General features: G+C 32.3%; 9 protein-coding genes and 1 long non-coding RNA gene across 12 annotated transcripts; 4 read left to right on the forward strand and 6 right to left on the reverse strand.

The window, feature by feature from the left end:
* Positions 1-6,089: 6,089 nt before the first annotated feature.
* On the reverse strand, positions 6,090-8,130 carry LOC108859943 (F-box protein DOR-like). The gene is made up of 2 exons (XM_018633844.2): positions 7,893-8,130; positions 6,090-7,745 (listed from the first exon to the last, which is right to left on the reverse strand). Exon 2 carries the CDS (start codon positions 7,692-7,694, stop codon positions 6,474-6,476), a length of 1,221 nt encoding a protein of 406 aa, XP_018489346.1. The 5' UTR covers positions 7,695-7,745; positions 7,893-8,130; the 3' UTR covers positions 6,090-6,473.
* Positions 8,131-8,496: 366 nt separating this feature from the next.
* On the reverse strand, positions 8,497-12,071 carry LOC108805154 (diphthine--ammonia ligase). The gene is made up of 12 exons (XM_018577128.2): positions 11,911-12,071; positions 11,703-11,774; positions 11,399-11,478; positions 11,092-11,317; positions 10,967-10,999; positions 10,814-10,896; positions 10,646-10,718; positions 10,251-10,569; positions 9,841-10,172; positions 9,438-9,766; positions 9,041-9,365; positions 8,497-8,962 (listed from the first exon to the last, which is right to left on the reverse strand). Exons 1-12 carry the CDS (start codon positions 11,986-11,988, stop codon positions 8,741-8,743), a joined length of 2,172 nt encoding a protein of 723 aa, XP_018432630.1. The 5' UTR covers positions 11,989-12,071; the 3' UTR covers positions 8,497-8,740.
* Positions 12,072-12,467: 396 nt separating this feature from the next.
* Positions 12,468-21,505, forward strand: LOC108863381 (uncharacterized). The gene is made up of 32 exons (XM_018637786.2): positions 12,468-12,674; positions 12,903-12,990; positions 13,075-13,183; positions 13,735-13,833; positions 14,084-14,126; positions 14,595-14,666; positions 14,741-14,836; positions 14,969-15,205; positions 15,369-15,552; positions 15,724-15,835; positions 15,921-16,007; positions 16,100-16,238; positions 16,506-16,602; positions 16,710-16,769; positions 16,880-16,989; positions 17,244-17,348; positions 17,722-17,795; positions 17,993-18,068; positions 18,224-18,436; positions 18,755-18,826; positions 19,101-19,172; positions 19,254-19,318; positions 19,404-19,506; positions 19,593-19,724; positions 19,816-19,959; positions 20,086-20,193; positions 20,274-20,324; positions 20,395-20,472; positions 20,560-20,673; positions 20,758-20,954; positions 21,044-21,113; positions 21,205-21,505. Exons 1-32 carry the CDS (start codon positions 12,582-12,584, stop codon positions 21,391-21,393), a joined length of 3,489 nt encoding a protein of 1,162 aa, XP_018493288.1. The 5' UTR covers positions 12,468-12,581; the 3' UTR covers positions 21,394-21,505.
* Positions 21,506-27,781: 6,276 nt separating this feature from the next.
* Positions 27,782-29,709, reverse strand: LOC108861938 (uncharacterized). The gene is made up of 6 exons (XM_018635930.2): positions 29,379-29,709; positions 28,931-29,108; positions 28,692-28,789; positions 28,303-28,399; positions 28,068-28,153; positions 27,782-27,972 (listed from the first exon to the last, which is right to left on the reverse strand). Exons 1-6 carry the CDS (start codon positions 29,604-29,606, stop codon positions 27,916-27,918), a joined length of 744 nt encoding a protein of 247 aa, XP_018491432.1. The 5' UTR covers positions 29,607-29,709; the 3' UTR covers positions 27,782-27,915.
* A 4,070-nt stretch (positions 29,710-33,779) lies between these two features.
* LOC108861939 (protein LIGHT-DEPENDENT SHORT HYPOCOTYLS 2) lies at positions 33,780-35,044 on the reverse strand. The gene is made up of 2 exons (XM_018635932.2): positions 34,822-35,044; positions 33,780-34,634 (listed from the first exon to the last, which is right to left on the reverse strand). The coding sequence occupies exon 2, from the start codon at positions 34,630-34,632 to the stop codon at positions 34,057-34,059; it is 576 nt and encodes a 191-aa protein (XP_018491434.1). The 5' UTR covers positions 34,633-34,634; positions 34,822-35,044; the 3' UTR covers positions 33,780-34,056.
* Positions 35,045-38,013: 2,969 nt separating this feature from the next.
* Positions 38,014-41,700, reverse strand: LOC108861935 (probable low-specificity L-threonine aldolase 2). 3 transcript variants are annotated; one of them, XR_008934523.1, is made up of 10 exons: positions 41,545-41,700; positions 40,015-40,474; positions 39,654-39,765; positions 39,480-39,530; positions 39,295-39,366; positions 39,081-39,213; positions 38,862-38,987; positions 38,562-38,662; positions 38,329-38,395; positions 38,014-38,229 (listed from the first exon to the last, which is right to left on the reverse strand). XR_008934523.1 is itself a non-coding variant. In XM_018635927.2 (10 exons), the coding sequence occupies exons 1-10, from the start codon at positions 41,627-41,629 to the stop codon at positions 38,194-38,196; spliced, it is 1,176 nt and encodes a 391-aa protein (XP_018491429.1). In that variant the 5' UTR covers positions 41,630-41,699; the 3' UTR covers positions 38,014-38,193. The 3 variants fall into 3 exon arrangements, 2 of the variants coding, with proteins under 2 accessions (XP_018491429.1, XP_018491430.1); XM_018635927.2 differs by having other exon boundaries at positions 38,929-38,987; positions 41,545-41,699; XM_018635928.2 differs by lacking the exon at positions 41,545-41,700 and adding an exon at positions 40,551-40,709 and having other exon boundaries at positions 38,929-38,987.
* Positions 41,701-44,259: 2,559 nt separating this feature from the next.
* On the forward strand, positions 44,260-45,466 carry LOC108861937 (phosphoenolpyruvate carboxylase kinase 2). The gene is made up of 2 exons (XM_018635929.2): positions 44,260-45,149; positions 45,232-45,466. Exons 1-2 carry the CDS (start codon positions 44,345-44,347, stop codon positions 45,273-45,275), a joined length of 849 nt encoding a protein of 282 aa, XP_018491431.2. The 5' UTR covers positions 44,260-44,344; the 3' UTR covers positions 45,276-45,466.
* A 1,372-nt stretch (positions 45,467-46,838) lies between these two features.
* LOC130512415 (uncharacterized) lies at positions 46,839-47,688 on the forward strand. Its single transcript, XR_008945947.1, has 2 exons — positions 46,839-46,968; positions 47,345-47,688. It is a non-coding gene; the product is annotated as an uncharacterized LOC130512415 (long non-coding RNA).
* A 1,004-nt stretch (positions 47,689-48,692) lies between these two features.
* LOC108856917 (uncharacterized) lies at positions 48,693-50,749 on the reverse strand. Its single transcript, XM_018630819.2, has 6 exons — positions 50,493-50,749; positions 50,236-50,307; positions 49,868-50,151; positions 49,663-49,752; positions 49,189-49,541; positions 48,693-49,101 (listed from the first exon to the last, which is right to left on the reverse strand). The coding sequence occupies exons 1-6, from the start codon at positions 50,668-50,670 to the stop codon at positions 48,837-48,839; spliced, it is 1,242 nt and encodes a 413-aa protein (XP_018486321.2). The 5' UTR covers positions 50,671-50,749; the 3' UTR covers positions 48,693-48,836.
* Positions 50,750-56,090: 5,341 nt separating this feature from the next.
* LOC108861039 (AT-hook motif nuclear-localized protein 19) lies at positions 56,091-57,505 on the forward strand. The gene has a single exon (XM_018634872.2). It carries the CDS (start codon positions 56,355-56,357, stop codon positions 57,297-57,299), a length of 945 nt encoding a protein of 314 aa, XP_018490374.1. The 5' UTR covers positions 56,091-56,354; the 3' UTR covers positions 57,300-57,505.
* Positions 57,506-70,331: the final 12,826 nt, after the last annotated feature.

Below are 70,331 nucleotides of genomic sequence, written 5' to 3' on the forward strand. Positions count from 1 at the left end.
AGAGTTTCTAAACTTTTTGACCATCATCTTATGTTAGTGCTCGATGAAACTATACACTAAAACCACATTTTCATATTTTTGAAATTTTTCCAAAATCCGTGGGTTAACCCCTTATAAAATAATGAGTTTTAGGTAAATACTCTATATACTAAAGTTTATACTCTTCACTTTTGTTTAAAATTTCAAACCACATTCGACAATTGAATTAATGTATTCAAAACTATCTTTCATGGTATATAGGAATCATTCTATTTTTTTAATATTTAGTTTACAGAAAATTTCATATACTGCCTAGATTAGTGGAATTAGCATTATTAAATCTTCATTATCTCAAGAAACGGAGTCAACAGAGGTTCTAAACTCTTTGAACATCATCTTATGTTAGTGCTCAATGAAAATGTACACTAAAACCATATTTTCATATTTTTGAATTTTTTTCAAAATCCGTGGGTTAACCCCTTCTAAAATAATGAGTTTTCGGTAAATGCTCTATGTACTGAAGTTATCACTCTTTACTCTAGTTTAAAATTTTCAAACGACATTCAACATTTGAATTAAGTTATTCTAAACTATCTTTCATGATATATATGAATCATTTTAATTTTTAATATTTAGTTTACTAAAATTTCATATACTGCCTAGATTAGTGAAATTAGCATTATAAAATCTTCATTACCTAAAGAAACAGGGTCAACGGAGATTCTAAACTCTTTGAACATCATAGTATGTTAGTGCTCAATGGAAATATACACTAAAACCATATTTTCATTTTTTGAATTTTGTTTCAAAATCCGTGGGTTACCCTTCTAAAATAATGAGTTTTCGGTAATGCTCTATATACTGAAGTTTATACTCTTCACACTAGTTTAAAAATGTCAAACCACATTTGACAATTGAATTAATGTATTCTAAACTATCTTTCATGGTATTTAGGAATTATTCTAATTTTTTAATATTTAGTTTACTAAAATTTCATATATTGCCTAGATTAGTGGAAGAAGCATTATAAAATCTTCATTATCTAAAGAAACGGAGTCAACAGTGGTTCTAAACTCTTTGACCATCATCTTATTTTAGTGCTCGATGAAACTATACACTAAAACCAGATTTTCATATTTTTGATTTTTTTCCAAAATATGTGGGTTAACCCCTTCTAAAACAATGAGTTTTCGGTAAATGCTCTATATACTGAAGTTAACACTCTTCACTCTAGTTTAAAGTTTTGAAACCACACTCTACATTTGAGTTAATTTATTCTAAACTATCTTTCATGGTATATAGGAATCATTTTAATTTTTAATATTTAGTTTACTAAAATTTCATATACTGACTAGATAAGTGAAATTAGCATTATAAAATCTTCATTATCTAAAGAAACATGGTCAACAGAGATTCTAAACTCTTTGACCATCATCTTATGTTAGTGCTCGATGAAACTATACACTAAGACCAGATTTTCATATTTTTGAAATTTTCATATTTCACTAAAATAATGAGTTTTCGGTAAATGTTCTATATACTGAAGTTTATACTCTTCACTCTAGTTTAAAAATTTTAAACCACATTCTATATTTGAATTAATGTATTCTAAACTATATTTCATGGTATATAGTAATTAATATAATTTTTTTAATATTTAGTTTACTAAAATTTCATATATTGCCTAGATTATTGGAATAAGCATTATAAAATCTTCATTATCTAAAGAAACGGAGTCAACAGAGATTCTAAACTCTTTGACCATCATCTTATGTCGATAAAACTATACACTAAAACCAGATTTTCACATTTTTGATTTTTTTTTCCAAAATCCGTGGGTTAAACCCTTATAAAATAATGAGTTTTAGGTAAATGTCCTATATACTGAAGTTTATACTCTTCACTTTTGTTTAAAATTTCAAATCACATTCAACTATTGAATTAATGTATTCAAAACTATCTTTCATGGTATATAGGAATCATTCTAATTTTTTAATATTTAGTTTACAAAAAAAATCATATACTGAATATATTAGTGAATTAGCATTATAAAAACTTCATTATCTAAAGAAACAGAGTCAACAGAGGTTCTAAACTCTTTGACCATCATCTTATGAAAGTGCTCGATGAAACTATACACTAAAACCATATTTTCATATTTTTGATTTTTTATCCAAAATCCGTGTGTTAACCCCTTATAAAATAATGAATTAATGTATTCTAAATTATCTTTCATGGTATATAAGAATCATTCTAATTTTATTATATTTAGTTTATTAAAATTTCATATACTGCCTAGATTAATGAAATTAACATTATAAAGTCCTTATTATCTAAAGAAACAGGGTCAATAGGGGTTCTAAACTATTTGACCATCATCTTATGTTAGTGCTCGTTGAAACTATACACTAAAACCAGATTTTCATTTTTTGAAATTTTTCCAAAATCCGTGGGTTAACCCCTTCTAAAATAGTGAGTTTTCGGTAAATGCTCTATATACTGAAGTTAACACTATTCACTCTAGTTTAAAATTTTCAAACCACATTCTACATTTGAATTAATTTATTCTAAAATATCTGTCATGGTATATATATAGGAATCATTTTAATTTTTAATATTTAGTTTACTAAAATTTCATATACTGCCTAGATTAGTGAAATTAGCATTATAAAATTTTCATTATCTAAAAAACAGGGTCAACAGAGATTCTAAACTCTTTGACCATCATCTTATGTTAGTGCTCAATGAAACTATACACTAAAACCAGATTTTCATATTTTTGAAATTTTTCCAAAATCTGTGGGTTAACACCTTTTAAAATAATGAGTTTTCGGTAAATGTTCTATATACTGAAGTTTATACTCTTCACTCTAGTTTAAAAATTTCAAACCACATTCTACATTTGAATTAATGTATTCTAAACTATCTTTCATGGTATATAGGAATTATTCTAATTTTTTAATATTTAGTTTACTAAAGTTTCATATACTGCCTGGATTATTGGAATTAGCATTATAAAATCTTCATTATCTAAAGAAACGGAGTCAACAGAGGTTGTAAACTCTTTGATCATCATCTTATGTTAGTGCTCGATGAAACTATATACTAAAACCAGATTTTCATATTTTTGATTTTTTTCCAAAATCTGTGGGTTAACCCCTTCTAAAACAATGAGTTTTCGGTAAATGCTCTATATACTGAAATTAACACTCTTCACTCTAGTTTAAAATTTTCAAAGAACATTCTACATTTGAATTAATTTATTCTAAACTATCTTTCATTGTATATAGGAATTATTCTTATTTTTTTAAAAAAATAGTTTACTAAAATTTCATATACTGCCTAGATTAGTGGAATAGCATTATAAAATCTCCATTATCTAAAGAAATGGAGTCAACAGAGGTTCTAAACTCTTTGACCATCATCTTACGTTAGTGCTCGATGAAACTATATACTAAAACTGGATTTTCATATTTTTGAAATTTTTCCAAAATCCTTGGGTTAACTTCACTATATAGAGTCAAAGAGTCAAAGTTAACTTCATATTGTTGATTTTTTTCCAAAATCCGTGGGATAACCCCTTATAAAATAATGAGTTTTAGGTAAATGCTCTATATACTGAAGTTTAGATTCTTCACTTTTGTTTAAAATTTCAAACCACATTCTACAATTGAATTAATGTATTCAAAACTATCTTTCTTGGTATATAGGAATCATTCTAATTTTTTAATATTTAGGAATCATTCTAATTTTTAACATTTAGTTTACAAAAAATTTCATATACCGACTAGATTAGTGGAATTCGCATTATAAAATCTTCTTTATCTAGAGAAACGAAGACAACAGAGCTTCTAACCTCTTTGACCATCATCTTATGTTAATGCTCAACAAAACTATAAAATAAAACCGGATTTTTATTTTTTGAAATTTTTCAAAAATCCTTGGGTTAACCGCTTCTAAAAGAATGAGTTTTCGGTAAATGCTTTATATACTGAATTTTATACTCTTCACTCGAGTTTAAAAATTTCAAACCACATTCTACATTTGAATTAATGTATTCTAAACTATCTTTCATGATATATAGGAATCATTCTAATTTTTTAATATTTAGTTTATAAAAATTTCATATACTGACTAGATTAGTGGAATTCTCATTATAAAATATTTTTTATCTAGAGAAACGAACACAAAAGAGGTTCTAAACTATTTGACCATCATCTTATGTTAGTGCTCGATGAAACTATACACTAAAACCAGATTTTCATTTTTTTGAAAATTTTCCAAAATATGTGGGTTAACCCCTTCTAAAATAATGAATTTTCGGTAAATGCTCTATATACTGAAGTTAACACTCTTCACTCTAGTTTAAAAATTTTCAAACCACATTCTACATTTGAATTAATTTATTCTAAACTATCTTTCATGGTATATAGGAATCTTTTTAATTTTTTAATATTTAGTTTACTAAAATTTCATATACTGCCTAGATTAGTGCAATTAGCATTATAAAATCTTCATTATCTAAAGAAACAGGGTCAACAGAGGTTCTAAACTCTTTGACCATCATCTCATGTTAGTGCTCGATGAAACTATACACTAAAACCAGATTTTCGTATTTTTGAATTTTTCCATGGGTTAATCCCTTCTTAAATAATGAGTTATTGGTAAATATTCTATATACTGAAGTTTATACTCTTCACTCTAGTTTAAAAATTCAAACCACATTCTGAATACCCGTGGATACCCGGATCCAAATGTTTTTTTAAATAAAAAAATAAATTACATTAAAATTAACTAATTAACTATTTATTTAGTTTATTTAAAATTATTTTTAAAAATTAAAAATTAAAAAAATATTGAAATTTAATAAAACTAAAATTTTAGTTATTTTATATATAAACTATAAATGGTATATATAATAATATAATTATATTTTAAATATATAATATGTCTGGATATCCATATCCGGACTTAAAATTTCACTACCCAGATCCGTATCCGGATTCCCCAGATATTCGGTTTTTCGAACCGGATCGGATACCGGATCAGATCGCGGATCCGGATTTTAAGTCTCAGGCCTAGTCACAACATTTTTTTCAAAATAATGCTATCACAACAACATTTTTTTATGTAAAGTTTAACAACCATTGCTATGGAAATGTTCATAAATCTGCAACTTTCATCATGCAACAGAGTTCATCCAACAACAGATAGCAAACTGAAATCTAGTGATTTTAAAACAAGTAAAATATCCATAAAAACTAGAAACCGGAAACACACCAACGCAATAGAAAGCATGTCAAATGTTGCCCCCAAGAACACATGATCACCACTTTTAGAATTACATATAAAGGGTAGTGGTGTGTAAAAAGGGATTAGACTGGATTAACTTTAAAGATGGCAGTTTTGCCTACTTTCTTCGACAGAGTTTGGGCAAGCGCAGCTATATCCACATCCTCTCCTTCCAACATAAGGTTCTCTTGGTCTTTCTCAAACTGCACGAACGTAACTCCTGAAAACGTATGATTCTTTTTCATTAGGCTTTGTGTTTTTTTTTGGTGATGTTGTTTTGTTTGGTTGTTTAAACTTACTGGATGCTGCTGCTGCAATCTTCATCGCTTTGGTCCTGTCTTTATCAGAGCTTACAGTCACTTTCAGCACCACGGTTTGCTGATCACATAGCCAAAAAAACTCATCTTAAAAATCAAGTGATGCATGATTTGATCAAATGGGAATGAAAAAGAAAAAGAAATGAACAATTTACCTTTATCGCCATATCTTGTATCTGTGGAGAGAAACTTAAAAAAGGTGCTTTTGCTTTCTGAGAAAAAGAAGGCTCTTGAAAGTTTTCAGAACAAAGCAAAGGAGAGGGTGTTTGTTTAGCTTATAAAAAGATGATTGAAACTAATGTGATGTTAATGCCAATATTTAGAGAGGAGAGTTTTCATGTTGCTATTTTGACTATATTGTAATAATATCTTTCTCCTTAAGTTTTCCACTGATAGTAAAACCATCACTATCTCTTACAAACAAAACAGGCAGATAATTTTTTGTTTCCTTCTTAGTTTAGAAGTCAAAAAGGAATCGTATATTGCATAGAATAATAATAGTGAACTCGATAATTTTTTGTTTCCTATTTATTGAAATCATTTGCTCCTTAACCGAAACATGTGATGATAAGGAATTTCAGAAATAAGGTAAAACACTACAAGAGCAATAGACAATAACACTATCAACCATGGCTTGTGGCCTGGTAATGATTAATATGAGGGTAAAAATTCAATAAAGTGAAGCCATCAGGGTTCGAGTCCCTGCCACTGAGGAGCCAGGACTACTTCTGTGAGGTTTGGATACCCTGTATAATTAAAAAAAAAAAATAACACAACCGAAAGCGTTTTCACAAGTCCTCAATGATGGACAAGCTTTGAGAGGATGGGTTCTCCATAAAATCTTAAGACTGACAAGGTCAAAGTTCTTTGCTGCTGCTTAGATAATTATCCTTGCAATTCCATAAGCTTCACATCCTCCACATGGTTCAGATAGGTGTAAATAGAATACCCCATCCCACCACTCCTTAACGCTCCCACTCCTTGGATTACAACTCTTGTCACAGTTTCTTTGTCGAAATTGCAGTAGTAAACCTGGAAAGGGTCAGCTGAATATTCGGACGACATAACAAATTCATTAGGACCAGTCACTCCAACAATCACTAACCACTCCTGTGGAACTACATCTTTCCACATAGGGGGCAATCTGTAAACACGTTTGGACCATTCATGTCTTTCAGGGTCTTCTAGAACCCACATCTTAACAGTTTCACTATTGAAAGAATAACTTTTGCCAATTGGTACTAAAGCCAATTTACCGTTGCAGTCTAGCAGCTTATGAAACAATTTCCTTTTTGGGTGCTTAACAAAGCTGTACTTCTCAGATCTAACATCGAAGCAAATTATCTTATGATCACCACTCCCATCTCTAGCAGCCTCAATGTAATAGAAAACACCACTAATGTATATATTCTGTCTACCCTCAGGACAAGGACATGGTACTCCACATTCAGCCATTCTCCATGTTGTCGCTTTCTCAGTGCCTCCTCCTAATGTCAGTACTTGATGCTCCATAGTTCTGCCGCACTGAATCCAAGTCATTCCCAAAACCTTGTGAAGTTTCTCAACAGGATCATACCCGAGAAAGCGTACTATCCCAATCCTCTTCCTTGTCTTCATTCTGGGTACAGTAAGTGACTGTCCTGTGCTGGGGTTACATATCACCGACTCCTCCACCTTGAATCTCCTTCCATTTACGAACCGATGACCACCGATACGGACACAGACAAGGCCATGGACACTTGCAGATATATCTTTGACAGGATGATCAAAGGAGAAACTCATGTGATGATCGGCGGCAACAGACATCTCATCAGGACTTTGAGGCTGAGGTGAGGAGAGGAAGAAGAGCTTGTTACCTTCCCAAAAGGCGAACAGTAGACGCGGGCGAGCCTGAGACCTTGTCAAGCGCAGATCCCTGAAATCAGAACGGCCAAGTACGAAGGCCCAGGGCTTGGATACGCAGCGACAGATGGCGATGGACTTGAGGGACAACCTTGAGAAGATGTCGATCATCAGTTCGACTGGGAGAGGTAGTGATGAATGTTGTTGGTCAGTCTCAACAAGCCTGCTGGTTTTACGATCCTTGCGCTGCCGCCGTGATTTCATGGTCCCTGGAGGATTAGCAACTCAAGCTATAGAAGAAGTTCCAACTTGTGCCTAACAGATAGATGATACAAACACATAATGTTTAACCAAACACGCATGATGAAAGCAAATCCCTGAACACAAATTGTTTTGAGCTTTGCTGAACCTAAAATCAAAGATTTATAGAATCAAAACAATTACAGATTCAAAACTTACTACCTTTTTTCTTTCTATTGTGGTTGTTGATATATAGAGAGAACAGAGGCGGCGAGGATGTACGTACGTACGTATACGGAGAGGACCTAGAAAAGAGAGTCTTGCGACCAAAGCAGCAAGGAGCGGAAGCAAATGACAAGGTTCAATAACCTTGTTGGAAGAACAGAGTCTTCGTTCGGTTCATCTACTCAGGATACGTTGACTTTGAAGAGGAAGATACAGGAATGTGTTTAGCACTTTTCAAAGCCACAACGTGTTGAGTGTTGTACTCATTTTTTCGAAAAAAAAGAATCAACCTTAAAAAAATATAAAACTTCATGTTACACAGCTTCTGTTGAATGATTTGCTCATTAGCCGAAACATGTGATGATGAAAGTAAAACTTCAAATTTAAGTAACTTCCCACCAAATCAGAAAGAAGTTGGCATTACAAGAAAATAAACAAGAACATTACCAAAGCCTTTTCACAAGGCCTCAGTGACGGCTCAAAAAGTGAACATCTTTGAGTCTAATCAAAGCCAATCCTGCAGAATGCAGTGGACAAGAGCCGACAAGACGAGTAAATAATACAGAATAATGCAAGCTGTGCAGTTTTGCACTTTTAACCATATCAAACAAAACAAACGTCGTGTGGTTTTTTCATTGTAAACAAAACACAACTACATATTATTGTTCTTACGATAATGAAACGAGAATTCCAGAGCAAAATATATTGTCAGCCCAAAAAATTGTGCCATTCAAGTGGCTAACACGGCAGGTAAGGCACTTGATCAGTGGAAACCCATTGAAGAGGAGAGTCTGCTTAAAGATGATAAAAGTAAAGCTTTGTGTTTCTTGTGAAGGTAAGGAAAGTTACGACCTTAGGGAAAATAGTTCACATGTGATTATGTTGTCGAGTGAAGCAGAAGAGTTCCCAGCACCAAGGACCGGGACAAGATTGAATGTAGGTTCTTTCGAGTCGCCAACTCTACCTTCATGGCTCATCTCATTAAGCTCTTTGAATGCAGTTTCAAAAATGTCGGATAATACCTTTACGGACACACCAAGACTTGTAGAGAAGTGTATTCTCAAGCTCTGCATCAACAAAAAGAAGATATAATCATATAAGCAATGCTTTAGATGAAAGAGTGACATTGTGAAACTCATTCTCACCGTTGTGTCTTGCCAAGTGAATGAATTTTCAGACAAGGTTTTGTTGAGAAGATATACACAGAATCTCGTTACTCTCTCCAGTTGTTTTCCTTCTTCTCCGGAAGGTTCATGAAGTTTCTTCTTCATCACTTCAGCCGAGATGGAGAGAACAGTCACGCATATTTTCCCATCAACAACTCGTTTCTGCACACAGTCCTGGTGCCATTTCTCTGGCTTATACCCCCAACAGCTGTAGTCTCCTTCACCCAGTTGTTCTTGTTTGGTTTCATCGTCGGTCTCTGAATCTTCTTGGACGTATAAGACAGGTTTTACTTCAACAAGTGCCCTGCAGAACAAAAGTTCAAAGTTCAAAAATTCACAGACCAGTAATATTAGATTCTCTTCCGTTGTTTAATACCTTTTGGGAAGATCAGGGACAAGGATGTAAAGGAAGATAGGATCAAGCACATTCGACTCCCTCCTCCGAGAAGACTTTGCCAAATCCAAGAATGAAACAAACGTCTCATGAAGTTGGTTCCTCTCTGATTCCTCCGTGCGTGCTGAACAGAACACCACAAAGAGAACAGCTGATGAAGAGATTGAGCATCTAAAAGCCTCTGCTATTGCCTCACTGTTCGTCAATGCTTGATTCAGCTCAGCTATCGCGCCTTCGTTTCGAAGATTCATGGTGGGAGGGTCAAGCCCTAGCTGACCAGCCATGTGAAGAACACCCTTGTGTAAAGTAGCCTGAAGAAAAGTATTACAGTTAAAACTTAAAATGAATTTGCTGATAATAAAATTTAAACTTTATTTTTTTTCACCTGACTATAAGGTCCGATGCAGCTAGGTGCCCAGGAAGAGATACTTTGCACGTGGAGAACCCTTTTGCTTTGATCATTTGCGACTAAAACCTCGACGTAAGATTTACCAAGACCAGCTTGTACCAAAGGCAGCTCTATCGTACTACGTGAAGGAACACCAAAAGGGCACTTCTCATGTGTGATAAACTTCACATATGTCTCATTGGCCACAGCAAATTCACTCATATCAGAGATGTAAAGATGAATGTACAAGACATTCTGCCATTTGAACCCTTGTTTCAGAAGCTGCGACTCGATTTCTGTAAGAACAGTCTCAAGATCTTCTTTCAGACCTGTTCAAAGAGTATAAAAGCAAATATCAAGTACATGTGTGAAAACATCTTGAAGATTTAGTCTGTTTTTGGTGTTACCTGTTGATGATTCACTAGAACCTTCTAGCCAGCAGCAAATGGAGAATGTGTTTTCTTTCTCGGTCTTTGATAAGTGAACTCTGTTTCTTGTATGTTCAACGGTTCCATTATCTGGTTGGCGAGTAGATTCTGGTGTGTTAGGACCATCTCCTTGTACCTCAAACACCAAACCTGGCTCCTTCTTCTCCTCAAGAGAATCAGAGTCTGGATTCCCCTTCTTTTCGAGATGGAAGATCGTTGGATGAAGAACTCCAACAGGTGCAATAGAATCTGGAGAGTGTAGCACAACTTGAAATTCATCAAGCACGATTCTCGCATTCTAAACAGAACATAAATTGTCAAGCTACAAATAAACGTGATGAAACAATGAACACAACATTGTTAAGAAGACATACAGTGAAAAGCGGGCAATCGAGAGTCAGAGTCTCATATTCTCCTCCTTCACCACAAACATTACTTCCATATAACCTAAGTAAAGAGACATTCAGAAGCCACTCAACCAATATAACACAACTAGATTATAAACACTCTTAGTGAAGTGTTATAAGAGAACTGTTGCATACTCTTTCAACTTCAAAAGATATGGCTCCATGAAGGCCAAGTCTTTCCCTAAATGCTTCGAAGGATCCAACCCTATTGCAGCCACCTGTTAACATAATTATAAGAAGATTTTGATGTTAACAGAAGCAGAAGATTATAACAGCCACGCTTATTACCTTGACTAGAATAGCTTTTATCCCATTTGCTATCTGCAAGTAAACGAGAAAACGAATTGAAGAAGACAAATTCATAAGAGAAAAGATTTGAGATTGAAAGGTAGGCTTTTGCAACTTGGGTTTACCATTTCCTGAAGAAGCAAAGTCTGATCTTGTTTCCACAAAAACGCCAAAGAAACAAGACCTAACCGTGAACAAATACTTTCCACACGCAGACGTTGGTAGTCTGACGCAATGGCACCAGAAGATACTGCAGTGATGGAAGGTATCTGTCTCTTCACTTCACTTAGCAACACAAACAGATCTTCCACTTCATCGTCTGGTGTCATTTGGTAGCTAAGTTTCTGATGCCTGCCAACATAAATCCATTTATAAAGAAATCTCCAACTAAAACAAAAAAAAAAAGATTAGAATCTCAAGCAAGATCCTAACCTAGAAGAACCTCTGATTCTCCTTCTGAACAATGGCACATTCATGCACTCTGCATAGCTCACAATAATCTGGTGACCTACCTGAAGAAGAGACATTCAAATCAAAGAATCAAAATTCAGATTCCAATTTTTTTTCATAAAGCCTGCTCCTGAAAACATCTCAGATTTTACAAATCATGGTCTGAAATAAGAAAAATTCAATCTTTCTTACAACCCTTGTTTCAAATTCAATTCAAGAATCCAGCTTCATGAACATATATATATGGAACCATTAAAGACAAAAGAAGAAGCAGACAGAGTCTTACAGTTTGATACATGTAACTGTCCAATTCATCGACCGAATCATCAACCGGTAACAAGTTCGCCAATGCCACGATCTGTTGGAAGCACCAAAGAAGTAAACCCTAAGTGAGATTTTAAGTTCATATAGCACCAAAAAAAGACCTTTGATGAAATTTCAGTGAAACTCTCTAAGAACAACAAGTAAGAGAGAAGAAGAAGAAGAAGAGGTACCTCGTGACCATACTGGATACACTTCATCATGACATAGCAGCTATCTTTGCCACCACTTACTAAAGCTACCACCTTCATCTCTTTCTTTCTCTCTAGTCGGAGTTCTTGACCTTGAGGTTCTTCTCTATGTGTAGTCGAGAGAGTCAAAAGGACACTAGAGTTTGAGGGCGACTTATTAGAAAAAATAAAAAGAATCACTATAATATTATTTAGGAATCTGGCATGACTTTTCTCCTTGTTATTCGATTGGACCCTTTAATTTTATTATTTGTCAATTTCTATCCGAATTCTATAATTAAAGTTTTGGAATCTAGTTTAGGTCTTAATCCAACTGCTAAATCCATATGATGAAACTGTAATTGAACCTCCAATCAGAGACTACAAATTGGTTTTGGTTCAAATTAATTTTATACAAGTGTATTAAATGGGTTTAAAGTGGATTGGGCCATGTGTTTCTTTAATTAATTCAGATATAATTAATTGGGCCATCTATTGGGCTATAGAATGAATCAATTCTCAAAGCCCGCGACACAGACGGCCCCTTGTAAAAACATCGATTTTCCATCTCCCCCGGTTCTCTCGCCATCATCGATCCCTTTCTCCGCCATTCACTCTGTCCTCAACGCCGCCGCCACTTTCCTTCTCCGATCGAATTTTCCTCTTACACTCCGATGTTTAATGGAACCGTCGGAGGTGGAGCTGAGGATTTGCCTCAGCTACAATCCACCATGCGCGCGATTGAACTTGCTTGCTCTTACATTCAGGTTTCCCTTCTTCCTTTATACTTACGCATCAACATTCGATTCCTCTCGTTGATCTGTTTGGATTCCTAATACATATGAGGAAGCTCTAGATGTGTGTGTTTGCATTTGTGAGCTTTTTTTTTGGCTTCAAATTGAAGTCACATGTTAATGAGTTTTTCTTCTGAATTGATTGCGTATATACTACTTAACCGAGACGAGTACTTGACGTCTATCTTTGCTTCTTATCAGATAAATACTAATCCAGCTGCTGCTGAAGCTACCATATTGTCACTTCACCAGTCCCCTCAGCCATACAAGGCCTGTAGATTCATTCTTGGTAAAATTCGGGAATCCGATTCCCTCAGTGAATTTGAAGTTACAGCTGTTTGACTGATAGTGTGTGTGTGTTTTGTACTTGCAGAAAATTCTCAGGTGGCGGCTGCTAGGTTTCAAGCTGCTGCAGCTATTAAGGAAGCAGCTATCAGGGAATGGAGTTTTCTTTCCACTGAGGATAAAGGGGGTTTGATTAGGTGAATTTTTTTTTTTTTTATTGATGAATGCTTATGCTTCAACTTAGTTGAACGGTTTGTTATCCTCTGTTAGGTTTGTATTTTTTTTATTGCTTTGCGAATCAACTGGGAGCATTCATACTTCGCTATATAGTAGTAATTTTAGGTTACTGCAACTTTTACTTCTGGACTGTGAAACCTCCTGCTTCTTGACTGTAATGTTTAATATGATTAGATTACTTCTGGACTGTAGAAATGGACTGTTTTTTTCCACTAGCAAAAAAATGGAAAATTGGAAATGGATTTAACAGTGAAGTTGATCTTTCTTGTTGAAATGTCTTGCTGTGAGAGTTTAATTTATACAAGACAAAACTGGTTTTAGACTGGTTCCTTTAGCAAGCTCTTGTGTGTTTTCATGTTTGATACTATGGCCAGGAAGTTGACTGTTGTTTTGTGGTTAGTATGGGCACACATCATATGCCGTGATAATCATGGTGACCGGTTTTAATAAACTAGAGGTTTTCTTAAGAGTTGTTGGTTCATAAAAAAAAATTGGCTATTTCTTTCTGCAGCTTCTGTCTTGGCTACGTCATGCAGCATGCTAATTCAGCAGATGCCTATGTGTTTTCAAAAGTATCTTCTGTCGCTGCGCAGCTGATGAAAAGAGGCTGGTAAGCTGGGCTCTTTCTGGTATTCAAAAATCAGAATAATATGGCATGCTTTGTAGATACTGGAAGTTAGTCACTTCTATGCATATGAGAGGATTCATGAAAATTAGTTGTTGTTCACACACGATTATGACTGACAGCTTCTGGAAAAATAGAGTGGTGCAAAGAAATCTAGACAAGTTACTTCTTTTTTTCTTTTTGCGTGCTTATTTCATCTTTAAAAACTTCTAATCTGAGTGAATAACTCTTATAGGCTTGAGTTTACTCCAGCCGAGAAAGAAGTCTTTTTCTACCAGGTATCTACATTGTATTGCAATTTTTGGGACTCTTTTTAAAAATTTTGTATCTAACATTATGATTAGAATTCTCCGCACATATGGTTCAATTCGTTATCCTGCATTTTATACACGATAGCTTATTTGATATAAAAAAATTTGCATACTTACCTGGTACTTCAAAACCTTGTTAACTGTGCCAACCTTAAAAGATATGGACGGGGAAGGATTTAGAGTGACTGAGTAGGTTGACTAGTCATCATTGGGGTGACTAAGTAGTAATTGAGCATTTACTCCATAGTTCAGCTAGATATGTTTTTCAATGCTCCAAGCCTTAATAATAGATATTGGGGCTTACCAATAGTTTGTTGCTCTTCATGGTATACCTTGAAAATTGCGGAAGATACAACGGAATTGTCTGATATTAATGTTTGTTAAAAGGATCATGGTATTGATTTTCTTTTGGCTTTTCATAATTGCATTTTACAGATCAACCAGGCCATTCTTGGTTCTCGAGGCTTAGATGTGCAGTTCATCGGTATTCATTTTCTTGAATCCTTGGTAATGTTCTGTTTATAATGTTTTTCTGGGGTTATATGTATACCATATGTGGGCTCATAGTTTCAGTATCTCAGGTATCTGAATTCTCACCCTCTACTTCAAGTGCCATGAGTCTCCCGAGGGAATTTCATGAAAATTGCCGCAAGTCATTAGAACAAAACTATTTGAAGGTACTCTTACGACTTATTTGCTTTCAGATATTGTGACACACATCAACCTTTCGTCTTTGGAAGAATGATAGTCTGTACCAAGGGTTCTGTTACTAAAACTGTATTGTTTACTTCCGATATTCTCAATTGCAGACTTTCTATAGCTGGGCACAGGATGCTGCTTTAAGTGTTACAAATAAGATTGTGGAATCAAATTCTGATGTCCCTGAGGTTAAGGTTTGCAATGCTGCGTTGCGACTAATGCATCAGATACTGAACTGGGAGTTTCGTTACAGCAAAGGTGGCACAAAGGGCAGCATTAATGTTTTCTCTGATGGAATCAGATCTGATACGGCATCAGCACGAAAAACAGAAGCTGTAATAGTTCAGGTATTAATGGTGATTGGTTGGTTATATTTAAGACATATTACATGTGCTTCAACCTCATTAACTTGTCGAAATTCAGAGACCGTAAGGGGTGATACTAGCATGTCAGAGTTTATACTTTTTATGGACTCTTCATAAATCTCTCCTTTAATGGTTCTGATTGCAGCCTGGTGCTTCGTGGTGTGATGTTTTGGTTTCAAGTTCACATGTTGGATGGCTGATAAATCTATATTCGTCGCTGAGGCAGAAGTTTGCTCTTGAAGGCTATTGGCTAGATTGTCCTGTAGCAGTCTCTGCTCGGAAACTTATTGTACAGTTGTGCTCCTTGGCAGGAGAAGTATTTCCATCCAGTGAGTATTCTATGCTTCTTTAACTTCACTAATTACTCTTCTGTTGAAAACGTTATATAATTAAATTCACCCAGCATCTAGTTTGCTTCGCCAATTAAGGAACGATGGATGTCCATAATGTATTCCTTATCAAGATATATTTCTCTGTTAGTGACTTGTTCAATAATCTAGACAATGCACAGATGCGAGAGCAGCATCTGCTCCTCCTTCTGTCAGGAGTGTTACCCTGGATTGATCCTCCTGATGTCATTTCAAAAGAGATTGAAGAAGGAAGGAGTGGAAGGTCAGCTGTTCAACACTCTAACCTTGCTTGTTTTCTATGTCTTGTATTCCAATTTTAACGTTGTGTCCTCAACTTCGTATTTCAGTGAGATGATTGATGGTTGTCGCGCATTGTTGTCTATCGCGACAGTTACTACTCCTGATGTCTTTGACCGACTCTTGCGATCAATAAGGTCTTTGACAATTGACATATTACCTTTTTTGCTGTTATTAGCCATTTAGCGATTGTTATTCATAAATAGTTGGTTCTTACCTGTTTCTTCAGGCCCTTCGGTACTCTTACACTCTTATCTCTGTTAATGGGTGAAGTTGTCAAAGTATTATTGGCGAATAGTAATGATGAAGAGACTTGGAGCTATGAGGCGCGCGATATCTTGCTAGATACCTGGACAACTCTCCTTACTGTGAGTACGGTTAGGATTATTTTTAAAAAACAGTTACATATATTTATAACATTATGCATGGTTGTTTTAATGAAACTCTGTGGCCATATCTGGTTCTTTTTTGGCTTACTTTGTGATTGTCAGTGTATTTATTAATACCTGTCATCGTCTCAGCCAACAATTTTATTTTTTGAGAATCTAGAGGAACGATGCAATTTAAAAGTTAATTTCGTCTTGTGAGATACCAGTGGGCAATGTTTGACTAATGATTGTGATGATTCCTGTTAGTCAATGGATGGTTCTGGAGGTAACGCGTGGTTGCCACCTGAGGGGATGCATGCTGCAGCTAGTCTCTTTTCATTGATTGCGGAATCTGAACTAAAATGTAACGATTTCCGGACTGTTGCCAGTGCCACTACCTTGCCATTTTTTGTCGTTTGGTACTATTTTCTTTTTCAAATCTATTTACCAGCTGCAATTTTACTCCTATAGTGGCATCTGCGTCAGCTACAACTGATGAAGATGATTCTGACTGTCTGGCTTCTGTGTCTGGTGAGCAAAAGAAATGCAATTTTTCCTCTTGAGCTAGATTTTGCAGCCAGTCTTAGAAGGCAGATGTGCTGCTATTCTTTGCTCAAACTTTGAATATCGTGTTCTGGCAGCCATGGATGAAAGACTAGGCTCTTATGCTCTAATTGCGAGGGCAGCAGTGGATGCTACAGTTCCGTTTTTAACAAAACTTTTCTCTGATCGTGTTGCACGCCTCCATCAGGTGCTCTTGATCGACCTTCCTTTAGGATATAGCGAAATCAACATTTCTTCATCTACTTAACACACTTCTTGGCCTATTTTCTCTTAGCCATGACTTTTAGTAGCTAACATATCAATATACACCTGCATCAAAGCTTTTTTTTCTATTGATCCAAAATTTCAGCTATGTCTGAATTACATATTTTAAATTTATGAACGAGTTTTCTAATTTGTCCTGAGGGATTGCTTTTGCTTATCTTAATCTATCTGTTTTAGGGCAGGGGCACTGTTGATCCGACCGAAACTTTGGAAGAGGTCTATTCTTTACTGCTGATAATCGGTCATGTACTTGCAGATGAAGGAGAAGGGGAGACGGCCCTGGTAATATTTTCATGCTTCTATTATGTTATCAGTTATCACAAAAAGAAAGACGCTGACAAGCTTTCCTTACATTTATTTGTATCTGTCTAATATGATAGATTGTGTTTCAATTCATATTTTCTTTCATGTTACTGATATAAGTTATCTGTCAAACAATAGTCACACACTCACGCTCCTTTCCTATGGAAAAAATAAGAAACGTTTTACCACATTAATTTCAAACTAATGGGTCTTGCAACTACCTTTCTTAATATACGTAATGGAAGTCCTTGGAGAATCAGTCTTATAAGTATTTTCTTTAGGGCTGTTATAGCTTTGTTTACTTATCAATTCTTTCCAAGAGTAATTACGAGATGGTGTTATTAACAACCAGGTACCTGATGCCTTGCAATCTCATTTCGTGGATGTTGTAGAGGCAGGCAACCACCCTGTTGTGTTACTCTCAAGGTAAGCTTTAGTTAAGCCTTTCCCGACTGAACAGATGAACGAACTTAAACAGTTTGATATGCTTCAGTTTTGTTGTGATTCTTAAATGATAAGATAGTCTTGTACTTTTCTCGAGATTCTAGTAGCATGCTAATATAAAATTACATATTTTTTACTGAACAGTTGGATACTTTTGGTTGTCTTTTTTTTTGACGTAGCTCAATTGTGAAATTCGCCGAGCAATGTTTGGATGCAAATATGAGATCATCGATCTTTAGTCCTCGGCTAATGGAGGTACATTTTTACTAACTCCGTAATTGGGTAAATTTTGACCTTCGAATTCTCAGACTAAATGCATGCAAGATATCATGGTAATTAAACATTAATTAAAAAAGAAGTTATTGCAGTCTGGTATCTTATTTCTATTTATTGATTGGAGAACATACTAGGCAGTCATATGGTTCCTTGCAAGATGGTCTTTCACATATCTTATGCTCGTTGAAAATTGCAATTTGGGTAGCAACCAGCTTCAGTCTCTACCTTCCAGAGCATGTTTATTCACGTTTTTCAACGAACATAATCAAGGGAAGTTTGTCCTTGATATAATTGTCCGGATCTCCTTGACATCGCTCATGTCTTACCCTGGTGAAAAAGATTTGCAGGTAATAATCTTCTGTCTTCTATAAACGTTGTTGATTTTGAAAACCCTTGTACTGTGTACAAATTCTATGTTTGGTATGCTGGTGGGATATATCTTTCAGAGTTGTTTGTGAGGGGGGTCTAAACGGATGCAATAAATCTCGAACTTCGTTTGATTTTACATATTTCAATAATTAGAGGACTTTAGGCCAATGAATCCAATTAGATACAGCCAAATTTCTTTTAGGGCTTAATTTGAATTTTGTTATAAGCGATGGTTATAACTTTAGGTTACTTCCGTTTCATGGTATACTTCTAATCTTTTTATCCGCACTCTGCAGGAGTTAACATGTCATCAGTTACTGCATGCACTTGTTCGACGAAGAAATATTTGTTTTCACCTTCTGTCACTGGTGAGTTCAGAAACTCAGCAGCCATACGTTGGATGGGGCAGTCTTTGTATTTTTCTTTGTTCCCAATACAAATGACATTTTTAACTTGTATTTTAGAATCCACAATCATCTCTCATTGCATGGTATGGCTGATAGAAAAACTGTTATACTGGGAATCGCTCTGCTTAATTCATTTTTATCTTTTGAAAAAAAGCCTGTTCATTAATAAATAATTCTTGAAGATGAACTTATTCCTGTCGTTTCTAGTAACTTACTCTTTGTGCAAAATGTTCAGGACTCTTGGCGCAACCTTGCAAATGCTTTTGCTAATGACAAAAGTTTGTTCTTGCTAAATGGTGTTAGTCAGGTATAGTTTCCTAAAGCTTTCATTGTGATTAATTTTGTTCACTCGTAATCTGTTTCTTGAAATGATGTTACTTCTTTTCAGCGTTCATTAGCTCAAACGCTTGTTCTTTCTGCGTATGGAATGCGAAGTTCAAATGCATCAAATCAGTGAGTTTCCAAATTCTGCCCACTTCACTAACAGCTTAACTTTAAATTTGGCCTGGCCAGTAACCTTCTTTTTATTTTCCAAAAGATATGTGAAGGATCTCATGGCTCATATGACGTCATCTTTAGTGGATTTGGCCAATAACAGTGACCTTAAAAATTTGGCTCAGCAACCTGAAATCATTATGCTGGTGAGGAAGAACACTTGAAAACTTCAGATTTAGTGATTTCGAAATCCTTACAAACAGAAGTTTTCTTTCGTCTTTTTTTGTGTTAGGTGAGTTGTGTGTTAGAGCGGCTTCGAGGAGCGGCAAGTGCCACTGAACCCCGGACACAGAGAGCAATATATGAGATGGGATTGTCTGTTATGAATCCTGTGCTCCGTCTTCTCGAGGTTTACAAACACGAGGTATTGTTCATAGCCTGTATACTTTACAGTTTACTACATATGGTGCACGTCACTCAACCTGTCTTCAAAATCCATGTGTTTTATTGCTCAGTCTGCAGTAATTTATCTACTACTTAAGTTTGTGGTGGATTGGGTGGATGGGCAAATATCCTACCTAGAGGCTCATGAAACAACTGGGGTTGTTAATTTCTGCATGAGTCTTCTACAAATATATTCGTCACACAATATTGGGAAGGTAAGTGTGTTCCCCTAGACCTTCCTTACTTTTCTTTCTTCAGACTGAGCGTCACTACTTGAAAACAGATATGAACACGATGTTTGTATTACCTCACTCACATACACTTCCCTTATTCCACTTCAGATATCATTGTCTCTCTCTAGTACATTGCTTAATGAAGCGAAAACGGAAAAGTACAAGGATTTACGCGCTCTGCTTCAGCTACTTTCTCATCTATGCTCAAAAGATATGGTAAACGTTCTTTTCTTGTTGAAACTTAACACAGTCGCTAGTATTTATTATCTTCTAAAAGGTGGTACTACCTTTTGCAGGTTGATTTTTCATCTGACAGTATTGAGACACAAAGCACAAACATATCCCAGGTAAAAAAAGCATAGTTAATTAAGATGAAATTCTACAAGAATGGTAATGTGTAATTCTTTGAACTTACAGGTGGTGTTCTTTGGTCTCCATATAATCACGCCACTCATAACTTTGGAACTCCTCAAATACCCCAAACTTTGTTTCGACGTAAGTCCTTGAATCTACCATATTGACTAATCCTATCATAGTAGTTTTACTGTTATAAACTTTCACTAATGCCATAAAATTCTGCAGTATTTCTCGCTCATATCACACATGCTCGAGGTTTATCCGGAGACGCTCGCACAACTCAACAGTGATGCATTTAACCATGTGCTTACAACAGTTGACTTTGGTCTTCACCAGCAGGTGAAGTGATAATCTTCTTTACATAGACCCCTTTTGTTCTTGGTTTAGAATGATGTTAAAGTAATGGATATTTACGCTCAGCAGGATGTAGATATAGTCACGATGTGCCTGAGAGCTCTAAAGGCACTTGCTTCATATCACTACAAAGAGACAAAAGATGGCAACACGGGTTTGGGTTCACACGCTGCTGGACACACAGATCCAAATGGAGTATTCCGCGAAGGCATCCTGAGCCGATTCCTTCGGACACTACTTCAGTTTCTTCTTTTTGAGGATTACAGGTACCGTCACTCTATTCAACCCAAATCACTTAATAAGCTATAAGTTTTAAGGTTTACTCAAAAGTGTGTTTACCGGTTTCTTGTTACAGTACCGACCTAGTCAGTACAGCAGCAGATGCCTTGTTCCCTCTTATCCTCTGCGAACCAAACCTTTACCAGGTCGGTCTTTAGGTTCTCTATTTAAAACATAAACCGAATTTTCATGTCTGAAACCGTTGTAACTTTAGTAGTTTTGGGTTGTTACCTGTAGGGATTAGGCAACGAACTGATTGAGAAGCAGGGGAATCCCAACTTCAAAACGAGGCTAGCGAACGCTCTTCAGGTGCTCACGACATCGAACCAGCTATCGTCATCCTTGGACCGTCTCAACTACCAAAGATTCAGAAAGAACCTCAACAACTTCCTCATTGAAGTTCGTGGGTTTCTCAAGACAAAATGAGCAAGTTTCAGATATAAAATTGGATTTTTACTTTTGTTTCCTTTCGATAATAACACTAATGAATTAATGTGACTATTTTTACATCTATCAAAATATTCTTAAAATGCGACTATTTTCTTTTTACTGTTGATTCAGCAGAGTTCCTATTTTACATATCATACTAACTACTGTACATTCATTTTCTGAAAAGAAAATACTGAAGACATCTATCTCGGTTTTTAATACTGAAATTGAAAATAAATCCATTTTATATGAACTTATATGCCATAAAATCTTGAATTTAACTTGTTATACTAAAATTTGCGATTAATTCTCTTTTGTTATTTCATAAGTGTCAAAAGTCTTGTCACTCAGCTAATATTACTATTAGAAATATAGCCTATCAAAAACTTTGGTTTGTAAAAATGTATCGGAAAACAAAATTGTGTCACCATTCTAAACAAAAACATTTTGCCGACAAGAAAAAACACATTTTATTATAAAATTTGGTTCTTCATTAATATAACTGAGATAATCAGTTAAACCAGTCAATTAGATTTTGGCATATACAAATACTAGTATATAAAATTTAAAAATATACAATAAACCACTAATCTTGACTAAAAATATGAAATTACATATAAAATCTAATTTATTAATATTATTATATAAAATTTGATTTATTAAAATTATTAATTAACATGAATCTGGTATTTTTTATTTTATAAATTTTGATTAATCAAAATAATAATTAACATAACCATGTTAAGTAATATTAAAATATTTAACCAAATTTACAACTTGTCAGATCTAGTTAACTTTGATTTGTGAAATCTCTATATATTTATTGACAATGAGACAAAATAAATATTTTTGTGTGGATATGGAACCACCCTATTTAATAGGACTGATTAAATTTTGTTTTAGACTATTATTAAAATACAATAGTTATCTCTGATAAGTACTATCTCCATTTTATATTAAGTGTCATTGTATAGAATTTTTTTCGTTGTAAAATAAGTGTCGTTTTAGCATTTCAATGCAGAATTTATTAACTTTATTCTGCATTTTATTTTTCTATTGGTTGAGATGTATGGGTAATGATGTTTTTGTATAGAAAATATGCAAAATTAATGATTTCTTAATTCGTGTGCACAACTTTAAAATGACACTTATTCAAAAACAGATGGAGTAATAATCTACATATTTTTATCAGTAGCTATCACTTAAAATCAATATTCAAACAATAAATAAAAATATTTCCTTTAAAATAATGTTTGAATAGCGCAACTGGAAAAGTAATTTATAGTCAAATAAAATTGAATCAGGCAAGTTTGATATTTTCAAAGACCACAATAGTTATGTATTATATATATATATATATATATATATATATATGTGTGTATTTCTTTGAGATCTAAAATATTAGCATCATCATTTATTCTTAACAGTGACAAAATACAAACCAAATTATGAATTTCACAAATAAAGTTATGATCTTTTTTCTCTTAGCTATATTAACAATTTTTTTGTCCAAAAACATAGTTTCTGCCTCAGGTATAATTTATTTTTTGTTTTGTTATATGATTATTCAAAAGCAATGAATGAAAACTGATGATGATGCATATGTATAATGATATGTATTCAAAACCTTCGACAAAAAGCCATCATTTTCTATATATATGATTTTATTTTTGTTTTAATATTTTTGTGGTTTTGGGTAGGTAGAGAGATGAAAATCATATATCCATATTGTTCTCATACACAGTGTGCGGACGGTGTATACACACCGTATATGTGTTTTGTTGACTGCAATTCAAAGGGGTATGTAGATGGAGATTGTGTAAAAATAGATCCCAAAGGTCCTGTTCGTTGTTGTTGTTACAACAGGTAGGGTGACATATGATTCAAGGGTTGCATTTCTATATTTTGTATACATTTCAATTTGTAGTGAATGCAACAGATATATAATAAAATAATATTTTATTTAAAGCAAATATTGAAAGAACAGTAACTAGCATAATTTCTTTTTGCAAATATTGGGATTTCTATGAGTTTTCTATTTTTTTCTTCTAATAACAAGCTACTGATAAAATTTATGGTGTAATCGATCGTTCTCAAAAAAGGTTAAAAATATATTACTTACGAATATTCTTTGTTCTCAGATACTAACTATATTTTAAACGTTAGATTACAAGAAAATCATCTAATGAGCTAAAATATAGCCAATCATCAATAATAACTATGACAAAACATGTAGAAATTCATTTTCTAACCTTTCATATATTAATGGTTATCGCAAATTGGGCGCCTCCATGAGTGGATGTACGCGTGATAGCCGCCTCTAAGGCTATAGTATTGCTAGTCTGTACAAAACCAACACAGCGGTTGCTGTAAAACCCTGTTAGATTGTATGCATCTCTCTGCAAAAATGTTGTATTACTTGTTAACTTTTATTCCATAATATTGTTATTATGATATAAATAATATTATATGATTGAAAATATAAAACTAATAGGATGATGAGTTACCGTCCAAAACGTGAATAGTCTAGGCTGATGGTCATGATATATCTTCGGGAAAATCTGATTTGAAAAAAAAAAGTAGTTTTAAACATTAGCTAAGGCATTATATTATTATTTCGAACACTATAATTAAGCCGGTTCATGCCAGCCCGCTTCAATCGTATTGACGAAGTTTCGTATGAGCCCGAAGCTAGCCAAATCTGGGCTAGGCTAAAGTCGTCGGGCGACTCAACTATCGGGTTCCACACATTAAGCATACCTCTTGTCCCATATAATTTTTGTTGATATTCTTTGTACGCAACCGTATACTGTAATATTTGATTTGATTAGGCATGTTGAAAATAAATGAAGATAGTAATAATTAGACTTATTTAAAGCAAACATAAAAATAAAAACAAGAAAGAGAAACTTTTATATCAAGTGTTATGCATTACAATTTCCTAACTTACATTAAATTGTTCCTTTTTATTTTTTTTTATACTTTGCTCATTTTTTACTTTTGTTATGCTTATATTTTTTTGTGTATAACATTAAAATTTACTTCAAATCCATGTTATATAAAATTATGCAACAAATCTTGAAATTAATTTGTATGTAAGTTTTATATATCTAAAGTTTCTGTTTATATCTAAAGTTGCATAATTTATGTAACTTACAATAAATTGTTCCTTTTTATTTATATAGTTTTTATACTTTGCTCATATTTTACTTTTATTATGCTTATATTTTTTGTTTATAATACTAAAATTAAATTCAAATGTATTATGCGATAAAATCTTGGTAAATTTCTGCGTTACGCATACCGCAGCGTGTACTGAATAAATAAATATTTAACTTTTATATACAATTTGGTTTACATATGATCTAAAGTTTTTTCTGCCTGGTTTATATTAGCTTATCTAGTATATTATTATAAAAAGATTATGTATACTTAATTCTTTCTTCGTGTTCTTCTTCGATGATTTTGTATTGGAATTGTCCTTTCAGAATATCGTGTATATTAGCATCCCAAAATTGCCAACTAATATCATCTTTATTTTTTATCATATCTAAAAGATTTTTTGGTGTCCGTCCCATAGTATATTGTTTAAAAAAGATTACTAGTATTTTAATTTAATATCATTAAAAGTCACTATTCAGACGATTTTTCTAAAATAATGTTTGAATGGCATAACTGAAAAAGTAATTTATAGTAAAATAAAATTGAATCATGCAAGTTTGACATTTTCAAAGACCATGATAGTATTAGTTATGTATTATATATATATATATATATATATATATATATATATATATATATATTCAAGATCTAAAATATTAGCATCATGTTTTATTCTTAATTATATCATCCATGCTAATAATGGACTGAAGTTTAGTTTTAGTAAACAATTTGGTGTTTTCCAAATACTGCGTTGTTTTTCGAAGTAAAGTTACATATATTTATTAAAATTTAACTATATAAACAAAATAAAAATAAAACACATGAAAGATTATAAGGTAGTTACCCCAGGGTAACTCCTGAATGCCTGAGGTCCAGGTCCACCAAAGTAGAAATCTAGGCCACAATCTTTGCTGTTCCGTTTTGTAATTGAATAATTTTTTGGGTTGGTTATTTTCAAATTGAACTCTGTAACTGGTGGTAGAGTATAGCTGTCTTGAGCCACTTTTAGATTGCAAAAGTAAACAGTCCGTTCTGAACCCATTTGGGTTACAGTATTCATGCCCGAACTGTTTGCATATCGAACTTCTCCGCCCCAATGAACCATAGTTGCATGATCCGACAAGAGCGTGAAAATCTTCTCCGACCAATACTCTACTGGTTCAACATCGACGCCCAGACAGAGCCACCAATTTCCAGAAACATGATCCTTCATTCAATTTTATAGATTTCTGATTAGGATAGTTTTTTTCTAGATGAGCTGGTAGTAAAATGTTGTTGCTTGGCGGCATGTTGAAAATAAATGAAGATAGTAATAATTAAACTTATTTAAAGCAAACATAATAATAAAAACAATAAAGAGGAACTTTTATATCAAGTGTTATATATTACAATCTCCTAACTTATGTTAAATTGTTCCTTTTTATTTATATTGTTTTATACTTTGCTAATTTTTTGCTTTTATTATGCTTATATTTTTTTGTTTATAATATTAAAATTGAACTCAAATCCATGTTATATAAAATTATGCAACAAATCTAGAAATTAACTTGTATGCAATTTTTATATATCTAAAGTTTCTTTTTATATCTAAAGTTGCATAATTCTATGTAACTTGCATTAAATCATTCCTTTTTATTTATATTGTTTTTATAATTTTCTCATATTTTAATTTTATTATGCTTATATTTTTATAATATTAAAATTGAATTCAAATCCATTATGCGACAAAATTTTGAAATTAGTTTGTATATTAAGTTTTATATATTTAAAGTTTTTTTTATACCCTCACATTCTAATTTTAAATGTGTTTGGTGAATTTATGTGTTGCGAATAGTGGGTGCCGATAAATAAGTATTAACTTTTATATACAATTTAGTTTACATATGATCTGATGTTTTTTTCTTCCTGGTATATATTCGCTAGATATAGTATATTATTATAAAAAGATAATGTATACTTATTACTTTCTTTGTCTTCTTCGATGATTTTGTATTGGAATTTTTATTTTAGAATATTGTGTTATTCTACCATCTTTATTTTTATCATATCTAAAATATATTTTTTTGGTGTATCATATTATTGTTTAAAAAATATTAATACTCTATTCGTTTTAGTTTAATTTTCGGTGTATGTAAAAAGTTTTGCTTCAAAATAACTGTTATTTTACAATTTTAATACAAAAATTATTAATAAGATTTTCCAATTTATTTTTAGTTAGGTGTATAGGTAATTGTGTTTTTATATTAAAAGTATATAAAATAATATGTTTTTCTTAATCCGTGTGCATGAACCTAGAACGACAATTAAAATGAAACGGAAAAAATAATATTTTAGACTATATATGTTAGAGAGTTATTTTTTAAAAAAAATTAAAAAACTTATTATTTAAACAAACGTAAATAAAGAACTTTGTAACTAACATTAAAATAAATAACTTAAGGTTCTTAACGTATTATGAATTGAAGTGGAGCTAAGTATACTTGAATTTCATGATTCTGAAGAAACATATGATTAAAGTAGATGCAATCTATGATGTCTCCATCGAGGTTCTATTTATCTATGAAAATAACCAGAGACACATTTGCCCAAAAAAAAAAAACCAGAGACACACATTTTAAGATGCGGATGTATGACTGTGAGCAGACTATAAACGATTATGCTACTAGTTTTCACAAACTCGTCGCAATGGGTGCTAAAACTATGATCAATAGGATCTCTTAGGATAGGGTTCTTAGTCTAATATAAAATATGTTTCTTATATTTTAACTAAGAAACATTTTCTAAATAATAAATATAAGAGATTTTCTTACTCGAAAATGTCAAATAATTGTTGAGTCTCAAATGGATCTCTCCTATTAATTATGCTCTAAGACATCTTCTGAGAATGTGTCCTCTTCATAATTTTGGTAATTACTTTGTTATTCTTTATATACTTTAGCAAGAAAAGTGAGCTTCTTATATAGTTACAGATATATGATAAATTATTCATTTTTATTTATATTATGTTTAGAATATTGAAAAAATAAATTAAATCAATGTTATATCAAAATTATATAATACGATCTTAAATTTAACTTATATATAATTTTTGAACATCTAAAGTTTTTCAATCAACTCTTTAATTTTAAATACGCTTTGCTAAATTTGGTTTGGTTGAACAAAACCAAATTGTAGAACAGACCAAAAATAACAGTTGCTCACAACATACAAATACTCAAATAACTAAAGAAATAAATTCAAGTAATTTTATTTCTGATAGTCTGAATTCCAACTCAATTGGTTGTTAATATCAAAGATAAAATTCAAAGACACCCTGTTCTTTTTTCTTGGCATGTAAACAGAATGCGATTTGATTGTTCACTTGTGGAGTACGCTCTTCTTCTTCACTGTCTTTTGCTTCTTATTGCTGTGGTGCTGCATTTACATCGAAAAAGAGAACAATCATGTTTAAAATCAAGAATCAAGTTGCTCATATAAAAAAAAATCGTTTGCTATTTCAAGAGACTTACCTTTTGTCTTTCTGCAGCTTCCTGATCAGTTCTCTCTTTCCAGCTGCTCTTTCTTAATTTTATTGGACGGTTCCCAACATACTTGCCTGTGTATTCACAGAAAATCAATTGACTTCAATACATTTTCCAGTAGCAGTGATTACTAAACAGAATCATATAAAAAGAAAAAAAAACTGTGAAATAAGATATCAAGATGAAGCAAGATCTCGAACAGATACTAAAACCAGATGCTTACCATTCATTTCTTTTAGGGCTGCAGCAAGATCCGCAGGATTTAAGAAACTCACAAACCCATAACCCTTGGTTTTACCAGTCCGCTTATCTCTGATGACCTGTCATGGTAGATTAGATTCTTATGTTCTGTAAAAGCTTTTAACCATGCAAAAAAAAAAAAACTCGCACTGAATACTTCTCTTTGTGAATTAAGTAGTCATGATCCCTATATCTAAGGTCGATTACGTTCTGTACAAATCACAAATGCATCACAGTTGACGTTCTTAGCAGTCCAACCAACTAGGGGAAATAAAAATTACTGCTATCAAATGACTTCTATCCCAATATATATTCATACGAAATCAAAGAAGAATCATCACAGAAAAGGAAGCGAGAGATATGCACAGTTACCTTGGCCATATTGAAGGTGGGGAATCGAGCAAATGCCTTGGAAAGAACATCATCATTTACTTCATTCCCAAGATCACCACAAAACAAGCGATAGTCATCTGCCAAATGAGGAACACAGAGAGTAGTAAGAAATCAATTCTAACAAAAAAGAGCAAAGAACATCCAAAACCTATCTCTAAACAACTCTGATACAATCTTCAAACTAAAAGAACAATCAAAGAACAGGTGCAGGTGCTTACTTTCAGGCCACTCTGCAAGAGTAGGATCCTCCCAAGACTGCCCAGCAGCTTTACGAGGAATAGCTCTCTTCTTAGTTTCCGCTTTGTGTTCTGTTTCGCTACTAGCCAAAGCAGCTTTTACATTCTCAAGCGCTTCTGGTGTGATAGTTTGTGCATCTCTCTGGAACAACTGATGCGCCTGCCAATACACACAACACAACCAAACCAAACAACCTTAAGCATGAATTTCACAAATCAAACCAAAACCAAAGATCAAAGCTTTAACTGTAGATTCGTACATCAAGAGCCAAGCTTTTGTAACAAGCATCACACAATCATTAAAGGGAGCTGCTATCTCAACCAAAAATAACAACCAAACTAAAGTCAAATCAGATGGAATTCAAAAAAAAACCCTAATTCGAATCTCAAAACGCTAGCAATCGTGCGAATTTCGAAAATCCCTACTAACCTGGTACTGAGGGTAAGAGTATACGGCGGGAACGGGGCCAATAGGCTGAGGATAGACCGTCGCTCCGGGAATGGTAGCAACCGGAGGTGGTGGTGGAGCAGGCGACGGCGCCACGAAGGGCTGTGGAGGCTGGTAGGGAGCGGAGTAGTACGAATTCGAAGTGTATGTGTACTGAGAGGCTGAAGATGATGATGATGAAGAAGAAGCTGAAGACGGTGGGATTGACATCGGAGAGATCGTCGAGGGTAAAGAAAACGCCGATGAATCGCAGCACAGAAAAGTTTTCAGACAAGAGAGGATCGACGCAAGTTTGTTCTTCCAAATTTTAGCAAAAAAAAAAAAAAAAAAAAAAAGTTTGTTTTTTCTAAATTTCTCTTCCACATGTTATAATGCTTCCAATTAGAAAATTCTGGAGATGGGCTTAAATATATGGGCCGCGCCCATTAGTTTCTTCACAAATCGAAGACCATTAGTGGAGTAAGTAAATAAACCGGTTTAAACCTGGTTCTGTTGTGTTCTATGATCTATATATGCTTTATATAGCTTGTGGTTTCTAATAGTCTTCCATAATTTTGAAAAAAAAAAATGAAAAGGTGAAAAAGGAAAACAAGAGAAACAAGAGATTCTCTTGGTTGAGTATGGAATAACATGAGAAACTCTTAAAGAAGGAGACATTATAATTGGTTTAGTATTATTTTATTTGTTCTATGATTTAATTCTTTTAATATTATATGGCTAAGAGACTTGCACAAAAATAACTCACTTGATAGTTGATACTAATACTCTTAGGATGCATAATATTGTTTATCAATACCATTTTTACCAATATAAGCCATATTCGCCAATGCTAATTTCAAATTCGATTTTTTACCAATCATGTTTCTTTTTGGTTTTTTTACCCACAAATTCGGAAAAGACCACCAGAGAAAATATGGTCAACAATCCAAAATCGTAGTGGCATTTAATTGAAGTACTATATATAGTATTTATTTATATACGGACTGATTCTGTACACATGTGCAAGACACTGAATTTTTTTAAAAAATGTGCAAGTTATAGTAAAAAAAAAATGCAAGTGGATCTAGAACACTATTAAGTCGTGGCCCCTCCATGGAAAAATCCACAGGTTTTGCCAAATAAAGCAAAAATAATAATTTTCATTCAATGCTATTTGCTTACACTACAAACCCTACCTCGTACGGAAGCATAAATTTCATTCGTCCATGTGGTTTCGATAGCTATATAGACAATCTCGCGTTAACGAGTCTATAAATATAACTCTGATGGCTCGACTATTCTACGAAGCTTTTACTAATGTCAGAGATACACACGTGACGCAAGCAGGTTATACCTTCCTCACCCTTTTGGTCTTGACCGTTCGATTGATTGTTAAGAGTGAAAGAAAACATGATAAGACAACGTGTTTGGTAATTAATTCAATTTATAAATATTGTCTCGTAATTTTCCAGTTCGTTGTTGTCGTTGCAGTTTGCAAGTTCAAAGCCGAATTCGGAAATTCAAATACAATTACAATTTAACTAGTAGCATTTCTAAATATTTGATAATGCTTGAGCAGAAGCTATAATTTCCCTATACATTTCATTAATTAGATGCTCGACTAAAGACGGTTTGAGCCGTGTTTGTTTTCAGATCACTAGTGCAATATGAGCGATTCAACCATATAAGACTAGCTATTATTTTCACAAATACGCAGTTAGCAAACAATATTTTTAAAAATAAATGAAAATTTTCGAAATGGTCACATATCACCAAAAGGAATTATAGAACAACAAATTTTTTTATGAATTGGCTTTTAAAGAAATATGTCAATGAGGAAAAATATTAAAAAGAATCTGATATTAATAAAATTGGGCATAGTAACACGAATTATTATAATTTTAGCAGAAACACTCATGAACTATTAGGAATATAGTTTTCAAAAATATTCTAAAAGTGTCAAATCCAAGGTCGGCTAATAAGAATTTTTTGTCACAAGATTAGCTGTCTTCAATAATTGACAATATGATCTTATTTTGTCTTTTTGTAATAATATATAGATCGTCTTTAGGTTTCCTTTAAAACCTATATTTTGTGCAACATTCTCTCATACACTCATGTTAAGTGAATTTCAAATCAAACAAAAAGGTAACAGAATGCACATATGAGTACGTAAAATTGTTTGGAACCATTTATATATTTATATATGTATATAATGGCCACGAAAAGGCTAAGAACTGAAACATCCATTCTATATTTTTCGTATAAAATTGTTATCAAGTTATATCTACACTTACTGTATATCCAACTCGGTAGTTCTCTATACTTGCATCAGAGTTCTAAAACAGGTTTTTTTTTTTTTTTTTCTTTTTTTTTTTGATAACCGTGGGGATTCGTAAGCGGTAAGCTCAGACTAATTCCCACTAAATCCTCCATCCGGGCACGCACGGTTATAGACAGGAAGGTGGCCAACAAGGCGACTCGAACTCAGGGCGGACACTCCAGCTGGAATTTTATTACCACTAGGCCAAGAGCTCTCGATTAGTTCTAGAACAGGTTCAAACGCCAATGAGTGTATGTATGTTAGCCAAATTATTTATCTCGTTAATTAGTCGTATACGATAATATGTAATAAGTATAAGTCCTCAGTAAATGGATACTAGACCGCAGTATAAAAGAACAGAAAGTTTTTATTGTAATTTATATGAACAGATAGATGACTGTGAGACGTGAGTACCATATAACAAAGGTAAAATAAGGCCTCATGATTCATGTTTAAGTTTTAGAAGTTAAATAAGACCCGTAAGTAGGTTAGGTAATATATATCTATCTTATTAAAACAGGAACATTACAACTTCTTCTATTATTTATATATAATACGTACCATAGTCTAACTTTGCATTAAAAGTGAACTTCGTATATTTAAATTAAATGTCTCATTCTTTATATATAATACGTACCATAGTCTAACTTTGCATTGATGTATTTTCTTAAATACAATTCTTCTTTTTGTCCATATTCTATATATGATTTTTACATTTATTACATGTCGATTTAAATAAGATATATACTAAGAATACTAAAAAATATTAATCGTTCTATAATTACCCTATACAATTCATTTTAAATTGATCAGTATATTTTCATTGGTCATATTAATTTTATTAGTACGGATAACATTAGGTAGATAAGTCATAGACACATACATAAAGATATGACTATTCTTATAACTACGTTGGGCCTAATCTACTTTCTAAAACAAATAACACATAGCTTCATATATTGTATAGAATATAGTAATATTGTATAGTATTATACTTATACAATAATACTAAAAACAATCCAAACTGAAATATAATATATATCGAAATTGCTTTGAACCATTACACACAAAATATATTAGACCTAAGAGATAAAATTCGCTTTGAAATTACGTAATAATTATTTTAAAAATTAAATTTCGTAATGTACAAAAAACATAAGTTTTATATAAAATTTTGTGTTACAGTAAAAAGACACAACTCGTGCTTGCAAAATGTTATTTTTACATACGAAAGACAGTTTTGATATTGTTCTTTAAACACAAAATTGAATTATACAAACTCGATACTACATAAAACTAAACAATATAGAATACATTTTAAAAATAAAACCCGTACGGGTGTGCATATGTTTATATAATATATAAATATATTATGTTACACATATTTTCATATAAATAATACCCAAATGTAAGTTTTGTATGATAAATGTTGAAAATACAAAATATATAGCACTATATATTTTAAATAATATAGAAAAAATCTACTTTACGTTATTATAAAATTTAAAAATCAAATTTAATAATTAAACACATTGCTTACTTAAACACATTAGTACACATTGTTATTTATCAAAATTTTATATTAATACACATTGGCGATCATGTATAACATTTAATAAAAACAAAGATAAAAAAAAAATGACTCCCGCTCGGTCGAGCGGGTCATGATCTAGTTAGCATTAAAATGAAAAGTAGCCCGTTTCCTACTTCTTCTTACAACATTTGGTGCAGTTTTTCGTTATCAGGAAAATAACGGTACATTCAACTTTACGTTTAAGAGATAGAAATCGAATCTTATGCGTATGTTCATGCATAGTATAAATTAAACTCTAAGAGTCTATGACTACTATTTATTTAAAAAAATTATCAAAACGTGCAGTATAGTTATCGTTGTAATATATATATATATATATATATATATATATGACCTAACCAAAGTCGTCATTTGATATCACTTTTTTTATATCACTTCATCCCCTTAAATCGAAAAAAAACAACAGCTAAGGGGTCTAGACTCTTAGTATATAAAAATAACGTATCAAAATCATTCTCAAGCTAGCTTTGGATCATTCTCACGAAGATGTCTTTAATGAAAATACTCATAAGCTAAGTTTAAACGATACAAGACCAAATACAAATTGTTTCAAAAAAGTGTTTCAAAAAAAAAAACAAGACGAAATACAATACAATCCAATTTGGTTCCATTTATTAGAAAAAGGACTAAACACTAGTCCAAGAAACAGTGGAAGACGGTGGATGGAGTAAAGTTGGGATATATCATTACGCAAATACAAAGGTTGGTAGATATAAATAGATAGATACGAGCATACGTACATCTACCAAAGCTGTACGGTATCCTCAAGTTGCACCGTGATGGTAATTAGCCATCATAGATTGACCTTGCTGGTTTTGTTGGGGCTGCGGCGGTAGAGGCGGCTGCGAAGGCGATTGAGTTATTTGTTTGTTGTTGACCCTTTTCCTCTTCTTCTCGTAGCTAACGCCACGTGATTTAGCCTGAAAATCTCTAACCTCCCGGAGGAAAACCCTGACTGAACGTGAGCCAAAAGGGCTAGTCTCAGGGTCTCCACCGTTCTCCTCGTAGGCGGCACGGAGACGACCGATAAGAGCGTCAAGTGAGCCCCACGCTTGTCGGAGAGGACAAGGACATGGAGCCGGGGGGTTTGGGAGCCCAAAGAAGGCGCAGTTTTGGTGGTGGACTTTGGTTTTCCCGAACTGGTCAAGGTAACGCAAAAACTCGAGAACATGTGCGCCGCTGCAAGACGGTGGAGAGAGCGGTGGACGATGGTTTCTTAGGTATTGACAGAAAGTGTTCCAATCGCGGCGTTTTTGGTTCTCGTATCGGCTAGGGGAAGGTGGAGAAGAAGCATGTTGTGTCGTGAGAGTTGTGTTAGGGTTTTGAGAGATCAAATCCATAGCTTTAAAAGAAAATATATAAACTAGGGTTGGAGAGATTTATTTTTTTTTCTGGATTTTGAAAGATTTAGAGAATCAGAAATTAGGTTTTTAGTATTTCGTAATTAATATGAGTGGATGGATCTAACCTCTTAGTTCACTAATCACAAAATAATAATTAAAAAAGGAGAAGAGAGAGGACTTGGATACCTCCTTGTACTAGTGAGGTAGATGGTGCAAATGATGGTGATAGTGGATGTTGTGCAGAAATGGTGAGGCAAAGAGGAGCAACCTAATGAAGAGATATTTATCTTTCTTCTTTTGAAGATGAGAGATAAGTGGAAAAGAGAGAGAAAAAGCTTTTTTTCTTTTCCTTATTTATTCTTTTTCTACTATTGTTTTATGTTTTTTTGCTTTTTTCTACCATACAGAGAGAAGATGAATAGCAATGCATTCACATTTGTCTATATATAGGATTGGGAATTTGGATATCCGTTCGGGTTTGGTATTTCAGATTTATGGGTATTTCGATATAGAGGTATAGAACTTATTCGGTAGATATTTCTATACTTTAGATCGGGTTCGAATATCTTTTGTTTGTGTTTGCTTATTCCGGATCGGGTTTGGATATTTAGATTTTGAAAGAAAAAAAAAAAATATTTAAGTTTTTTGTATTTGAAGATTTAGCTTTCTATTAACTGATTTTGTTTAATTTTTAATCGACTGAATGATTAATAGATTTGGAGCTAATATTTCAAAATAAATAGACATCAATTTGGCTATTGTTTTTAGAATTTGGATGTAACTTTTATTAGTACACGAAATAAAAAGATAACATGCATTTTAAGTGAGTATCAAATCATTTTCTCTGTAATTATATGTATATTATATAATTTTAAAGTATGTGTAATATCAAAATAAATATTTTAAATAAGATGAGATATGTAAACTAAAAATATAAGGGTAAATATATATATGTCCGGTTATTTTCGGAACGGTTTCTGATATTACCGTTCGGGTTCGGATATCAAATCTCTCTTAAATGAATATTCATTCGGGTATTTTGCTGTTTCAGTTCAGGTTTTTTTCGGCTTTTTTGAGTCGAGTTAGGGTTAGGTTCGGACATGGGTAAAGTGTCCACCCCTATCCATATATATAAATTGCATAAACATCACTGGCTCATTTAGAGAGAGAGAAATAAACGTAAGTCGGGAGACTGGTCATCACTCATCAGAGATCATAAATTTTCCATTCAAGACACAAAAGGAAGAGAAATAAGAGACGAGGACTTTAAGTGTTACAAAAAAAAAAGAGAGGATGACTTTTTCAGTTCAAATAAATAAGCGAAGAGGACCTAGTGTTACACAGTGTGTAAAAAGATAACTCGACAGGTAAGAGAGAGAAGGAAACCAATGGGTCGGTCAACTGAAGAAGAGAGACACAAATCTTTTCTTGATTTTCTTATGTCCATATTTTCAATACTTTTTATTAATTGATTCCGGACCAAAGTTCACATGTGGAATAATTGTTTATATTTCTTATCTTTCACATTTATTTCTGAAATGAAAAAATTACATTTTTCTACAACAATTAATTTAGTGGTTAATACAACTAACTTTATATATTTATATTACTTCTATAGTCCTATTCTTTTGCATGCTTTATTTGATTGGTAATTAATTTTACACATATGAGCATATTAAAACACTCGAAATATATAGTTTCACAAAGGTACATGCTTACTCGGTCTATGGATTACATCCGATCTGACGGTCGGTCCATTATTTTTTTTGTATATTTGGAAACATTATTTACTGACTCTACAATAACCACATGGATTTTTTCCGTGTTTTGATTTCACTCGCACAGTATCGCGAACTATTTTTCTACCTATTTTTTCACTATTTCAGTCTAAACACGTTTAGTTATGAAGTTTTAAACGGATGTGTAACAGAAAAAATAAATAAAATTTGATAACATAGATAGTCAAATCAATTCTATTAAATCTTTCCATATATCATAATTCGGGATATTACAGTTCACCCCTTTCGAAGAACGCAACGTCTTCATTACACCTCACAACAAGCCTCAAGCACCTCTCAAATCAGAACCAAAATGACTAACTAGCTCTGATATCACTTATAACATTCCACCACCTACATCTAATTAGCTTTGATATCACATACGTAGTCAAATCAATTATATTAATTTTTTCTAAAAAAAAAAAATTATATTAATCTTTTCTATATATCACATTTCGATCTCGGGATGTTACAGTTACTAAACATATAACAAGTATATATATACCGAACCTATAATTGTTTACTTATTCTATACATATTTTTAGAAAAGACTGGTTTAATAACTTATTTTCAATCATGAAATCATGGTTACTATTTTCATTCAACCAGAAAATGAAACGCAAATATGACTATTACCAACGTGTTAACTAATAGTAAAATGTTTTTGCATTAATGTTTTTGTATAGAAGCTACAGAAATCGAAGAACGTACTTCTGAAAATGACATAACAAAAGCATTAATAGATGATGATATGATTCACTTACTTGACTGAATTTCCCAATAACTTTCTATTTCAATTGAGGTACCAGAAAACAAAAAATTTGGCTACATATTATAGAACTATATATATATATATATATTCAATTATCAAAACAAAACTATTAGTGTCTAGCTATGAGCTATTTTTCATGGATAGGCCATCTCTTAAATTCTACTCAACCAAGTTTTTAACGAGGCTCCATAATTTTTTGGACTGGAAAGTTCAGTTTCATCATCGCCAGTCAATTGTTGGTGCATTGATCATGGAGGATCGCTTTCAATCATACATTACAAAAGGTTTCCCATCATGGTTAAGACATATTTTGGTTACGTCTTTCCTTTTGTATATATGATTTGAATTGTCTGTTCCTCTGTAATTCTGTTTTGATCCCCTGTGCTTTGGTCACTATTAATCAATGAGGTTTTTTTTCTTTTTTTTGTAACCACAATGAAGTTTTTTTTTCTTTTCAAAAACTCCTCGTTCTTGTCTGCATATTGAAAAAATTAAATTATAGGAAATTAAAGATAAATACACATATATTAGGGTTGGCTTACTAGCAAAATCTAGTAGAAGAATGATTTGATATTGACATCACGTTTTTTGTAAAGAAAACCTTTTCATTCTTTGTTTTCAATCAAAAACTTGTTTTTACAACAAGGAAAGAAAACGTATTTAATTTATCCAATTTAATTATTTGTCTATAATTACTATTTTATCTAGAAGATGTTTCCGGAGATGCTCGTGAAGACATGGTGGACCAATTAATATAAAGTGACAACTTTTTGTTCTTGTTGTTACTTGTTGTTACTTGTTAATGACATAATTCAGTATTTCATCATCAATCTTAACATTTCGAATTTATTAGAGAACGAGGTAAAAGTAGTTTACTTCATAAATTGTTCAATAACTTGGATTATAATAAAGATAGTTGTCTATTGCTTGACCAAACTATTTCAATTTGTAAAGCAAGAAAATAGATTCAAGTACTATGACATAGTCCAACACGTGAATAACTTCAAATCAAACCTTCTCTTCTGGCACCGAGCTAAACAGTTTCTGGAAAAAATGGATTAGAAGCAATTAGTCAGAGAATTACAAAGCGTGGCATAGAAATGAAATATATCGAAACATAACAGAAATTTGAAAACAAACTACCTCAAAACAAGAGAGCGCATATTCCAAGTCGCTATCTGAGATTTGGTGGTGCAGAACAATCCTGATTCTGTATATATACACACAGAACAAACTCAAAGTTATTCACCATTTCTTAGGAAAAAAATGTTATTTTACACATTGCTTTTTTGAACAGAGAATTGAAATATAAACAGACTCAGACAAACCAAAACAATAGTCGAACCAACAAGTAGATACAAATTATAATTGTGTACCTGAATGTAGTTTGAGGTATGACAAGCACACCTAGAACTTCCAAACTCTTACATGCGTCTTCAGCTCCAAACTTGGGATCTTTTGGTAGATCTACGTATATCTGCCAATAAAGCTTTGTATTATAACGAGCACGCAAAAAAAAAAACTTAAAACATTCGGCTTCAAATTTAAATTACAATGAATACATTCTATGTTCATTTGTAACTTGTAAGTCTGGTGTATATATGATATACATGCCTAGTTTCGAAAATAACGCAGAATAAAACTAATCAATTTACTATGCAACTAGTTATACTTACATAAACCTATATGTCTTGGTATTATTCCGAATCGTGAATTAATTTTCCATTCATTTTGTACACTTACGATGTTGGTTTCCACTGCCGCGACGTTCACTCTTAACCGTTCAATCCGGTTCAGTCCTTCTGGTAACGTAGGAAACCAAAAAAAAATCGGTTAATACTCTCTCACATTAAATTTTGAGAATTAATAAAACCGAAAATCAGGTCAATGATCACCTGCCAAGATCTTGGCTTTCTTGTGGTCATCGTCGAGCTTAGCGACGTTATCACGGAGAGCCACCAATGCGGCGGCACAGAGCACACCTATCTGTCTCATTCCTCCACCCAAGGTTTTCCTTAACCACCTTGCCTGCATGCAGTTAAACAAGTTAGTACTTAAACCGGATTTACAATTTAACCATGCATCTCAATCTCATCAGCTACAACTTACTTTGGTGATGAAACTTTTGCTTCCCACGATTACCGAACCGACAGGTGCACCTATGCCTTTCGACAAACAAATCTAGCCGCACCAAAGTGACCGGTTTAGAGCTCAACAGTATTTTCAATACATTTTTTACAAAGACTACAAGATCATGTGTTGAGAAGAAGAAAAAAATCCATAAAGTTACATACCGATACAGAGTCAGCGGCTTGAACAATCCTCTTCACTGGTACTCCGAGTGCCTATTAAAGATTGAATTTGGTGACTCGTAAACTTCAAAACGTTGGCACAGGCATTTGAGTGAAAAAGTTCAAGAAAAATACATATATTTAACGAATTATATATTGAAATGATTGTATACTAACAACAGAAGCGTTGAAGATACGAGCTCCATCAATGTGAAGCTTCAATCCATGTTTCTTGGCTAACTCTCCAACCTTGTCTATATATTCTATAGGTAAGCATTTACCTCCACAACTGCATCAACAAATTCCGGTTCTATCAAACCATAATGTCTAAATTCCAGTTAAATACCGATCCACAGTCTAATCATGACCGCAATAACCAACAAAATCTCCTAAAATGAAACCAAAACTAATCCTTTACACCTATATTATGTAGTTTTTTTTTGAACAACTGCTACAAATAGTTCATATCACTTAAACACACACAAAACATTAAACTAGGTTTTGTGTTCTTTAATTAATAATACTAAGAAAAACTTACTTTGCTTGAGTGTTCTCAAGACATATAAGCTTAGTAACCGGATAATGGAGATCTCCTTTGGGACTCCTCATAGCAGCTTCAATAGAACTAATCTCCATCGTCCCATCCTCTTCATTCTTCACCGTTCTTGGGTGCACTCCACCGAGGCTTGAAACGCCACCGTTTTCATAAATATGAATGTGAGAATCATCTCCAAGAATCACTTCGCTCCCTCTCTCATCGCAATGGACTAAAACGCTTATCAGATTCCCCATTGTCCCTGACGGAACAAACATGGCCGCTTCTTTTCCTGCGATCTCAGCCACCTCTCTTTCCAAAAGCACTGCCGTTGGATCGCTCCCCAAAACGTCGTCGTCTACTTCCGCGTTCGCCATAGCTGAACGCATTGACTCAGTTGGCTTGGTCACCGTGTCGGACCGGAGATCAACGGTTCTTATAACTGGCGTTACCATCTTGATGCCTGAAAACAAAAATTAGAACCGACTCAAATAAATAACAGAAACAATAAATATTTTTGTGATGTTAGGCCTATATACTTTTTGTTCTTGATGAAGAGATGATAAGGTTTAAGGTATATGCATGTGTTTTCGAGCTAGTGGCTCAAGTTGGAGAGTGAGTGAGTGATCTAATCGACTACGGAATGAAGACAGGGAATCTGGGACAAAGAAGATCGGTCCAACCAAAACACATGTTGGATGCATAATGACAAACTGGTAAAGTAAAGTTAGTAACATTTCTGCCTAATCTTTTATCTTATTGCGTACTATTTTTTTGTTGTGCCTCTCTGTTTAATATTTAATGTAAAAGTAAAAGATATAAGCTATACAAATATTTGTTGGATACTTTTTTGGTACTTACGTCACGAATGTATAGAATTTTGTAACTTTCCAATTATTTAACAACAGTGTGATGCTATTATTAATGTTTAAATTAGTTTTCAAACCAACAATCATATTAGGTTTGTAAAAGAAGTCATGGTATTCATTATTATTACTTTAGATTCTTGTTTTTATTCATATGTTAATTCAATACGTTTTCTATTAAAACTTATTTGGAAAAATACATTAAAAGAACAAGTAACCAATATGTGGTTATTATGTATGCATGGAATAAACATAACAGTCAAAGTTTTATCTGAACTACTCAGTTAAAAAAAAAATAGAATCATTTCAACAATATCATATCAGCATATACAATTTTTTTTCTTTATGCACGAAAATTTCATTCAAAGCCCAAAAGTGACCTTATTACTAATCAATTACAGAGAAATCAGATGAAATGGTTCTCTTGGCCAGTTTGTCCATTTATTTCTTTTCGAGAGATATGAGAAAAAGATATTAGCAAAGGCAGAAGAGATCACGTGGATATCATCAACGATTCAAATAATTTCTTTGTTCTGATGGTTGCTGGTGATTGCTCTAATAAGTATCATGTTACAGAGAAAACTTTGATGAAAGGGAACCCAAACATCACTGTCCAACAAATGACTGAACGAATCGTGAGTGCTTCAGCAATCGAAGGTGAACTTACAAAGTGCTGGATTGCCGGATACTGTGGATTCGTGCTTAGGCGCTGAAATCGGTGATCCCGTGAAACTCCAAGCCAAACCCAACATCTTCCAATCTTTATTCCAAGCGGCATTTGCTTTGCATGTAGTTGATCCCCAGACCCAGCCCGCAACGGAAGCAGTCCCAAGCCTTTATACAATTTTTTTCTGCTAAATTTATCATTGATTTTTTTTTATAATAAAGCCAAGTCTTGAGTGGGGCGGCCTCAGGGGCGGACCCACCTTGGAAGGGAGTGTGGCACGTGCCACATACTGATTATATAAATTTCGTGTTCCAGTAGTACAGAAATAGATGCCTAGCTCTTTTGGTTTAAGTGGCTTCATTGCCCTCACCTAACTCCATGTTCGATTCCCGTCCCTGCCTTCTTTACTTTACCCCTTCTTAATTGTGTTTTTTAAATAAAATGTCTTTCTTTCCTCTTTTTTTTTCTTTTTGTTACCTAAAACTATTTTTTTGTTATCTCAAATTTCTACACACTTTTTTTACCATTTCATACAATATTTTCCCCTTTTTTCTTTTTTTTTGTTTTTGCTACATAAAACTATTCTTTCTTTTTTTTTTATTAACTTTTTTGTTTTTAATACTAAATTTTCTATAATAAAATATATAATTTATTCTAATTTCATTCTAACAATTATTTCCATTACTTTTTGATTTCTCAATACTTAGATTAATAAAAATAAAAGGAACAAAGGTTGTGAGTATTATATGCAGTATGAAATTTATAACATTACTTAAAAGGAAGAATTACAATTATAAAAATTAATTATAAAAATATGATATTATTTTTCTTTGTATGGTTAATTTAAAGTAAGATGTAAAAATATAATGAGTAACATAATTTTTTTTTAAAAGAATTTATAAAGCCCATTTTATTAAATTCTTTAATATTTTAATTTTATATGTATGTTTTTTTATTGTGCCACATATTATATTATTTTCTAGGTCCGCACCTGGGCGGCCTTCACCATAACTGGACCGGCTGCCGATCTATTATATCTGGTGTGACATCTCGGGTTGATATGGTGTTGTTACTGTTTAGAGCAGGTATGACGCTTAATTCTTTGCCTTGGATCCGTTATCTTGCTAATCTTAATCTTTTAAAGCATATACAAAATTATATACTTTAATATGTTAATGTAAGATGTTTTCTAGGTTATATATTAAAAAAAACATATCATTATTCCAATAGTATGTAACGAGGCCCATCGCGAACGGTTTTGGTCACTAAAATTGAATGTGTCAGCTGTTTTGGAAAATCTAATGGCGGCACGCCGGCATCCATATCCTCCCGATCAATTAATCTCATATTATATCAAGATGATTGCATAACTAGTTACTAATTATATCAAGACAAGTGTTGTTTTTAGCACGAGATCAACATCATATAGTGTTTACATACGTCACCCAATTATCAAATCAAGTGTATTAGTAATCTCTTTTGTTTATCAATCAATTAATTATGTTATGATTAGTGATGCTATGACGGCATTATTATTTTAAATATTTCATATTGGAATGATTTTGAATGAAGGATAGATGTACCGGAATAACAAAAACAAATGCAAAATGAATATTCTTTCGAGTTATCAAAAGAGACTACAGTTGCACTATTAACTCTATCAACTTATTTAATTGAGGCATATCATTGTTTTAGTTAGGTATACTTGACCATGTATTACAATAAAAAAATTTACATAATACATTCGTTCGTTTAACTGACTAGTCAACTATTTTTAATCGAAAAGTCAACTATCTTGATCATGGTATAAAATGTTATGTTCACAAAAATAATACGGTTATGTGTTAAAAAAACAAAAATAATACGGTTTAGATAGTCATTCTGATTAAATAATAAAAGCCAATAGGAAAATGATTTATACGTGTGTGTGTGCTCTCGATAATGTTGTTTCACATCCATCATCTCTACTAGTACATTGTTAAATATATCGGCCTAACAAATATTTATACAACATCTAGATATATCATTACTAAAATGTGGACAAACCTATATGCTTAAAGAAATCGTGAAGACGACACAAATCACACCACCACAAAGAAGAAGTAATCAAACTCTACTAAACCAGGAATCTTACCAACCTTTTGAAGATGGACCAATAATGCGTTAAACAAATAACGATTTACTCAATCAAATAACACAACTATTAGCTACAGTCCTAAAGACATGCCACATGCACATTCTATAATGGATCGACATTTAATTATTATTGAGCTTATCACAAATTTTATCTGAAAACTACTTGTCTTAACTTCTATATTCGCATAATCACATCAGGAATACGACTTTTGTTTATTTTTTTCCGATGGTTCTTTATAATAAAGGACATGATGATCATGATGATTCTCTGCGTTCTGCTCATGTAATCTGACTCGTCGAATTATCATTTTATATAGATTCCATAAACAAATATTTGATACAAATCACACACAGTAGAGGTTTTAACTTCAATTTTTCCAATAAATAATTTGATAAACTTTATAATGAAAAGAGAAAAATGACTCGTGGAGGTGTTTAAGGTCGCCGTTAGTTAACTACAGTCTGTTATTTACTTTGCTTGCTTTTCTCTAGAAACTTGACTTTTTGACTCTTAACGTTTTAAAACAGAATGCAGTTTAACCTCCGTAAACAGAATATACTCCATTTAGTATTCAGATTCTCTCCCTCTATATAAACAACCCTCTCCTCTCTCGCGAAACCAGCAGAGAGATACGAAGAGAATCACTAAAAAAAGAATATTCCGATGACCGGAGAATTCGAACTCGGAAACAGTTACCAGATCTGCGAGGAGATCGGCCGAGGCCGATTCGGAACAATCACTCGCTGTTTCTCTCCCGCGACGAAACAATTCTACGCGTGCAAAACGATCGACAAGCGCGTGCTCGTCGACGCTCTGGACCGCGAGTGCATAACGACGGAGCCGAGGATCATGGCGATGCTGCCGCCGCATCCGAACATCGTCAGGATCCACGACCTCTTCGAGACGGAGGACGCTCTCGCGATCGTCATGGAGCTGGTCGATCCGCCGACGACGATCTACGATCGGCTGATCTCCGCCGCCGGAGGGAGGCTATCGGAACCGGAAGCCGCCTCGTACGCGAAGAAGATCCTCCGCGCGGTGGCTCACTGCCACCGCCGCGGCGTGGTTCACCGCGACGTGAAGCCTGACAACGTGCTGGTCGACCTCGGGAGCGGCGGCGTTAAGCTCTGCGATTTCGGATCGGCGGTGTGGCTCGGCGGAGAGAAAACGGAGACGGCGGAGGGAGTGGTGGGGACGCCGTACTATTTAGCGCCGGAGGTTGTGATGGGGAGGAGGTACGGCGAGAAGGTGGACGTGTGGAGCGTTGGTGTTGTGATATACACTATGTTGGCTGGGGAGCCGCCGTTTAAGGGAGAGACGGCGGAGGAGATATTCGAGACGATTCTGAGAGGGAATCTTAGGTTTCCACGGAAGGTGTTTGGATCTGTATCGGTAGAAGCTAAGGATCTGTTGAGGAGAATGATTTGTCGCGATGTTTCCCGGAGATTTTCAGCAGAAGATGCTCTTCGTAAGTTCGTTTTTTCTGTTGCTCTGTTTTCAAAATTTCATAATATTTAAAATTATTTAAAATAATATTTTGGAAATTGTAGGCCATGCATGGATCATGAACGTGGGAAACATACAAAGCAATTAATCTCTCTGGTTTCGATATGAATAGATCTTTGATTTGATTAGAGTTAAGAGTATATATGTGCTCTCCGTTTCGAGTAGTCAAACGTACGTAGCTGTGTTTTAATAATCCTACGGTTTGGCTTCGGCATTAGAGACTGTGTAGCTTGAGAATATTTTGTAACGATTTCGGAATAAAATGACTTTTGAGAGATCCATGCATGATTGATGACGAGGGTTATAGTTGGCCCGTGTAAGATGACTTTACGTAAACATTTTGTAAGCATCGGGATTACACAAAGTAGCATGCAAATATTTTGTTACGATTCGGAATAAAAATGATTTTGAGGAAATAAAGATCATGGATGGTGTCATTTACATCGAAATTTGAGGGATCATTCAAGATTATTGTTAGCCCGTTCTGGATAAAAATTGATTTTTGTTGGGCCCATTTAAGAGACTTAAAATCTATGGGCTAGCTGTATCAAATGTAAGGCCCGTTTTTCATGCTAAAATACGTTTGGTTTACAAAATGACGTAACTATAGTTAATATAAATTTGTCACCCATAAATTTGAAATTGGAAAATTTTCCAATCTTCAACTAAACAAGCAAACTAAGGATTGTTATGGTTGAGGTTGAGGGCTTGGATCCTATGTAAAACTTCACTCACCAGCTCATATTGGCAATACTTCAACTTCAGCAATGCGAAGCCAACTTTGAACACGATTTGAACTCCCCTGAAAAAAAACATGACCAAAAAAAAAGCAAATGAAAGAATGAGATTTGAATATATGGCAAACAAATAAAGTAGCCCTATGTTCGGATCTTACAAACGAAAAGAATTGAAAGAGTTTTTGAAGATGTGGATTAGTTTTACCTAACACACCCCATATCTGCAGGAGCCAAAGGGAAAGGAAATGAATAAGAGAAGATAGGTGATGAACCATTTGACATATATGGATTGATCATCTCTTGAGTAAAAATGTTCTCCAAGCTTTGGAATTAGCAACCTTACCAAGCCTTCTAACTGAAACATGTATTGCTATTTGCTGTACAAGAGGAAGGTCTGCCTACATTGCATCACACAATTCACAAGCAACAACGCTCTTAGGAATACCATTTTTTGGCAACATTGAATACCATATATTCTAACATATGCATGGTGTTCTTTTAAGTCAATGACACATTCTATTTTCGAATTCAGAATAAAAAACAAGTAAAATCAATCAAATAATAGCATTTTATATTGGATATAATCTTATTCATAATAAATGATGGTAAGCTCTCACCAGAATCGTTACACTCATAATAAACCTACATAATTTTTATTACAGATGAACACAAACTCTAATTCACGAATTTTTTTAAAAAAATTGAAATTGGAAAGTAAATAAAATAGGAAATTGGAAATAGGAAAAAAAAAGAAAATAGATCCGTTAGCAATTAAATCTCATAGAGCCGTTAGCAATAAAATCTCATAATAGATCCGTTAGAAATCAAATCTCATAATAGATCCGTTAGAAATCAAATCTCGCTCTCTATATATAGGATCCTCCTCTGCACATAAGGAAAACAAATCTCATAGATCCTTTAGAAACCAAATCTCTCTATCCTATCCTTTAGAAACAAAATATCTTACGCCATCAAAATAAGCAGCAGCGTCTTCATCATGTCTCCAGTCCCAACTCGATCTCCTCCTCCGATACCGTAAATCAGGTTTCCAGTTCCTTTTCTCAGTCCAACCTTGTTTTGACGTAGAAACAGATTTTCAAATGTTTTTCTTTTTTTTGGTCAAAGCGGTTTTGGGGGAAAGATTCTGTTACTTGATTTGATGATGCGAAGCTTATTTTGTAACTTGCTAACATAGTGTGAAAACAAAATAGAACAGAGTCCGGTCGTGAGATTGTTAGAGATCTTTATGTTCCATTTTACCCATTTTCACACTTTTGTGAGTTATATATATGAGTTTCTCTGAATCAGTTCCGGCAACAGCTTATTTCCCCTCTCTCCGTTTTCTCAAAATCTTTTAAAACATTTTATGTGCTTTGTTTGTGTGTTTGGTAACCTGACGACATTTACTATATTGTTTCAGGTTGTGTCATGTGTGTATAATCGAGAGATGTAGGAACAAGGAAGGTTATGTTCCGATGGTGTACACCTGGCTATCTTCTTATTGGAAACACAGGAATGGAGAATGGGGTTGTTGTGGTCAGGTTACTCTTGAGGCTGCTGCATTGTACCTAACACAACCAAAGTCCGTCGTAGCTGTTTTGTTTTGCTGTTATAATTGTAGTTTGGTGTTTGGATGTTTCATTGAAATGAGACATTGTTAGTTACCTATTCTTGCAGAAGTCTATCATTGATGCCTACAAATCTTCAGTAAAGAGTGTTTTTTTTTCAGTTATGATAATAATATGTGTGTTGGCTTTTGGATCAGTTATATATACTATGTTTAAACCTCTTCGCTGAGGTTACAATAATACATTTCATATATGATATGATTGATCAATGTTGAATCAAAAAAGTGACAAACAAGAAGATCATCAGTTTCCATTATCAAACCACATCCGAATATCTCAACTCTCAAGTAACCTCTAAAGAATCAGAATCAACGATAAGAAAAGAAGATACATGAAAAAGTTATAAATGTAGATCTGTGACGCATATTATTGAACGCTGAGTTTGACACTGTAGCTTCTCAAGCTCTCTGCTATGAACGCTTTTCATTGCCTCGTCATAGTTGTCTGATTTGTCTTTGCAGGCCTTTGACTAGTTCATATAATTCTTCTGTAAAGTAACTTCATGTGAAGTTGTTTCTTAAAGATACCAACTTGCTTAATTAAATTGGTTTCAGGCATTGACTCTGCAACATGTAGCTTTAGCTAAATCTCTATTTTTAGTCTATGCAGGTCTTGACTGGTTCATGTGTTTTTAATGGCTTAGTTGGCTTTCTTCATCCAGGACATAAAATGATTACAGAAAGTACTGGTTGCTGCATATACATATTGTTTACTGCACAAGTACTGGTTGTAGGATCTTGACGTGCTGACTTGTTACCTAACTACTGAACGTTTGTGCATTTATCAACTTAAAACAACCTAGACCAAATGTTCACATATCCACCATAAGCCATTGTTCGGGGAGTAGTAGAGTTCCACTTTCTGCATTGATGTAGCAGACATGGTAGAAGTGGAAATTGCAGTTTTTGAACTTGAACAATCACCACAATCTGGTTTTCAGTTCCCAGCCGAGAGAGAAGAAATCAAAAATACTTTCTCCCTGTTACAGCTCAGCAAAACAATTCTGATACTCTCAACACCTTGTGGCTTTTGAAAGGACCAAACACATTCCTGCTACAGCCCAGTCTCTGTAGCTTCCTCAAAACAGCAGCATATATGCTCATGTTGTCAAAATCACGCAAGACATTTAAGACATGATCATGCAAATATTTTTTGGATAAAGGTTGGAAGTTTTTGTATCAAGACACAATCGGAAGGAAACAGAGCAAATATCTGCTTTCTACTACTTCTGTCTTAGTGTAAAATCATACAAATTACACTTTTGTTTTTGGTAACATGTTTTTATCAACCAAGCCATTGTTGTGCACGGCGTTCACCGTTGGCTCCAACAGATCGCCGGATGCTCATCTTCTCGTTGGCGTATTTATCCTGAAGACTTTCGAAAGCAGTCACGTCGAGTTTCCCCGTCACTGATTTGCCTTGCTTCCTACGCAGATGTTGTTCTCTAACAGAAGCCCATAGTTTCTCCACTGCTTGTCTCTGCTGTGATGTGAACCTCGTCACGTTCTCAAACGCATGTTTCACCAGTATGTCTATAACAGTCTGGCACCTGAAATAAAAAAACGAATCCCAATCATTCCTCAAAGTTCGACACAATATAACAATGTTCAAAAAGTAAAAGCATTCTTAGTTATACCATGGAACTCTGTAACGGCGTGCAGCTATCTCCAGGCATGTAATCAAAGCTTCTCTTTTCGACCTGAGAAATTTCTTGTTCTCCAAGGCATCTGTATCTTCTTTCGTCATCTTTGTTTTACCATTTTTCTTCACACCACTGGAGATCCACGCATCCAGCCCAAAGGGATCAGACTCGGCATCCTCTTGACCTCCCGCTGAAGCAGCTTCATCCACGTCCTGTGTTGTCTGCTCTTCTCCACTGTCCTTCACAGCCTCTTGTTCAAGAGCAGCTGCTTCTTCAGCGTCATCTTCCTCAGTTGCCACAGGAAGATCAGATATTGCCTCCTTTATTTGAGTACCCGTCTTGGAAAACTAAAAAAAAAATGTACTATGTTACACTATGAAAGCCTCAGAGAATGATGGTTCAAGACATTACAGGTCATAACACAGTGACGAGGCAATCTTTTGAAAGAAGGTATATAGAATGTCTTACCATGAAGCTGTCATCAGTAAAGAGGTCATTAGCCACAACTGCTTTAATCGTCCATATGATCAGCAGATTCTTCTGGCTTTTATCAAGGCACTACATGATAACAAAAAAGATAGGAACAATATGCATCAATATCTTCACCTTATACTATAAGCTAAAACAGCTTAGTTTAACACCTTTTAAGTATGAGTTTTCAAAATATGGTTACCTCGGCTACATCCTGAGCAGCTGAGAACAAAGCATGATAATCTGCTCTAACCAATCGATCTGTACAAGGAGTTTTCGATGACATTGCAGCTTCGAGCATCGCAATGAAGTAACTGCTTGTCTCAGGCTTCACGCTACCAGCTTGAATCAGGCGTATCGCAAGCTTCGAGGCTTTGGAGAACTTGGAAGGGTTCTTGATGTGAGATGTTATCTTCTGCATCGCTTCTATCACTTGTTCTTCTGATGCATCGGTCGATGTCTTGAACTGTAGACGCTTCTTAGGAGCTGCAAACTCAAACATCAAAGAAGATAACCGATCAAAGTTATCAAAAGGGATACAATCAAATCTACATTGAAACATTGAAGTACCTTCAGGTTCTGGTTCCGGAGTAGATTCTGCTGGTTTTGAACGTTTTAGTGCGCTCTTGAGAACAGGGGGAGCTGTAGGATTTGAGCATTTAGTCAGATCAGTCACGACAACAACACCAAAGTCTTGATTTTTAAGTTCAAAGGCGTAAGCTTTAGGGTTATAAGACAGAGTAAAGTTTCAATACGGTTACAAACTGAATCGAATTCAGATAGTAATGATCAGAAAGTGGAGAACTTTATCGAGAATTGAGCTTTACCTGAGACATCGGGTGCAGATTCTGCCGGTTTAGATCGCTTCAGGGAACTCTTGAGAACCAGAGTCGGAGGAGCTGTGGAGGGACTTTCTTCTTTCGGCTCGTTTGGATTTGAAGAATTGGGAAGCTCTTTCTGTTGAGAAGAAGGAGGAGGTAGACCTTCGAAGATATTGTCCGTCATCTCTCAATCTCTCTCTTGGCTTCGTCGACGGAGAAGAAGACGGTCGCGTGTGTGGAAGCCAAAGCCGACACCGGAACATAATTGTGTTCGCCTTATTATGGGTCTTTAAAAACTATAGTCACACATTCTCGGCCCATATTATTTGGGCTTTTAATAATAATACTAGATTCTGACCCGCCCTTAAAAGGGCGGGTATTTTTTTTGTTGTTTTTTTTAATATAAAGATTGATAATTCTTCGTTTTAATTATATAAACTGTGACATGATCAAGTTTCAATTATTTAGGTTTGTTATAGTGTGTACAGTATGACGAAATTTAAAATGCATCACAACCGTTTTATGTTTGTAAATAAGTTAAGCAGTGGTTTTATCCAGTGTTTTGAAATCCGACCCGGATCCGCGGTTGAACCGGAAAATCCGATGACCCAAAATAAATTCGGGTTGGATTTTGTAAAAAACCCAAAATTTAAAAACCCGCAAAAACCCGCTAAAACCAACTAAAACCCAAAACCCGATACCGGTTGAACCACCGGTTGAACCAGTAGATAACTTTTTTTTAGTTGTATATCAAATGAAAATAAAAATATAAAAAGTTAAGTTAAGTATTATAAATGTTTATTAAACATAAAATATATACATATCCAAAATATTATTTTATGTTTTAAAGATATATATATATATATATATATATATATATATATATATATATTATGATATTAGCTAATATATTATTATACAATAAAATTAATTCATTTATTAATCTGCGGTTCACCCGCGGTTTACCTGCAGTCGATTCAATGACCCAGCAACTCGGTAAATTGTCCGGTTCAGTGTTCGGGTCAGTATTCAAAACATTGTTATCCGAAATTTTTATTTAGGCTATTATATAATTTTAAAGATTTATAATTTATATAAAATATTGCTAAACATATAAACTGGCCAATAATATTTTTGATTAAGTCTTATCCCGTGTAGTTACAAAATTTCAATCTCTAATATCAACTTATTAAAAAATTTGCAGACTTTAATTTGTGGTATTGATATTAAAAAGTTTATGGAATTTGATTGATTATATAAAAACATAACCTATTTAATTAGTTAGCAAGCCCATAAAATCAAAAGACACTAATGCCATTAATGATTTTTTTTGTTTGTTCATGTCATTAAAGATATTTTTGGAAAACTTTAAAACATTAATTAAGAGCAGTGTTGTTAAACCCGGACCGAACCGGCGGTCGGACCGGGTTCAACCGTGAACCGGATACCAAGACGGGTTGGGTTAATGCTAAAACCTAACTAAAATTGAACCGGTTAAAACCCTAAATTGAACCGTTAAAAATCCGAAAACCGACTACCCAACGAACCGAAAAAACCCTGGTTCGTAGAGAAAAAAATATTAATAAAATAATTAGTTTTAAAAATAAAATAAAAATAGAGTTTGTAACAAACTGTAATTCACAAGGTATTACTATTTTTGACCTTTTTTTCTTTTTGAGTCTCTAGCGTCTCTGCAAGACTACAATTCACAAGGTATTTTATACTTTTGTATTTTGATGTCTTTGCAAAATTTTTGCGATGTACTAAGCAATAGAACAGAATGATCAATAAATTTGATTTCCACCAAATTCAAACACAGAAAATCAACAACTGTCAAAATGAAAGTCAACAACCATCGCAACGTTGCACTAATGTGTATAATTTTTTTTAAAGGTGATAAAAATTTATAATGACCTGGAGAGTAAACTTTAAATGTGTTTTTTAGATTTGAACTATTATATAGTGATTTAGATTTTAACTATTAGATTTTTTTATTTTTGTTATTACATTTCAGCTTGTTATTTTCTAAAATATGCATATTATATATAAAATATTATTAAACTCAGTTTAATACATTAAACCCGGTCGAATCCAATCGAACCAGGTCAAACCACATTGATCCATGATCCAAAGTATTTCCGGTTCGGTCGCCGGTCCGGTTTTAAAAACACTGATTAAGAGCATAAGTTGAGAATGATTCTGATTTAATGGTATTGATCATTTGTTGAACTGTTTAGATCTATTGGAACTCTTTTATTTGTTCTTGAAGACGTAATAATTACAAAAGAAAGGAGCAACTAAGAAATCAATCAAAAATATCTCAAAACAACGACTACAATAAACATGGAGAAGAAATATGTTAGATATTCAAATTCAAATAATGAACGTGGTTTTAAAAACAGTTATATAAAAGAAAAAGCTATTAGTATTTTATTGGGCCTGGTTATTTTGAAAAGAAAAAATGGTTACAAAATCTATTCTGCTGAAATCGTGATTCGTGAGTTAGTTTTTTATAGTGGTTAGAGTTGTGATATAATTTAAGAGTAGTTATAAAAATAGTTGGACACAACTTTTATTAACTGGTCATGATCCAAAATTAATAGTATTGATGTTTAAATTAGATATATTTACGTAATTCATGAGATTGCAATCTTGTTAATTTTCTGGTAAGCCTTATATGTATGTAGGAACGAAAGTAAGAACTAAGAAGTATGGTATGAAATGGATAACGAAGTATACGATAGTTTCCTATCTTTTCTGAATTTCTATAATTATTTCATTAACTATCGGACTATATCTTCTCGTGGAATAACAAAATCCATATTCAATGTTTTATAGTCTCTTGTAATTAAACTTCATACCGCATATAGTAAGACCTTTCAAATCAAAAGAGTCAACTTTTTTTTTGTCAGCCAAAACTGTGAACTACAAGTGTTAACTAAAGTACTCAATTATTCGTATATGTTTTTTTTTGACTAATTTTTGAATTATTCGTATATGTTAATGGGCGAAAGAGTTAAGACTTAAGGCTCGTGAAAGTTTTTAAATAAAAAATACACACACATCATACTCCAATTGCTACAGTTTATATTTTACACATCCAATGCTTTCTTTTCTTATTTCAATATTGTGTACGTAGCCCCGAGGAGTTCAACTACCCTTTGGCTTTTTGTCTAACCTCAATTAGACTAATCAATAAATAGACTTCTAGTTATGTTTATATATAAAATTACAAATATTGTTTTAGTTGAAGGGTTGTTGAGTATAGCAAAAAAGAACAGTAGAATAGACTAAATAAACGACTTTTTGAGTTTATACAATTACTTATGTGTTTTTTTTTGACGACTTTATGTGTTTTCTTTTGGATGTAACATAACTGATCATATGTATTAAGAAATAAAGTTTTAAATTACAAGGCGATTAACCATTACATTAGACAATGGATAATATGATAAGGAGCTTGCCGGGTAGATATACTGTTTAATTTTGCCATCTTGCGTCATAGAAATATAGACACATAACTTCTAACTAATATGGCTACCTGCCTACAACTAGTAAGAAGTAATATTCAGTTGGTAAGCTTTGATTAATTTATAATTAAGTTGCGTGCGTGAATATGTATATAAAAATTACACTCTATCAAATATAAAAGCTAACGATTATTCAACGAGTTGAACGACTAATTATTCTTATTATATAATTAATATGATTGAAACATTTAAAAACTATATTCAAGTTCCCCTTCAAAAAGTCTATTCAAATTCTAAAGTCTACGTTATTCACTCTTGAATTTGAAAGAACTATAAAATGTATATATTGTTATAGTAAATGTATAAGTCTTGACAAAAAAGTATATGTAGTCTTTTAAAGTGATCTTATTAAGGTGTTTTGGTAAATGACGTATACTACACATTCAGCAAGGGAACTTTCTAAATTCAATCTCTTTAACTATCCACCTTTTTTTTGCGACAAGAGTATCCTGTTATTTAAATAGTTAGCAAATGTTTATAAATTTCTTCTGTGTCATTGTTTAAATATTCGGTGTACAGGTCTGAGTAGCTAAACTATTTTTTATTTCGATCCAATGAATACTGATTAGGGTATATTATACTACTGTTTTATATTCGAGAAAACCTTCTGATTCAACATTTCAACTTTCGAAATAAAAAATTTGTAGTGGAAAACGATCGTGCGCCCCATTTGTTCAACCTCGGCGCTCGACCCCACACTTCAATTATAACGCTAAATAAAAAGACAATATATAAAATTACAGGTTTAAAGAAAATTATCTTAACCAATTAAATATTTAATGTCTGTATACGGTGGTAACTGATTTAAAACGTATATGTGTTAACGATCTACTACGGTTTAGGTTGCATTTTCATGACGATCGATATGTTAAAACTCCGGTGACCAGTGGTATTTTGACAAAACTTTACTGTCAAAGTGTCAAGTAACAAAATTCTCAAAAAAGTGTCAAGTGATATTAATCTTATTAAACAAACTCTTAAACAAATATGACACTAAAAAGCTTCGTAACAACATCTTCGACTCCACTCCAAAATTCACTCTAAAGTCCATTTTACTGTAAAATCATCTCTAGTCCTACTCCAAAACCCATTGTAAAATAGAGTAATAGACATAATTATTTTAAATATAGAGTAAACCAGTTATTATTTCAAAATAAAGTTCAATTTTTTTTTATTTATAAAATAATCATCTGCATTTAAATATTTTTTTTGTTTTTAATAAAATATTATTATAAATAAGTATATTAATACTATTTTACAATATATTTTATAAAATTTTACTGTTAATATTTCTTAATTATATAAATAGCCATCTAATGAACTATTTTATGCAACAAAAATATATAATATAAAACATAAAGATCATACATATAAAAATTAAAAGATAAGCACCTTAAAATGAAAAACATAAAATAAATTTACAACAAAAATAATTGTTTAATAATCCAGTAAATCACCTTTGGATCCATTAAAATTATTAAAGTATTGTCTAAACGATGTAGATAAAGGAGGAACTTGATGAGCTTATTGTTGAAGACTTCAATTATGTATTGTAATAGATTTTTCTTCTTTAAACCTTGTGAGTAATTTTATTTATATAAAAATATTAATTGTGGTTAATATTGTATGTAATAGAAATATATAATCTGAAAATGAACTGTTTTGTAAATAGTATAAATGAAATGTGATATTTCTAATCTTTAAATAATATAAAACATTTTGTGACAAAAAATATAAAACATAATATATTAGAAATATTCTATTTTGGAGTAGAAAATAAGGTAATACATTGGATCAAAAATTAATTTTATTTTACTCTATTCTAGAGTAGAAAATGAAGTAATATATTGAAATAAAACTCACTTCTATTTTAGAGTTATTCGGAATAACTTATTCCATTTTTGAATAGAAAATGAAGTAATATATTAGATATGCTCTAATACAACCTAGAAATCATATTATACCCTTTTGTAATAACTCACGCTCTCGAGCCTTGGGTTGGATGATTTTAGTTTTGTTTAATCGGTTATATATACGTATATTATACTACTTAATATCTACATATGCTTCCACTTATTTTATAAGTTGGCTTATATTACATATTTTCTCTTTCTTGCTTAGCATCATTCTTTGTCGTGTTCCTTCAATTAACCTTACTTTGTGTCTTGTGTCTCTCACGACACAAAAACTTGTAGAAGGGTTTTAAAACCAAGATCTAGAAAATATATCTCCTCTTCTAGAATTGCTCATCTTCTCTTGATCTAAAAGATCACTTATATTTTCACAGGGCTTCACTTTTGGAATATATAATATCAGATATTACCTCTTTAGGGTTTTAATGGCGAATCCATGGTGGACAGGACAAGTGAACCTCTCTGGCCTCGAAACGACGCCGCCTAGTTCATCTCAGTTAAAGAAACCAGATCTCCACATCTCCATGAACATGGCCATGGACTCGGGTCATAACAACCACCATCATCATCACCAAGAAGACACCAACAACAACAACAACAACGAGGACGATAGAGACAACTTGAGCGGCGACGACCACGAGCCACGTGAAGGAGCCGTGGAAGCACCCACACGCCGTCCACGTGGACGTCCAGCTGGTTCCAAGAACAAACCAAAGCCACCGATCTTCGTCACGCGCGATTCCCCAAACGCTCTCAAGAGCCATGTCATGGAGATCGCTAGTGGGACTGACGTCATCGAAACCCTAGCTACTTTCGCTAGGCGGCGCCAACGTGGCATATGCATCTTGAGCGGTAACGGCACGGTGGCTAACGTTACACTCCGACAACCCTCAGCAGCTACCGTTGCAGGGCCCCCTGGTGGTGCTGCTGTTTTGGCGTTACAAGGGAGGTTTGAGATTCTTTCTTTAACCGGTTCTTTCTTGCCTGGACCGGCTCCACCTGGATCCACCGGTTTAACGATTTACTTAGCCGGTGGTCAAGGTCAGATTGTTGGAGGAAGCGTGGTGGGACCATTGATGGCAGCTGGTCCGGTGATGCTAATTGCTGCCACGTTTTCTAATGCGACTTATGAGAGATTGCCTTTGGATGAGGAAGACGCGGCTGAGGGAGGCGGCGGAGTGGTTCCAGGGCAGCTTGGGGGCGTAGGTTCCCCGCTGAGTAGCGGTGGCGGTCGAGGGGATGGAAACCAAGGACTTCCGGTGTACAATATGCCGGAAAATCTTGTTTCTAGTGGCGGTGGAAGTGGAGGAGGAGGGCAGATGAGCGGTCAAGAAGGTTACGGTTGGGCTCAAGCTAGGTCAGGATTTTAACGTCTTTTTTATTTAAAAAGTTAACAATAAGAATGATGATGATGTTTATTATGATAATGATGATCAAAGCTAGTCAGTTGCTAATAGTGAGAAATGTAGTGTGTGCGTACATTATATTATGCTCTCTCTTGACTACGATTATTATTTGCTAAATTTCACCTGTGTGTTTCTGATCTTTTATTAAAAAATTTCTTTTCTCTTCGTCAGATTCTTCATTTTTTATAATGAGGTATGTCTGCATACGTATATGATTGATCCTCACTAAATTTGAACTCTTTAATTAGGGTTGACAATTTTTGCATATATATGAGTAGCCTTATACATGATATATATATAAGGCTACTTGGGATTAGTTACCAGCCTCGCTCACCTGCTCTCATTAGCAATAAGTTAAGTTTGCTACAATCTATGTAGAAAATGATTAATCAGTTCACATCTTAATCAATTCAATACCATAATATGCATATGTCAACCTCTGAACAAAACATCGAATTTTAAATCGAGTAAAAGCAAGGATCACGTAGAATAGAAGTATTGTTTAAACTAAGCACATCAGGCGAATGCATTTATATATCATATTTGTAAAAGAAAATTAAAGAATTACCAACGATCAATTAACTCCGGTTTCAGGAGTTGGATTTGAATCCACATGCATATAAAATTATCTTATTCTACTTTGGTTATGGTCTTTCAGGTGCAGTCATTCATTTGATGGTAGACACATATAATATAGTTTCCGAAGAACATGTTCATATCAATATCATGATTAGTCGGATGCTAGGGTCAAATGATCTTTACCAAAAATACTACTATTAGATAAATATAGTTAACAAGTATAAATTCATATTAATATATAATGTATATCATCTTACCAAGCTATGTTCATTAAATTATGCTTTGTTAAGGCACACTACACAGTCTACGCTGCAAGTTCGATGCAACTATATATTTAATATGCGTAACCAGGGGGAAAGGAGTGAAATGCAACTATACATTATACCGTTTTTCTTAATTTAATACAAGTAAGTGTGGGGGTATGTGTATTAATAACCCACATTGCTGCTGTCAGCTTATAAGTGTCGTCATTTAACCAAAATTTTAGGCTTTCTTGACCATCTTTTGATTAAAAATCATAAAGAAAGTATGAGAGTAGAGGAACCTATTCACATGGCACCACATGCAGTCCTCTTGCAAAACGTAAAATCCTAATGTAACCTGTCTTTTATATATTCACATCCGTACTTTCTCGAGCATAAATACATAATACTAAAAATGATTAATTAAAGGGGTTTTGAATTTTGAATTATTCATATTAGTTCCCTTTAGTTTTTTTTTTGAAACACTATTAGTTCCCTTTAGTTATACTATATTATTAGCATAGCGATTTGTGCACACAAAAAAAGCCTAGCGATTTATCAACAAGTAGTCCAGCACATAAACAATATAACAGAAAAACAATTACAAGCTCACAACAAACTAAAGCGCAACGACCCATGCATAATCAGGTGCACGCATACAGTAGTCACCATCTTCAGCTCTTATATTTATAACCTAAAACTAGTGTTAGATATTGATCTGTGACAAATTTACTCAATAGAAATAAATGAAAGCTCAGGAATTTCCAAAGCCTTTTATTTTTCTTTCTCTTCTTCAAAAATAAAATATAATACATAAAGCCTTATTCGTCTTTAACTCCAACAAATTCACAGTCCTTTTCTCTCTGAATGATTGAAACATCGTATTAAGATAAATAATTTACACAAATGATTGTTATCAACCCGAACTATTAGTTTACCCAAATTTTATGATATATATATTTTTTTCAAATCATAAGTTTTTGTGGTACTTTATCAAAAAGGGAAGCCCTAAACCGCACTGAAAAGGCAATAATAGTTAACCAGAAAAAGTCTAAAACCAAAGCAATTAACAACTAATACTTTCAAAAGGAATCCATAAACGAGCATTATTAAAAGTATAACAAAGACCACAAGATAAAGCATAGCTCAGAGGTACTGCTTCGTTGAAATTAGTATAATGTATTTCTAACACTAAGATAATGCGCAAGCCGTGAACCTTTCCGTGATATATTTAATGTTATACATCATGACCAGCTTTTTTTTTTCAATTTGGAAATCGTTTTAAATCTTATAATAATAGTATATTGTAAGTTTTTAGGATAGCAGTGGAGAGCATAACTTAACTATTTCTTTTATTGTCTAAATATATTATATTCTAATCTTCTTCGAATTATATGAGTTGATGTTTTATCATCTATAATTTCACTAGAACATTTTCACTCGGAGATTAAGAAAATTATATAATAGATTAATGTATTCTCTCATATTTAATTTATGATTAATTAAATGAGAATAATATAAATAAAATTCTACTGATTATTCAAAAAATGAAAGTAAATTTATGTACAAAATCACATTGAAAATAAAAAATAATACTTATTTGAAACAAAATAAATAATTTAAAGTAACATTTATTATAAAATAGAAGAAGTAATATTCGTACTTTACTGTTTCGATTTTTGTTTTTGTCGTTGTTAATTCTCTTGTTTGAGAGAAACAAGATTTAAATTTCCAAAAGAATGTTGGAATGGGGACTTTTTTTGTCGTCATAGATTGTTTATAATGTATATTTCAACCCAAAATCCAAATATAGTAAACCCTCTATTTTATAATAAATATCATTCTAATTTTTTTTGTTATACAAAAATGTTACTTTACAATTTTAATCAGTTAAAAATTAACTGCAAATTGCACTGATTTTATTAACAATTTTATTATTACTATTGATCAAAGATGTGCAATTACAAAAATTTACGCATAGTTCTGTCATTTTTTAATCTGTGTAAAATTATCAAAATGACATTTATTTAGAAATAGATTGAGTAATATTTAAAAATCGGACATCATATCTGTCGGATATAATTTATAGCGTTACGTGATGTTTCTTATTCAGCCTACACAAAGCATTAAATAACACTAACATTGGTAACGTATTTCTGTAACAATCAAACACTTGGTGTGGTGGTGGTCTAAGGCGGTTGAGCTGGGAGTGTAAAATGTGAACACAAATTATTTAAAGAAGAAAACATTTAATATGTAAAAGATTTAATAGTAAAAATTCTATGGAGAAATAGTATTATACAAATTTCACAAATATCAAATTACATTTATTTATTAAATTATTTATGATCAATCTCATTCTTTTAGGATAAATCCCATATTGAGATGAAAACAAATGTATGTGTTTTTATAAAGAGAACCACTAAAAAGTTAATGGGTACAACTACATATTATTACATATAAATAATTTAAGTGAAATAAATATCTATATCGTAATTTAAAATGCAAAAGCATTACGTAAAGATAGTTTCAGATCAATCCATCTCCAAACTGGGCTTCTCATCATCATAGAACAACAAATGTATAAAGTGATTAAAATTTTCGAATCACTTTATAGATTTTTATTAATGTATATAAACTTCATTTCAAGATACATGGAAATCGTTCTAATTCTTTAATAATTAAGTTTAGTAAAATTTCATATGCTGTCTGAACTAATTACCACAATAAAATTTTTATTCTTGAGATAAACGGAGACAGAAAAGTTTCAAATCTCTTTGATCATCATCCTATGTCAATACATGATGCAACTATGCATTTAAATAAGATTATCATATTTATTGATTTTTTCAAAAAAAATGAGTTAACATAAATATAAATTTCTTTACCCCTACGAAAATATAAAATATTCGTTAATTTATCTATATACTGAAATTTATATTTATTAAAGTTGTTTAAAGTTTCCTAAATGCATTATAAATTTGTATTAATCTATTATAAATATTCTTTCATGGTACATGGGCATCATTCTAATTTTTCTACAATTGTATTAATAAAACTTATTATGTTGCTTATTTTGGATAAACGAAAACAATAAAAGTTCCAAACCTCTTTGAACATTACCCGATGTCAGTGTATAATGCATATATTTATCTAATAATATTTTCATATTTTTGATCTTTTCTCAAATTTTGTAGGTTACACTACAAAAATATTGAGTTTTAGGTAAATTTCCTATATACTAAGTTAATATTAAATTTTTTTAAAGAGTTTTGAAACTTTTGAAAAAATTCATTTTCATATTTTTGATTTTTTTTTTCAAATCCGTGGGTTAACCCAATTTAAAATAATGAGTTTTTGGTAAATGCTCTATATACTGAAGTTTATACTCTTCACTTTTGTTTAAAAATTCCAAACCACATTCTACATTTGAATTAATGTTTTCTAAACTATCATTCATGGTATATAGAAATCATTCTAATTTTTTTAATATTTAGTTTTAGGAAAATTTCATATACTATTTAGATCAAAGAAATTAGCATTATAAAATCTTCATTATCTAGAGAAACGGAGACTACAAAGGTTATAAACTCTTTGAACATCAAATTATGTCAGTGCTCAATGAAACTATACACTAAAACCAGATTTTTATTTTTTGAAAATTTTCCAAAATCCGTGGGTTAACCTATTCTAAAATAATGAGTTTTTCGGTAAATCCTTTATATACTAAAGTTTATACTCTTCGCTTTTGTTTTAAAATTTCAAACCACATTCTACATTTGAATTTTTGTATTCTAAACTATATTTCATGGTATATATGAATCATTCTAATTTTTTTAATATTTATTTTAGTAAAATTTCATATACTGCCGAATTAGCATTATAAAATCTTCATTATCTAAAGAAACGGAGACAACAGAGGTTCAAAACTCTTTGACCGTAATCTTATGTTAGTTCTCGATGAAACTATACGCTAAAACCAGATTTTAATATTTTTTCAATTTTTTTTTTCAAAATCCGTGGGTTAACCCTTTTTAAAATAATGAGTTACGGTAAATGCCTATATACTGAAGTTCATACTCTTCACTTTTGTTTAAAAATTTCAAACCATCTTCTACATTTAAATTAATGTTTTTAAACTATCTTTCATGGTATATACAAATCATTCTAATTTTTAATATTTATTTCAGTAAAATTTCGTATACTGCCTATATCAACGAAATTAGCATTATAAAATCTTCATTATCTAGAGAAACGGAGACAACAGAGGTTCTAAACTCTTTGACCATCATCTTATGTTAGTGCTCGATGAAACTATAGACTAAAAAAGATTTTCATACTTTTAAAATTTTTCTAAAATCTGTGGGTTAACCCCTTCTAAAGTAATGAGTTTTTCGGTAAATCCCTTATATACTAAAGTTTATACTCTTCACTTTTTTTAAAAGAAATTTCAAACCACATTCTATATTTTAATAAATGTATTCTAAACTATCTTTCATGATATATAGGAATCATTCTAATTTTTTAATATTTAGTTTAGTAAAATTTCATATACTGCCTAAATCAATAAAATTAACATTATAAAATCTTCATTATCTAGAGAAATGGAGACAACAGAAGTTCTAAAAACTTTGACGATCATATTATGTAAGTGCTCGATGAAATTATACATTAAAACCAAATTTTCATATTTTTGAATTTTTTTCAAAAACCGTGGGTTAACCCCTTTTAAAATAATGAATTTTCGGTAAATCCTCTATATACTTAAATTTATACTTTTCGATTTTGTTTAAAAATGTCAAACCACATTCTAAATTTAAATTAATGTATTCCAAACTATCTTTCATGGTATATAGGAATCATTCTAATTTTATAATATTTGGTTTAGTAAAATTTCATATACTGCCGAAATTAGTGGAATTAGCATTATAAAATCTTCATTATCTAGAGAAACGGAGACAAAAGAGGTTATAAACTCTTTGACCATCATCTTATGTCAGTGCTCGATGAAACTATACACTAAAACAAAATTTTCATATTTTTGATTTTTTTTTCCCAAAATCCGTGGGTTAACCCCTTCTAAAATAATGAGTTTTCGGTAAATCCTCTATATACTAAAGTTTATACTTTTCACTTTTGTTTAAAAATTTCAAACCACATTCTACATTTGAATTAATGTTTTATAAACTATCTTTCATCGTATATAGGAATCATTCTAATTTTTTAATATTTAGTTTAGTAAAATTTCATATACTGCCTAAATTAGTGGAATTAACATTATAAAATCTTCATTATCTAGAGAATTGGAGACATAAGAGTTTCTAAATTATTTCACCATCATCTTATGTTAGTGCTCGATGAAACTATACACTAAAACCAGATTTTCATATTTTTGAAAATTTTCCAAAATGCGTGGGTTAACCCTTCTAAAATAATGAGTTTTCGGTAAATCCTTTATATACTAAAATTTATACTCTTCACTTTTGTTTTAAAATTAAAAATCACATTGTACATTTGAATTATTGTATTCTTAACTAACTTTTATGGTATATAGGAACCATTCTAATTTTTTAATAATTAGTTTAGAAAATCTTCATTATCTAGAGAAAGGAGACAACAGAGGTTCTAAACTCTTTGACCATCATCTTATGTTAGTGCTCGATGAAGCTATACACTAAAACCAGATTTACATATTTTTCATTTTTTTTTTCAAAATCCATGGGCTAACCCCTTTTAAAATAATGAGTTTTCGGTAAATGCCTATATACTGAAGTACATACTCTTCACTTTTGTTTAAAATTTTCAAACCACATTCTACATTTGAATTAATGTTTTCTAAACTATCTTTCATGGTATATAGGAATCATTCTAATTTTTTAATATGCAATTCAGTAAAATTTCATATACCGCATAGATCAATGAAATTAGCATTATAAAATCTTCATTACCTAGAGAAACGGAGACAACAGAGGTTCAAAACTCTTTGAACATCATCTTATTTTAATGCTCGATGAAACTATACACTAAAACCAGACTTTCATATTTTTCAATTTTTTTTCAAAATCCGTGGATTAACCCCTTTTAAAATAATGAGTTTTCGGTAAATGCTCTATATACTGAATTTTATACTCTTCACTTTTGTTTTAAAATTTCAAACCACATTCTACATTTAAATTATTGTTTTCTAAACTATCTTTCATGGTATATAGGAATCATTCTAATTTTTTAATATTTAGTTTAGTAAAATTTCATAAACTGCCTAGATTAGTGGAATTAACATTATAAAATCTTCATTTTCTAGAGAAACGGAGACAACAGAGGTTCAAAACTCTTTGACCATCATCTTATGTTAGCGCTCCATGAAACTATACACTAAAACCCGATTATCATATCTTTCAACTTTTTTTAAAAAATCCGTGGGTTAACCCCTTTTGAAATAATGAGTTTTCGGTAAATTCCTATATACTAAAGTACATACTCTTCACTTTTGTTTAAAAATTTCAAACCACATTCTACATTTGAATTAATGTTTTATAAACTATCTTTCATGGTATATAGAAGTCATTCTAATTTTTTAATATTTAGTTTAGGAAAATTTCATATACTGAATAGATCATTGGAATTAGCATTATAAAATCTTGAATATCTAGAGAAACGGAAACTACAAAGGTTATAAACTCTTTGAACATCATCTTATGTCAATGCTCGATGAAAATATACACTAAAACAAGATTTTCATATTTTTAATTTTTTTCCAAAATCCGTGGGTTAACCCCTTCTAAAATAACAAGTTTTCGGTAAATCCTTTATATACTAAAGTTTATAATCTTCACTTTTGTTTTAAAATTTCAAACCACATTCTGCATTTGATATATTGTATTCTAAACTATCTTTCATGGTATATAGGAATCATTCTAATTTTTTAATATTTAGTTTAGTAAAATTTTATATAGTGCCTAGATTAATAGAATTAGCATTATAAAATCTTCATTATCTAGAGAAACAGAGACAACAGAGGTTCAAAACTCTTTGACCGTAATCTTATGTTAGTGCTCGATGAAATTATACGCTAAAACCAGATTTTCATATATTTCAAGTTTTTTTAAAATCCGTGGGTTAAGTAATGAGTTTTCGGTAAATGCCTATATACTGAAGTACATACTCTTCACTTTTGTTTAAAAATTTCAAACCACGTTCTACATTTGAATTAATGTTTTTTGTAAACTATATTTCATGGTATATAGGAACCATTCTAATTTTGTAATATTTATTTCAGTAAAATTTCATATACTGCCTAGATCAATGAAATTAACATTAGAAAATCTTCAGTATTTAGAGAAACGGAGACAACAGAGGTTCAAAACTCTTTGAACATCATCTTATGTTAGTGCTCGATGAAACTATACAGTAAAACCAGATTTTCATATTTTTCAATTTTTTTTTTCAAAATCCGTGGGTTAACCCTTTTTAAAATACTGAGTTTTCGGTAAATGCTCTATATACTGAAGTTTATACTTTTCACTTTTTTTAAAAATTTCAAACCACATTCTAAATTTAAATTATTGTTTTCTAAACAATCTTTCATGGTAGATTAGTGGAATTAACATTATAAAACCTTCATTATCTAGAGAAACGGAGACAACAGAGATTCAAAACTCTTTGACCATCATCTTATGTTAGTGCTCCATGAAATTTACACTAAAACCAGATTTTCATATTTTCAATTTTTTTAAAAATCCGTGGGTTAACCCCTTTTAAAATAATGAGTTTTTGGTAAATGCTTATGTACTGAAATACATACTCTTCACTTTTGTTTAAAAATTTCAAACCAAATTCTACATTAGAATTAATGTTTTCTAAACTATGGTATATAGAAGTCATTCTAATTTTTTAATAATTAGTTTAGGAAAATTTCATATACTGCATAGATCATTGGAATTAACATTATAAAATCTTCATTATCTAGAGAAACGGAGACTACAAAGGTTATAAACTCTTTGAATATCATCTTATGTCAGTGCTTGATGAAACTATACTCGAAAACCAGATTTTCATAATTTTGATTTTTTTTCCAAAATCCGTGGGTTAACCCCTTCTAAAATAATGAATTTTCGGTAAATCATTTATATACTAAAGTTTATACCCTTCACTTTTGTTTTAAAATTTCAAAGCACATTCTACATTTGAATTATTGTATTCTAAACTATATTTCATGGTATATATGAATCATTCTAATTTTTTAATATTTAGTTTAATAAAATTTCATATACTGCCGAATTAGCATTATAAAATCTTCATTATCTAAAGAAACAGAGACAACAGAGGTTCAAAACTCTTTGACCGTAATCTTATGTTAGTTCTCGATGAAACTATACGCTAAAACCAGATTTTAATATTTTTTCAATTTTTTTTTCAAAATCCGTGGGTTCACTCACCCCTTTTAAAATAATGAGTTACGGTAAATGCCTATATACTTAAATTCTTACTCTTCACTTTTGTTTAAAAATTTCAAACCACATTTTACATTTAAATTAATGTTTTCTAAACTATCTTTCATGGTATATACAAATCATTCTATTTTTTATTATTTATTTCAGTAAAATTTCATATACTGCCTATATCAATGAAATTAGCATTATTAAATCTTCATTATTTAGAGAAACGGAGACAACAGAGGTTCTAAACTCTTTGACCATCATCTTATGTTAGTGATCGATGAAACTATACACTAAAAATGATTTTCATACTTTTGAAAATTTTCCAAAATCCGTGGGTTAACACCCAGGTTCGGGTCCATAAGCAGTGACAATTGCCCTAATGAAGACTCGCTTTCGCTACGGCTCCGGTGGGTTCCCTTAACCAAGCCACTGCCTATGAGTCGCCGGCTCATTCTTCAACAGGCACGCGGTCAGAGCCCCAGGCTCCTCCCACTGCTTGGGAGCTTATGGTTTCATGTTCTATTTCACTCCCCGATGGGGGTTCTTTTCACCCTTCCCTCACGGTACTACTTCGCTATCGGTCACCCAGGAGTATTTAGCCTTGCAAGGTGGTCCTTGCTGATTCACACGGGATTCCACCCTTCCAAAATAATGAGTTTTCGGTAAATCCCTTATATACTAAAGTTTATACTCTTCACTTTTTTCAAAAAAAATTCAAACCACATTCTATATTTGAATTAATGTATTCTAAACTATCTTTCATGGTATATAGGAATCATTCTATTTTTTTAATATTTAGTTTAGTAAAATTTCATATACTGCCTAAATCAATGGAATTAGCATTATAAAATCTTCATTATCTAGAGAAATGGAGACAACAGAGGTTCTAAACTCTTTGACCATCATATTATGTCAGTTCTCGATGAAATTATACATTAAAACCAAATTTTCATAATTTTGATATTTTTTCAAAAAATCGTGGGTTAACCCCTTTTAAAATAATGAGTTTTCGGTAAATCCTCTATATACTAAAGTTTATACTTTTCGCTTTTGTTTAAAAATTTCAAACCACATTATAAATTTGAATTAATGTATTATAAAGTATCTTTCATGGTATATAGGAATCATTCTAATTTTTTAATATTTAGTTTAGTAAAATTTTATATACTGCATAGATTAGTGAAATTACCATTATAAAAATCTTCATTATCTAGAGAATCAGAGACATCAGAGTTTCTAAATTATTTCACCATCATCTTATCTTAGTGCTCGATGAAACTATACACTAATACCAGATTTCATATTTTTGAAATTTTTCCAAAATTCGTGGGTTAACCCCTTCTAAAATAATGAGTTTTCGGTAAATCCTTTATATACTAAAATTTATACTCTTCACTTTTGTTTTAAAATTCAGAACCACAATCTACATTTGAATTATTGTATTCTAAACTACCTTTCGTGGTATATAGGAACCATTTCTAATTTTTTAATAATTAGTTTCGTAAAATTTCATAAACTGCATAGATTAGTGGAATTAACATTATAAAATCTTCATTATCTAGAGAAATAGAGATAACAGAGGTTCTAAACTCTTTGACCATCATCTTATGTTAGTGCTCGGTGAAACTATACACTAAAACTAGATTTTCATATTTTTCATTTTTTTTTCAAAATCCGTGGGTTAACCCCTTCTAAAATAATGAGTTTTCGGTAAATCCTATATTCTGAAGTTATACTTTTCACTTTGTTTTAAAAATTCAAACCACATTATACATTTGGATTAATGTTTTCTAAACTATCTTCATGGTATATAAAAGTCTTTTCTAGCATTAAAAAATCTTCAATTATCTAGAGAAACGGAGACAACAGGTCAAAAAACACTTTGACCGTAAATCTTATGTTTGTGCTCGATGAAAACTATACACTAAAACCATATTTTCATATTTTTGATTTTTTTTTCAAAATCCGTGGGTTAACCCCTTTTAAAATAATGAGTTTTCGGTAAATGCATATATACTGAAATACATACTCTTCACTTTGTTGTTTCAAACCATATTCTACATTTGAATTAATGTTTTAAACTATCTTTTACGGTATATAGAAGTCATTCTAATTTTTTAATATTTAGTTTAGGAAAATTTCATATACTGCTTAGATCATGGAATTAGCATTATAAAATCTTGATTATCTAGAGAAAGGAAAACTACAAATGTTATAAACTCTTTGAACATCATCTTATGTCAGTGCTCGATTAAAATATACACTAAACTAGATTTTCATTTTTTTGATTTTTTTTTCCAAATCCCTTCTAAAATAACAAGTTTTCGGTAAAATCCTTTATATACTAAAGTTTTATACTCTTCACTTTTGTTTTAAAATTTCAAACCACATTCTGCATTTGAATTATTGTATTCTAAACTATCTTTCATGGTATATAGGAATCATTCTAATTTTTTAATATTTAGTTTAGTAAAATTTTATATACTGCCTAGATTAATAGAATTAGCACTATACTTTCTTCATTATCTAGAGAAACAGAGACAAAAGAGGTTCAAAACTCTTTGACTGTAATATTATGTTAGTGTTCGATGAAACTGTACGCTAAAACCAGATTTTCATATTGTTAATTTTTTTAAATATCCGTGGGTTAACCCCTTTTAAAGTAATGAGTTTTCGGTAAATGCCTACATACTGAAGTACATACTCTTCTAATTTTTAATATTTGGTTTAGTACAATTTCATATACTGCCTAGATTAGTGGAATTAACATTATAAAATCGACATTATCTAGAGAAACGGAGACAACAAAGATTCTAAACTCTTTGACCATCATATTATGTCAGTGCTCGATGAAACTATACACTAAAACAAGATTTTCATATTTTTGAATTTTTTTCAAAAACCGTGGGTTAACTAACCCCTACAAAAACAATGAGTTTTCAGTAAATCTTTTATATACTAAAGTTTATGCTCTTCACTTTTGTTTTAAAATTTCAAACCACATTCTATATTTGAATTAATAAATTATCTTTCATGGTATATAGGAATCATTATAATTTTTTAATATTTAGTTTAGTAAAATTCCATATACTGCCTAAATCAATGGAATTAGCATTATGAAATCTTCATTATCTAGAGAAACGGAGACAACAGAGGTTTTAAACTCTTTGAACATCATATTATATCAGTGCTCAATGAAACTATACACTAAAACCAGATTTTCATGTTTTTAAATTTTTTCCAAAATACGTGGGTTAACCCCTTCTAAAATAATGAGTTTTCGGTAAACCTTTTATATACTAAAGTTTATACTCTTCACTTTTGTTTTAAATTTCAAACCACATTTTACATTTGAATTAATGTATTCTAAACTATATTTCATGGTATATAGTAATCTTTCTAATTTTGTTATATTTGGTTTAGTAAAATTTCATATACTGCCTAGATCAATGGAATTAGCATTATAAAATCTTCATTATGTAGAGAAACGGAGACAATAGAGGTTCTAAACTCTTTGACCATCATCTTATGTCATGTTTGATGAAACTATACACTAAAACCAGATTTTTATATTTTTGAAATTTTTCCAAAATCCGTGGGTTAACAACCCCTTCTAAAATAATGAGTTATCGGTAAATCCTTTATATAATAAAGTTTATGCTCTTCACTTTTGTTTTAAAATTTCAAACCACATTCTACATTTGAATTAATGTATTCTAAACTATCTTTCATGGTAT

This window comes from Raphanus sativus, chromosome 5 (genome assembly GCF_000801105.2).
Source record: "Raphanus sativus cultivar WK10039 chromosome 5, ASM80110v3, whole genome shotgun sequence".
NCBI lineage: Eukaryota > Viridiplantae > Streptophyta > Magnoliopsida > Brassicales > Brassicaceae > Raphanus > Raphanus sativus.

What these genes read in the sequence shown, in the direction of transcription:
- LOC108859943 (XM_018633844.2), bottom strand. Translation starts at nt 7,694, where the DNA reads ATGAAATCACGGCGGCAGCGCAAGGATCGTAAAACCAGCAGGCTTGTT.
- LOC108805154 (XM_018577128.2), bottom strand. Translation starts at nt 11,988, where the DNA reads ATGAAGGTGGTAGCTTTAGTAAGTGGTGGCAAAGATAGCTGCTATGTC. An exon ending in GTATCCAGTATGGTCACGAG is followed by an intron (nt 11,775 to 11,910) that starts GTACCTCTTCTT and finishes TGCTTCCAACAG; the next exon opens with ATCGTGGCATTGGCGAACTT. An exon ending in TAAAAGCTATTCTAGTCAAG is followed by an intron (nt 10,897 to 10,966) that starts GTAATAAGCGTG and finishes TTATGTTAACAG; the next exon opens with GTGGCTGCAATAGGGTTGGA.
- LOC108863381 (XM_018637786.2), top strand. Translation starts at nt 12,582, where the DNA reads ATGTTTAATGGAACCGTCGGAGGTGGAGCTGAGGATTTGCCTCAGCTA. An exon ending in TAGAACAAAACTATTTGAAG is followed by an intron (nt 14,837 to 14,968) that starts GTACTCTTACGA and finishes TCTCAATTGCAG; the next exon opens with ACTTTCTATAGCTGGGCACA. An exon ending in CGACTCTTGCGATCAATAAG is followed by an intron (nt 16,008 to 16,099) that starts GTCTTTGACAAT and finishes CTGTTTCTTCAG; the next exon opens with GCCCTTCGGTACTCTTACAC.
- LOC108861938 (XM_018635930.2), bottom strand. Translation starts at nt 29,606, where the DNA reads ATGTCAATCCCACCGTCTTCAGCTTCTTCTTCATCATCATCATCTTCA. An exon ending in ACTCTTACCCTCAGTACCAG is followed by an intron (nt 29,109 to 29,378) that starts GTTAGTAGGGAT and finishes GTGTATTGGCAG; the next exon opens with GCGCATCAGTTGTTCCAGAG. An exon ending in CCACCTTCAATATGGCCAAG is followed by an intron (nt 28,400 to 28,691) that starts GTAACTGTGCAT and finishes CTACCATGACAG; the next exon opens with GTCATCAGAGATAAGCGGAC.
- LOC108861939 (XM_018635932.2), bottom strand. Translation starts at nt 34,632, where the DNA reads ATGGATTTGATCTCTCAAAACCCTAACACAACTCTCACGACACAACAT.
- LOC108861935 (XM_018635927.2), bottom strand. Translation starts at nt 41,629, where the DNA reads ATGTTGGGTTTGGCTTGGAGTTTCACGGGATCACCGATTTCAGCGCCT. An exon ending in AAGCCGCTGACTCTGTATCG is followed by an intron (nt 39,367 to 39,479) that starts GTATGTAACTTT and finishes TGGTGCGGCTAG; the next exon opens with ATTTGTTTGTCGAAAGGCAT. An exon ending in ATACCTCAAACTACATTCAG is followed by an intron (nt 38,396 to 38,561) that starts GTACACAATTAT and finishes GTATATATACAG; the next exon opens with AATCAGGATTGTTCTGCACC.
- LOC108861937 (XM_018635929.2), top strand. Translation starts at nt 44,345, where the DNA reads ATGACCGGAGAATTCGAACTCGGAAACAGTTACCAGATCTGCGAGGAG. An exon ending in TTCAGCAGAAGATGCTCTTC is followed by an intron (nt 45,150 to 45,231) that starts GTAAGTTCGTTT and finishes TGGAAATTGTAG; the next exon opens with GCCATGCATGGATCATGAAC.
- LOC108856917 (XM_018630819.2), bottom strand. Translation starts at nt 50,670, where the DNA reads ATGACGGACAATATCTTCGAAGGTCTACCTCCTCCTTCTTCTCAACAG. An exon ending in TTACTGATGACAGCTTCATG is followed by an intron (nt 49,542 to 49,662) that starts GTAAGACATTCT and finishes TTTTTTTTTTAG; the next exon opens with TTTTCCAAGACGGGTACTCA. An exon ending in CGCCGTTACAGAGTTCCATG is followed by an intron (nt 49,102 to 49,188) that starts GTATAACTAAGA and finishes TTTTTATTTCAG; the next exon opens with GTGCCAGACTGTTATAGACA.
- LOC108861039 (XM_018634872.2), top strand. Translation starts at nt 56,355, where the DNA reads ATGGCGAATCCATGGTGGACAGGACAAGTGAACCTCTCTGGCCTCGAA.